Below are 60,422 nucleotides of genomic sequence, written 5' to 3'. Positions count from 1 at the left end.
AAGGTGATCATATGTCCCTGGAACCTTGCAACTGTCGTAAATATGAGTCAGTTGCCAAGAGTCTGAATTTTGATCCTTTGACAAGGTCATAATTGTGAAAAATGGCCAGGAGTCATTTTTTTCAGTACCGTTGCAACTTTGAAAGTCACTAAATGAACTGTTGTAAATCAAGGACTACCTGTAGCTTGATCTTTAAGCAGTCTTTAGTATTTACATATGGGAAGAGGGTGTATAAATTGACTAATATTTGTATTTAAATATCTTCCTTTAATTGTATTTATGATTATCTTTTGGAATATGGAGCCACATGACAGTGGTCTTAAAATAAACTAAAAGTTGCCAAAATTTACATAGTTGTTTTATTTTCAATCAGTGCTGTCAGGCATAAGGGTTGGGCCCTTAGAATATTTTGTTAAATCTTCTTCCTTCATCGCAAATTAAAATGGCATCACCTTAGCCATAAGTTTCCAGAATATCCTACTGTTTGAGAAATGAATGTAAGATGCATGTAACTGGAAATAGATCATATGTTTGAAGATTTTCTGTAAAACCTAGATGTTTTATAGAATGAATATTTTAGTTGGGGTTTTTTGATTAGTCTAAATGGCTGAGAATTGGTTGCATATATTTTCATCTCTTAAAAAAATACTTAGTGATATCCAGAACCTTCAGAAAATCTGTTTTAGCAAATGTTACGGAACTATCTGTTTTCCCCCCCCAAAATAAGGCCAGGTTTTATATCCATTGTTATTTATTTTCCAGTTAGGTCTTATTTTGGGGAAAATACAGTACTAAATTTGTCTGTTTGGCTGATAATCTTAACAGAGGGCTTATTTTGGGGGTAGGTCTTATATTACAAGCATCCTGAAAAATCACACTAGGACTTATTTTCCAGTTGGGTCCAATTTTGGAGGAAACTGAACGCTTGCTTAATGAAAGTGTTATACATTGAAGACTTTGATCTTTGTTTTCAACTTATTTCATTTTCTTGAAGTAATATTGACTTTCGCAAGAAAAACTAGAGGAAAATCAGTTTAACAATTTAAGAAAGCATTCTTAAAGTTGTTTAAGTGAAATCAATGAAAGTTGGATGGAATTCAGAAAGTGCGGAAACATTTTTAGAAGCGTTTTGTAAATTATTTCATCTACACTGCCCTCTGGTTCAAGGTGGATCTGTGTTGTTGAAAAATTGCAGCTAGCAACTTTCTGCCAGAAAGTGAGATGTGAAATTAAAGTATGTTAAGAATTTAAGCAGTGCCCACCAGTTTGAAGCTCTGGTGAAATCTTATCTACCAGTCTGTTCTCAGTGATTAACTAACTGCACAACAAGGAAGCCCACCTGTATCTTCATGGTCTTCAGAGCCAGTCTAATCTAATCGTCCTTGATCTCCATGATTTCCATGAATTGGTCCAATTTTTATAAAAAGAAAACGAAGTCAGCCAGGCTGATATCCAGCCCATTTCATCAATGAGATTCGACAAGAAACTACAGTGTTTGAACATAAGTTATTAAACTAGCCCTTCTAATTTTGCAAAATTAAGAAGTGTTATTGCCAACTAATCCATCAGAATTAAAAGATCCAGAGCTAAAATTCCTGAGCTGTATGAAAACATTACATGCTGTATTATTGTTACAGAGATGTCTGGAATCTACAAGAGAGACCAACTCTACATTACATTGTTATGCTCTTCTAGATGTTTCTTATGCCTATTGCTTAAGACAGTCAAGCAATTACTCTGTTAGGCACAATACAATAATTAATCTATGATCTGTATAGTTTACCTTCCACATCTCAGAGATTCCAAATTCTGAACTAATTAATAAAATGTTGAATAAATGCTGTTTCACTTGGGTGGATGTCAGGTAGTGTACCATAAACCATAAGCTTACGATAATTTCACTCCCTAAATTCAACTACAGGAGTCAGAGAATTATTGGCAATAACCCATTATATTTCAGTAGGCAAGGATGCCTTAGAATACTAAGCCAAGATGCTGCTAAATATTTCAATTTCTTCCTCTTCTGTTCAGCAATGTTCAGTTCTTGGGAATCTGCCTAAACAAGTCCTGCAGTTTTCTTGGCAAAGTTTTTTCAGAAATGGTTGCCATTGCTTCCTTCCAAGGGCTGAGAGAAGCTGACTGGCCCAAGGGTTACCCAGCTGGTTTTGTGCTTAAGAGATCTCATGGTCTCCCTGTTTCTAGCCCAATGCCTCAAGCATTTCACTAAACCATATTTCAAAAACATGAATTATTTTCTTTCCAATCTGGATTCTATACAACTTTAAAAAATCATAGCATGCTTTGCCCAAAGCAGGCAAGAGACGGGGAGTAATATTTGTTTTTTTCAGACTTTTATAGTGGACGTTTATTCTGCCTGCATGTTGAGTGTAATTACCTCCTAGCACAACTAGCTAATACACCGGTCTATCATCTCCACCTTCTGACTTCAGCTCTACATAGAAGACTGAAACATTTGAATTTCTATTTTCCAAATTCTATCTCTGTAACTTTTTTTCCTGATGAAGGCTATAGAGAATTCATTACCTTCCTATTGTAAGAATTGTAAGGATTATTTGTGCGTAGGTGTAATTATGGATGTAAAACTGCAATGAGAATGATCTCTTGGTTGTTGATAAACTAGAAATGTATACCTTTAAACACCGAACAAATGCAAAAAGAAAAATAAGTATTGTTTATGTGATATAGAGGTTTCCTATGTGTTGGTTAAATTAAAAACAAAATAAGATGTATTATTGTACTTAAGAGATGTGCAAAATATGCAAATTAACTGCATTTTAAATTCTTAGCTGTCTCAGTGTTTCTCATCCAGTGTTTCCAATAGCTAGCAATACAAAAATCAAATATAAAAATAGTTACGAAACCTTGCTGCATAGGTTAGTCCAGGGGTCAGCAACCTGCAGCTTTGGAGCCGCATGTGGCTTTTTCATCCCTCTGATGCAGCTCCCTGTCGCCAGTCAGCACACAATTTTGAGAGTAGCTTCCGGTTTGGGGGGGGGGGGAAGCAGGACATGTCAGGAGGAGACTCTATGGCAAGGGGTGGGTTTTCCGTTCAGCTCCACAATTGATAAGGGCTTTTGGTTAGGACGGGTAGAGAAAAAAGACACCACGCCAAGAGGAGACTCTATGATGGGGAAATGGGACTTCTGTTGGCTCCAGAATTGAACGTGGGCTTCCAGTTAGGACTTTTGTGGCTCTTTATAGTGTTTAAGGTTGCCGATCCCTGGATTAGTTTATCAATGAAAGAAAAAAAGATAGTAACTGATTCTTACATCCATTTCTACTGACCTGGTTAGAGACCATTATAACACTCTTGGCACACGAAAGCCTAGTAAGCAACAGCACTGGAATTTGCTGCCTTGCCTTTCTCCCCCATCACCTTTCACCTATTCCTTAATCACTATAATGCTCCTGTAGACACCTTTGGATGTAAATGGTGCGTTTTGCACAACTTGCCATTTCTTTACTGCACCAGCCCCTTAAGTTGCACAACCATTGCTTCCTCTTCCACGCATGAGCACTAAGACCAAAAATGTCAGATGCAAACTATCCCATTCTATTTACAATTTTTAAACGTAAGCTTTGTGAAATGACTATCAATGTACTGTATATACTCGAGTATAAGCCTAGTTTTTCAGCCCACTTTTTGGGCTGAAAAAAGCCGCCTCGGCTTATACTCGAGTCAGTGAAAAATTTGCCCGAAATGGAGGAGAAAAAGGGGCGGGGCCATGCCGCTGGGTGACACTCGTGAATGGCCCAGTGCCCCTGTGAGTTTCCCCTCCCTCTGTGTCAGTTTGCCGCGCAGCGCGCACCGCACCATCCCCCCTCCTCACGTTCTAATGTAATGCAGGGCTGTCTTACGATTCCCCTTCCTCCCCCTCCTGCCGCTCTGCAACGATGTCCCACCTCCTCCTTGTTATGGCAAGCAGCCACATAGCGATGTCCCACCTCCTCTGGTACAGTGATCCAATGATAGGAATCACTGTGCCGTGTGTCATAGGAGGCGGGACATCGCTCCCGCGGCTGCACGGGACATCATCATCACAGCGGGACATCAGCATCATGAGGTGAGTGAAGTATTTCATTGAATACACCGCTAGTTTACTGTTTTTCTTTGAAATAAATATTCAAAAACATTATTGGTATCTATTTTTATTTTTGAAATTTACCGGTAGCTGCTGCATTTCCCACCCTAGGCTTATACTCGAGTCAATAACTTTTCCAGTTTTTTGTGGTAAAATTAGGTGCCTCGGCTTATATTCGGGTCGGCCTATACTCGAGTATATACGGTATGCTTAGTCATTATAGAATATCATCTAACAACCCTCCCTCCACTTTACCTTCCTGGGTCCATCTGTCATTTTACCATATAAAATGACTAGTTTTTGTCATTACAACTTGCGTATTTTATGGTGTTCTTTATTCAACAGCAAACAGGAACTGCCAGGTTTCAAAGCAAGGCGGCAGCAGTTAAACTCCATTGCTACTGTCAATGTATGCCTCCATCTAGCTTAGCTAAATTACTTTTTCCAAATCCTTTTAAAAGCAACATCTTCTTAAATATATCCAGTCAAAGGGAGCCCGCCGGATCTGGCCCCATCTGTTCTGCTGGAAGACCTTTTCCAATACTGAAACAGAAACTGTCTTTTTATCGTTTAGTTTCATGTCCTACATTTTGGAATGAGAGCAAATAGATTACAAGGGGTTTTTTCCCCTGCATATCAATGCATAAAGTTCAGTGGTAATATCGTATCCGTTTATCAAGACTAATAGAACAAGTTTATAACATCCGCCTTTGGAGGACTCACCACTGTCAAACCATTCACTAAGGCTGCATTACTATTACTATTAATTTTCTCATCCTTCCTATCACCCATCTTCTCCCACTTATGACTGCAGGACTGTAACTTTGTTGCTTGTATCCTTACAATTTATATTGATATTGTTTCCTGAGGTTCTACCACAAAACCGCGGACGACAAAATCGCGGTAGACGAAAGCGCGTATGTGACGTCATCACAGCGCGACGGAAAAGATCGAAAAATGTAAAAATAAAGCGAAAACCTTACCCTAACCCCCCCAAACCTAACCCTAAACCTAACCCTTAACGTAACGAAAAACATAACGCTAACCCTTAACCTAACGCTAAACATAACGCTAACGCTCTAACGCTCTAACCCTAACCCTTAACCTAACCCTAACCCTTAACCTAACCCTTACCTTTATGTGAATCGGCTTGCTGTAATTTAATTTTTATTTTAATTTTTGGATCTTTTTCGTCGCGTTGTGATGACGTCACATACGCGATTTCGTCGACCGCGGTTTTGTGGAACGCGGTTTTGACGGGTCACGGTTTCCTGATTGCTCACGTGTACCCTATGACTATCATTAAGTGTTGTACCTTATGATTTTTGACAAATGTATCTTGTCTTTTTATGTACACCGAGAGCACATGCACCAAAGATAAATTCCTTGTGTGTCCAATCACACTTGGCCGATAAAGAATTCTATCTATTCTATCTATCTATTCAATTCGTTATTCTCATTGCTTTCTTGAATCCCTTCCAAATGATTATTTTTCCCACTCTGTTGATGTAGCCATAGAAAAGAATTATCATCTCTCACACCAGAATCAATTTTAACGGGACGTATAGATTATGCAACAATCCTAAAAGTATTGATGTGTGATATACACTCAAGAGGGTTTCTTGTACAGCTTTACAACAAATTCTATAGCAGACTGCTATAGAGAAAGGAGCAAATGCAACACAGCCAGTAAAACCATGGGAATCACACGGCTGGAGAGCAATTCCCTTGTGCTGATTTCGAAAAAGGGACAGGTGGTGCAGAAAGGATAGTTGGGGTGGGGGAGGGACTAGCAGATGGACTAGAACTTAAGATTCTGGGTTCGGATTTTGCAGTGGTTTTTTTTTTTTACCTTTCTGCCTCACAAGACACCATAAGTGGTCTGCAAAATGTGAATACAGTACATTTCTCCAGTTCTCACAGTAGTAGAAGCAGTATGTATTCATTTAAATGCGGGGAACTCCAGGACTGATTAAGAGACAGGACTTCTTGGGTGGATGAAAGTCATCAATGATTGCTGGGGCCAACAGTGGAAAAGGAACATCACTCATGAGCTTCCTGGAGCATCCGAATGGCCACTGCATGTCACAGGACCTTGTGAATAGAAAACCCCTCCATTCAAATTCAGCAAGACACTTTTTCTTCTTCTTTGGTAGGAACGTGGGGGCTCATGAGATTGGAACTCTCGGCTGACAATTGGCAGGCCGGAATTCGGGACCCGTTGCTGCTGCGGGACGAGGTGAGTTCCTATCACATACTCCTGCTCCTGCAGACCTAGCAGTTCAAAAGCAGATGACCGGTAGATTAATGGGTACCACTTTGGTGGGCAACTTCACAAAAGAGCCCCCAACTGGGTGTTGACCAGGCAATGGCAAATCCTTTCACCATGGAAGCACTTTGGTGCTTCCGGCATGGATGTATCAGTACTCTTCTTAGGTATTATGTGCATAAATACATTAGATTTTACAAATCAAATGAGAACTTAAAGATTAGTATCTGAATAAGCCATGCTAATACATCCAGGCTAACCAAATTAGCTAATAAGAAACCCAACCGATGGCCATTATTAAGCATTGTTGGAGAACAGTGCTAGTTACTGATTTCTTGCCCTACCTCAGTCACTGAAAGGAGGTTTGATACAGTTAAGAGTCCTATTTTTAACAGAAACTTTAAAAAACAAACCACAAAGATGAGGATGGGTAGTATAAATCAAACAATGTAAAAATGGTAAGAATCCAGCTCTGAAACAGATTGAGAAAGATTTTCAATGTCAAAAGGCAGTTGGACTTGAAAAGAAAAGGAAAATTGTAAATCTATATTCGTATTTGCTTTTTGGTGAGAGAAAAAGATAATAAAATATTGATTCACCTTAATTTCTATTGGCAAATGAAGACTAGTTAACAAAGATTGAACAAGTAAATACTCAACCTCCTTCACTCAAATCTTCTGAATGCTGTTGTGGTATTGAATATTAGTATTTTTCTTTGTTCCTTGTAAACCATTGTGTTTTGTTACCTTAAAACTCAATTTGCATTAAAAAAAAAGACTACCAGCATTAATGCAGTAGAATGAGGAACCTTGCAAATCTCTTTTCTTTTTTCAAACTGTCAGCTGTAACCACTGAGCTGCTGAACAGGTAAGCTATTTTTCAATTGAATTTTAAAACAGAAGCACAAGTAATTTGCCTCCTTAGCATGTAATCAAAATATATAAGAAATGTGTCAGCAATTTTCCTTTTTTCAGCAGTCTCAAATGAAGACATCCAGTAAAAACCATGAGCCTTGCAACTGTAGGCCATTAGTGCAACTCCAAGCTTTGAAAATCATCATCTGACCCCAGATCTTGATTATATTATTCCGAATCATACGGACGCTGAAGTCTATGCAGTGCCTTGTGACAGTGATGTTTACCAATGAACTCTATACATTCCAGGTATAACAGAAGGGACACAAAACAGGCAAGGCAGAACACTACCATTTTTATATTTTAGAAAATCCCAACCCTTGCAGCTAAGAAGACTGGACGCTATAGTTACAACACATCTAGAGCTGTAGAAGAATGGAAACACAATAGATAAATGGGGGTGGGGAGACACCACTATGGCTATTTTCAGCCATTTACTTACAGAAAACCCAGCATAAACTGGAACACAGCAAGGACGAAGACGCCTTGCTAACCAAACATACCCCAATAGGAAAGTAGCACATGATTTCTTTTCTTTTTTTTACCTATTTAAAACACAGGTAGCAGGGGGAACAAGGATGTGGGGAGTAACTGCTAAGTTCCTTGTACTACAAGGAAGGAATGAAGTAAAAAAACCCAAGCCTGCAGGCAGGTTTTTGTTTAGTGAGCCTCTTTCTTTCTTTCTTTCTGTGCTGCTGGTAACCGTGGTAAGTATAAAAACAAAGAAAAATAATCTATTTATTTTGTAGAACAAGTCAGTAGTCCGAGACATAGAAAAAAGTAAAAACCAGTCCTTAAAAAAATGGGTTTACTAAAACAATTGTTATTTGGGAATACTACCCCCCCACCCCACCCCTTCCTCAGCCACCTATCTTCCAGAAAACAGAGGGGCAGGGAAGTTAAAGTGGATTTGTGGCCAAGTGAAGGCCTTTAAATTCATCAACAACTAAAGGTGAGGAAGCAAACCGCATCTTATGGACAGCCTACTGGTACTGCAAAACTAACTTGATGATGCTGGGAATACTGTGACTTAAGATTTTCACAGAAGACATATCAGTGCAGAATCAAGAAAAAAGCTGGGCTGCTTGCAACCCGTTAGAAAAATCTCATGCACTCATGATATCCATGACCAGCTGCACTTGCTTTAAACAATTTAGTGACAGTGTGTTGGTAAAGCTTAAGACAAGAGAAAAAGAGCTACCAAAGCAGGAAGGAGTGCTTTGCCAAGGTAACATGCCTTAGCTCCAAATTCATTCATAAGTGAGCTTTCCCCAAGAAGGACTATGATCCAAATTTCTTTGGAGTAAATACGAAGCCAATGTTTTTGAGATCTACAGTTCTTCTGCTTCTAAGAGCAGAAGAGACAGGAGTTTTCTATCTTCTTGGTGTGTTTAAAGCAGGTTCCGTAACGTTGCCTCAATGACCTGAACAGGCTGAAGGAAAAACCATCTCCTCTCAACCAACATGCCGTTATGGGGCAGCTCAGAGGGCTCAAGATTCTCCAGAGTGCTCTCAATTTAAACTGTCGAGGCAATATATATATATATGTGTATATATATATATGCACATACATACACACATACATATATATCCATGGGCCTCACATCTGCTTAGTCTAAAGGCAGCAGCTACACTCAAGCCTTCCGTAGAAACAAGGGAGTAAAAATACTGACTGGGCCTTCGAACAAGATGATATCTGCATAGCTGGGCCAGTACCCCATTGCTTGTGACATCCGCTTCTTGTAATGGAAGCCAGCTGCGTATGGCCAGCTCCACTATAGGGCTGTATGTCTGCCGGAAGTGTGCGTTAGCTTCACACCTTCTTAATGTTCCATTTCTTTCAAGTCCCATCAAGACCAAGTAGCTGCTAACTTGTCTTCTTGAGGTCTTCCATGGGTAGCTTGTAGCTCAGCAGGAAGTGAGGTGGTGTTGGACTGCCTCTTCCTTGCTTCTGTTTCTTTGCACAGTTAATACAGATATAATCTTCGCTCTCTGCCATTTCTGGCGAGACACCAACACAAACTTGATGAAACCATTCATCACAGCCCCCATCGCACTGCACCCAGTCTACCTGTAAGACACAATACATGCGTGTTAGTTAAATTGCATGAGTTCATCATTTAGCCAAAACCTTGGTTAGAGGTTGAGTGGAGATTATCCAAGAATGAGAATATAACAAAAAGAACCAGTATTAGATCACTGTCTGTAGAGATTCTCAGTCATCCAGGTCTTGGTTGTCCCAAAGATGTTTTTTCAAGAGGCAACCAGACTTTCTTGGATTTTTTTTTAAGACGTTTCACTTCTTGAACGAGAAGCGAAACGTCTTCAAAGAAAAACAAGAAAGCCCCATCGCACCTTTGGGACAATATTAGATCATCTAAATATACTTCCTTTTCAAGGGTAAAGTATCATGTACTGTATTTTTTGTTTTCAGCATCAAAACTGTATTCCAAGTCACTCATATACAAGTAAGTTTTATAAAATATGAAGAATCCAAAGGAATACAAGATCCATACAAATATCAACTCTCTTACATTATAGTGTATATTACCTGTATCTTTAAAATACATTATGTGCAAAATATGTGATGCTTTTAACAAATAACATGAATGAAAACTGTACCATTCTCAGCAAGATCTGACAAGTCATGATAGCAATGCTAGAAATGGCTTGTAATATCCATTGAACAATGGGGGTAGCGGTATCTAGACAAACATATGTGTTGGACTTGGAAGCTGTACAAGATTAATAGTTGGATGGAAGATCAGGGTCAGAAGGTAGGATGATGACAGAGGGAACAGCTGGAAGAATGGAGTGACATTCTATAGTTATAGATATTTCAACATTTCCAGAGTCAACAGAAGTTGAGAGTGAGCCAAAGCTATTTTACTCAAACATGTTTTTTTCAAAATAATTACATTGTTCGTTTCCCATTTATCCTCATAACCTCAGAAAGAATCTAGGAGATAAAATGATCAGCTTTCTCTGTTCAAAGGGCAATCTGTATTTTAACAGTAAACTGCACAGAAATGTAACAATTGAGGGGGAAATCTAGAGTTCAGGAAAAATCTAGAGTTTGGAAACAGATCAAATGCTTTGAAGGCAGAAAGTTTGAGTTCAGTATCCAACAACTATAGGTCCTCTCTAGGAGTAGGAATACAGCTTAGCTGCTCTCAACCTGAGGAGACGATATTATGCTACCTAGGAAAAAGACATGAGTCATTGCAAAGCAATTTCATTTAATGTGGACATAACCATGAATCCCTATTATCGTGTACTCTTCAGATAAATTTAGCTTCATTGTTAACCCACAGTGGTTGTAGGCCTACTGTAAAATTCTCATCCATGCAGAAGAGTTTTTCCCCCCTTTTGCTGCTCTAATCTGTTTGTGCTTACAAGTCATCACTCAAAGGATGCTTGGTTTGTTTTTCTGTTTCAGTTTTTGTTTGTAAAAGCAGTGGATGATTAATGGCCACTATACATTGGCAGAACTGGGACAAAGAAGGAAATTCAAGTAGGTGGAAATGTTGAAATGATAGCAGTGAGGGCAATATTCCAACACTGACATCCAATCCCATTTTCTTTACTTCACCTTGTCTTTAAGTAGTTCACTTGTAGCAGCAGCTTTTTTTTTTTTAAGTTGCTATCCTGTATTCACATCCTGCCAATGCAGAGCATTCTGAGGGGCAGGAATTTAAATCTGTATTTCATTCTGGTTAACATTAGTAGCCTTGCTTACATTTTATGACTTGGTTAGAAAAGGCTTCAATTTTGGTTCAACTATCCAAACTGCAGTGAGAGAGAAAAGTGGCAGTTATTTTTACAACACTTCATTTCTACAGTAAATAATCTTATGCTAAATTCACCCACTGCTTAATGCCTGGCAATGGGTACCCCTGCCAAAAAAAATGGGTGGTTCCCAACATCTACATCCAGGCAAGACTTCCAGGGTAACCAACAACTTCTGGATCTCCATGATAATCCTAGGTCTGTCCCAATAACAAACTCCATTGATATGTTCATCCATGGAGTTCATCAAGACTGACTTGAAGGGGGAGAGGAGAAGAGAAGCTCTGAATATCATATTTTGCCCCAATTCGTTTTGAGCTGGAGAAGGATTCTGCATATTCGTTGCACAGCAAAGGTGACAAACAAATAAGTACTGGAGCGCATAACACCAGACATGTCACTGGAAGGCAAAATCACAATACTGTGTCCCACTTATTTTAGCCCTGTCATTCAGGGGAAAAGCAATTATGCTGGAAAAGTTAGCAGTAAAAGGAAAACGTGCCTCCAAAGAACATAGTGACTGAACACCATCAAAACTGACACCAGCCAGAGCAGGGTTGTCAAACTCCTAGCCCACGGGCTGCATGTGTCACGCACTAGCCACACCCAGTTTAGCGAAGGGGGGGAAAAGCCGCGATACATCACGTGATGCTCCCGTGATCTGAGTTTGACACCCCTGAGCCAGAGTATAAATGTAAAGGTTCCCCTCGCACATATGTGCTAGTTGTTCCCGACTCTAGGGGGCAGTGCTCATCTGCGTTTCAAAGCCGTAGAGCCGTTTCAATGCCGAAAGCACACGGAACGCTGTTACCTTCCCACCAAAGGTGATCCCTATTTTTCTACTTGCATTTTTACATGCTTTTGAACTGCTACGTTGTCAGAAGCTGGGACAAATAACGAGAGTTGACTCAGTTATGTGACACTAGGGATTCAAACTTCCGAACTGCTGACCTTTCTGATCAACAAGCTCAGCACCTTAGCCACTGAGCCACCGCATCCCTGTGCCAGAGCATAGAACAACTCAAAGAGGTAGTGCAAGATTGGAAGACACGGAGAGACCTGGCCGGTAGAACTTGGACGCGACTGAATGGATAGCATCATCATTTTGTCCAAATTTGAAATCAAGATAATCTATTACAAAGACATTTATTATGGGCAGATATTACGTTCTTGAAAAGAGAACCTTCTCTACATTTACTTAATTGGATTAATGAGCTGCTACAGATCTGTCATAAAACATTGTACATCTCTTGGAATATACTAACTTTTTTTTACTTGTCAATGGCCCGATTAGTGTGAAAAACAATAGGCTGCCTTCAGGCAGTTGCACCCAATTAACTTTTTAAATCTTAAACATTGGCATGCATTCTGATCTGTAAATACCACAGGAGGAAGAGTAAAGAGAGAAGTGTTTTCAAAACTAATTAATAGATACTACTAATTTTATTTGCATTTTTATCTGCTGCCACTGTTGTCTGAAAAAAATATAATCCAGTGAAATGGATTTTCAAGAAACACACCCTGGAAGCTATAGAATTAACTTTCTATTAACTTGTTTGTAACTAATATAACTAAGACCAAGACTGTGACTCTTTTGCTTGATGTTTTTGTACTGTCTGTATCTCTGTAAGTTTATTCTGCAGATTGGAACAATTAGCCAGGAAGTAAACAGGCAGGTAGTCCTCGACTTATAACCATTCATTTAGCAGCTGTTCTAAGTTGCAATGGCCCTTTTTGGTTTACGACCAGTTCTCACACTTATCACCGTTGTATCATCCAGAGGTCATGTGATCACCATTTGCAATCTTTCCAGCTGGCTTCTGACAAGCAGAGTCAATGGGGGGGGAAATCAAATTCACTTATGTAGGTATGATTCACTTAGCTGCAGGGACTTGCTTAACAACTATGGCAAAAGAGGTCATAAAATCAGGCAAAATTCCCTTAACCACCACCTTGCTTATAAATGGAAATTCTGGCCCCACCTGATATAATAAGTTGAGGATTAACTTCTCTTCTGGATCAGATCAAAGGCCAATGTAGCCTAGCATCCTGTTCCTACTTTGGCCCAGAAGATTGCAGATTTCAACTACAATGCGAATGTTTTCTTGCTCACTTTCCTTCTAATACTAGCGAAAACAGTCATCATAATTATTATCGATAGTCTTTTCCATTAATTTCTCTCTTGTCTTTTTCTGCACCTTTAAATGTTATCAAGATAGTAAGTTTTTAGCTCATTGGTAATATTGTACACCACCCAGAGTTGCTATGATGTTTTATAATCTTACAAATTTGATGGATGTGTGGATGTGTGTGCCTGCACATGTACACACAAGCTTTATAAGATAACTGCAGAGTTAGCATTCATAAAATTACTTTAGACATTTTGTTCATTATGACAGGTGAAAGCTCAAAGGCTTGTAAAATGAGGTCACTTGTGCCTTTCCATTAGATAATCTTTACAGGACAGATTGCACTCTCAATCCTAAAAGAAATTAGAGCGAAATATGTCACTAAATATCATTGAAATGCATACAAATTGGTCCTTGAGATTATGCATGTGCAGATGAGACAGCTGTGCTTTTTGTTCAATACATATGATGTAGAGTTATGTTTCAAGGCAAGGAATGAAGAAAATTCAACTGCAAGTCCAAGTATTGGCCAAGGTGGTCATGATTAACAGATCCTTTGATGACTACCAAGTCAGATAAAACAACGCCTTCAATAAAGAAGAGCAGACAACTTCTCCGGCTCATTTCAGCTTAAATTTGAAGCATTGCTTGTTGCAGCTATCAAGAGCTACTTTTTAACATCTTACTTCTCAAAGCACCTAGAACAGTGACAGCTAATCTTTTACTTTACTTTATTATCATTGTATGTATATTCACAGTAGACACAGACAATTTCCTGGAGTGAGTGTTGAAAGCATGCATGTGCGTGTGTGAATGCACAAACATGCACCTGAACTCCCAAGATGCAACCTGTGCATGCGCCCCATTTCCCATGCATGCGTGTGCACCACCTGCACATACCCCAGCACCCTGCACGTGCCCTGCCCCTTGCGCATGAGCGCCAGAGACCCAACAACCAGCTGGCCAGTGGGAGGCATGCACGCATGCACGCTAGAGCTGAACTAGGGTGACGGCTCTTGTGCCCACAGAGAGGGCACTGTGTGCCACCTGTGGCATGCGTGCCATAAGTTCACCATCACGGACTTAGAGCTTTTCCTTATTAAAAATTAGGGTATTAAATATCTTCATGATCTGGGTGAGAGCAACAGATTCAAACTCAGACTCAGCCCTGGCAAGACTGAATAGCTATGGGTACGTATCCCCTCCTGGATCCAATGATCCTTGATCATTGAGCCTTTAGCCCATTCAAAGCTGGCATGCAGTTTAGGGGTCTTCCTGGACCCCATTCCCTGCTTCATGCAGACCTATCTCGTGTAACAAGTACACTAGTTTCTGAATCAGAAGAGCCTTGGGACAGTTACTCATGCTCTGGTCACTTTGTGTGTGGATTACCATAACACGCTGTACATGAAGTCACCCTTGAAAACCACTTGGAAGCTACAGATACTCCAGAATATAGCCACCCAGGTGGTTCTGTATGCCTGTGTAACACATCTGCTTCCTGGTTACACTGGTTGTTAGGATATGCCAACTTTTTCTGCATAGCTAATCTTATCTGCATTTAGTGTTGTACACTGCCCAGAATCGTTTTGAATTGTATGTCATTACAAATTTAATACATTAAATTAAATTAAACCTTGAAGCTGGAGTACTAAGCAGTAAACTCCAATGACTGCTTTAAATTTATCATTCCAGGTCATCTCTTGAAATGAGTCATTCGGCATATATTATACTTCCTTGGGGCTACTATTAAAGGGAGGACAAATTAACCAATATGGTTTCTTAAGTATAATAATAATATAGTTAGGATACAAGTATACATAACTGTCTTGTGCCAGGAATGGTTTTCCTGTGATTTCTAAAAAATCTACCAATCTCTTGGCAGTTGACAACTTTGAATTGGACAAGCATTTAATAAAAAGGCATAAATTAGTAGTATATTTTAAATTAATTTCTACCACTATTTACAAAGTTTATACAAAATGAAATAACCAGTGCATTGTCTATATTAATCTATTCTGTATGCAATTAGTTCATACAACAAAATGATTTAATTTCTTCAGAAAGTGCTTCTTAGTTTTCTGCAGTTAAGCCCTGCAGCAAAGTTCTGTCTTTTGCAGCATATGGAAATTTTTGCAGCAGCTTCAGTCCTTATGCAGGATTTACATTTCCCACAAAGGAACATATACATATACATACACACACACACACACACACACACACACACACACACACACACACACACATATGTGCAATTGAAAACTAAGAAGCACTTGGTCATATTGGTTAATTTGTTAATATATATCCAAAATTGATTTGTGGGAAGTTCCCTAAACAAAATCACAAAACTCCTGAGAGTACTCCTCCAAGCAGACTGTTTCTGACTAGAATCCATAGTTGTCGCAAGCAGACCTGCAAAAATTCTCTAAAGGGGGAAAATAATGAAATTTACTATAATCAAATTCGATCACTTAAAAAAAAATGCAGGCTTATTATCAGAGAGAAGAATAGAATAGAATGTGGTTTCCTTCAACTGACTTAAAAGCTTTTGTGCAAGAATCTTTGGAAGATTACTGGATTATCTGAATGACTACCACTCCCTGACTATATTTCCCCATCCCTACTGGTGTGATAAAAAAGGCATGCTTTGGTTTCTGCTAGTAGGGATCTATGCTTAGCAGGTTCCAGGAGGCAAGCCTTCTCTGGCATGGCATCTACCATTTGTAACATCTCCACCCCCTGAAGTTAGGTTAGGTGTTCATGCAGTCCCTCAAGACCTGGCTTTGTAATTAGGCCTGGGTTCCAGGAGAACAGTAACATCTTAACAATGGTTCCATCGCTGCAGTTGATGTTTGTTCTCTCCTGGCAGTGTGGTTTTTGTTTTTTTAATAACAGCACTTAGCAATAGCACTTAAGACTTATATACCACTTCACAGTGTTTTTACAGCCCTCTCTAAATGGTTTACAGTGTCAGCCTATTGCCCCTAACAATTTGGGCCCTCATTTTTACCCACCTCGGAAGGATGGAAGGCTGAGTCCACCTTGAGCCTGGTGAGATTTGACCTGCCAAACTGCAAGCAGCTGGGAGTCAGCAGAAGTAGCCTGCAGTACTGCACTCTAACCACCGCACCACCATGGCTCATAATGACTGTTTTATATTTTTTTTTAATAATGTTTTTTTCTGTGTATTTATTATTTTAATTGTGTTGTATGCTGCCCAGAGGCATATTTTGTGAGACAGGGAGTCGTATAAATTTAATGGATAAATAAATCATAAAATCCCTTCTCAAAGAACAGACATGTTATTGGGTTTGTATTTTGACCTTTGAAATAACAACTTTCAAAGATACAGACAGCCCTGGAGTCTGAAGCAATGATCTTTGAAAACATCAATCAAGGTGACCCACCTTGTCCTTGCACGGCCTCTGACAGTTTTGTGCAGCACACACTGCATTTTCATCATCCGACTCTTCTGCTCCTGACCAGTCGTACTTGGAAGGGATGTCCAAAACCTTCTTCTCCCTCTTTTTTTCAGTGCAATCTTTCACCAACTCCACCTTCGTTGCCGCTACTTTCTCACGCTTCTTCTTTCGTTCTTCTTCTTTAGCCAGCTTTTTGGCCAGCTTGTTCAGCTCCTTTGTCTTGTCCATTGTTAGTTTTAGCTTCTTTTTCTTTGGTTTCTCCAACTTCTTCAGCTCTTTAGACTTCTGCTTCAGGTCGCCAAAGAACTGCTCTGCTTTCTCTAGTTTGCGCTTCCTTTTTCTCTCCGAGGCATCTCTTCCCCGGGTTTTTAATGGCTTCTCGTCCATGCTCTCATCCTTCAAGAAACAAAAGTTGTTGATAATTGCCAGATTATTCCCTTGCGCATCATAAAAGCAAAATGAAAAGAAGCTAGTTTCCATAAGCACACAGCACTTCCAGTGAGTGAATAAGCTCATTAACAGGAGAAAAGAGGCAAAGTAAATAATAATCACAATGTCAATTTAAAGTCTAAGGTGGCACGCTCTATTTTGGAACCAAATGAGTGTTAAACAAATTGTAAGATAACATACATATACCCCAAGCTAGTAATCTGCTTCCTTGAGGAGAGCCAATTAGAAGGATTGGAATGGAAAGCAAGTCATCATATGCAAAAAAAAAAGGGGGGGGGGGAGGATGGTGGTGGTGTTTCTAGACATATTTCTTCTTCCCCTCCCTCAAAAATGAATTATTTTCAGGAGGCTGAATCTGACAATTTCACTTTCAATATCTGGGAGACCATGAGTTCAAGTCCTACCCTAGGCATGAAAGCCAGCTGGGCAACCTTGGGCCAGTCACTTTCTCTCAGCTCAACCACCACACAGGGTTATTGTTGGAAGAAAAATAGGAGGAGGAAGTGTGCTGGATAGGTTGGCCGCCTTGAGTTATTTGTAAAAATAAGGACAGAATAAAAATGTACACCTTGCAATAACAGAGGTTTAGACTGAGGTTTCCCTCTGCTAATAGCAATCAACAAGCTTTTGGCTGCATTTGAATAGGAATGACCCAACATTCCTGGCACTTGAAATAGGGACAGGATATTTTTGGCATCGAATTATAAAATCCTTACCTCAAGATGATCCTGATATTTAAACATGAATATGTGGTACAATGTTCCACTGTATAGATTCAGTGAGAAATTTAAAAAAAGAAGTAAATAAGATGGAAGGGCAGATGCAATGAGCTGATAAGAGCTTAAAGGAAGACTTTGGTAAGAAGCAAATCCTGAAGAGTAAATTAGAAGGAGGCAATCCAAGAAAGATGAAATAGCAGCAGTGCTCTCTGCAATCAATACCATTTTGCCAAAATTAATTTTACACGTGACTTTGCTATTTTATGACAGAAAATTTTACCTCCATGATATGAAGAAATCTATCTTCAGAGGGTGGATGTGTGGCCTGCAAAATCCGCCAGATGTGCTGGGTTTCATCAAGAGATACTTCTAAGATATCTCCTATCATCATTAGATCTTCTAGCTGTGATTTGGCTCCAGAAGAGAGTTCAAGCACAGGAGGTTCTAAACTGCGAGGAACTAGAGGGCTTTTACGGGGTTGCTTTCTTGGGGTATTGGAACCTTTCAAAAAGAAGCACAAAGGGGGAAAAAACATGTTTAAGACTAAAGGGTAGAAAACAAACAAATAACATGAAATGTAAAAAGGACTACCCAGTTTCCTAGAAGTTGATGGCCTCTTTGTCATTAATTATAGACAGGCAAAATGATGGTTTAAGACTCTAGAGAAACTCGGAATCTGTAGTTGATTGATACAGGTGCCACTAAGCACTTATTTGGAGTACACAACCTAAGATCCCAGAGATATATACAATTTCTGAAACCTTCAAAAGTTGCAGTTAGTTAACAGTTGCAGAAACAGAACATGATTAAATACTAGTTCTGTTCACGTTTTGAAAATGATTTGAAAGAAGCTTGGGCAATCACCTGTCTATTATTCATTAATAGCTACATTATTTTTCAGATTTTTATGTGAGTTTTAAAAAAATACTACTGCTTTAAGAATCATTTTAACTCATTAAGATAGCTACATTTTTGCAGGTTTATGCAGAAGCCTGAGAAAATACACGACTGTAGTACTTAATAATAGTGTGTGTTGTGCTCATATGACCTCCAAAACATGCTACAAAGCGAATGTCTGGAGTATCATATCCTGTCTGCCTGTTGGTAAATGAAGTTAACCAAATCTAGTTTTCATCTTGGCATCGCCAATTTTTGGCCCCAAAATGCTTCATTTTTTAATTTAACTTATAAACTGTTTAGAGAATTTTTTATGAATTGAGGAGCTTATAAATTGCAGTAACAAATAAATGGCATGTAGATATAATTGGGGGGGGGGAGAGAGAATTACCTTGAGAACAGCTTTTTGAAGCTGATGAATATGCATGTTCAGCACAGAAAGAGGGAGCCGTCCACATATGTGTTACTACTTCTTCAGATTTGATTGGAATTTCTTCATCACAGAAGAGGTTAGGCTCCAGACTGCTAGAAGACTTTACACTGGCATTGTCCTAAAGAAAAAAAAATAGCAGAAATATGAGATTATGGAGCGGAATCTAAACATTTTAATACAACTCACCAGATTGGTTAACAGAATTACATTAAATTTCTTCCTTTGAGTTACTACAGCAATACATGGCCAAAGATAGTTATAGCAGAATAACAAAGAGGATAGCGCATTTTGCTTTTCTAAAAATGTAAAGTTTGCACTAACTTTTTAATCAAAATTTCCCAAGAGGCTCCTGATCATCTCATTGTAACAAACAACTTTACAGTATATGATTGCAAAGTTTGTTACTGGTGAAGTCCCACAGAAGGAATAAAACAAGTAACAATAATAGTGAGCTCAGAAATGTAATCGCAAGACTTACCTTTATATCATAGCCATATGCTTCCCTAATGTCTTCATCTGAATCCGTCTCCTCGTCATCATAATCAATAGTCTGTCGAGGAGATGAGGATACACTACTCGTAGCCCGATTAAACCCAGACTGCTGAAAACTAGTCAAATGACCCTATGTGAAGAAAGACACTTTCTGAGTTAAAAAAGCATCAGGTAAAACTTGTAGAGGGTAACAAAAGTTACTCAAATTGATTAACAGCTTTGTAAATCAGATTATAAGAAACTAATATTTGCTTTAAAATTATATTTCTAATAATAAGAGTTGAAATTTCATTTCCAAGGTGCTTCTTTTTTTTGAAGAAGTTTTTTTTAAATGAACACAAACAGAAACACAAAACCATCTTCCATTACAAATTGTAGAAAGTGTGACGGTTGGTTACAAAAACTTCTGTGTGTCCCTTCCACAGTCATCACCTATAATTCATATTGAATCACATATTTTTAAATCAAGTATGCAGTATTTATATACATTGCTTTCATCATACCTCAGCCTTCATTTGACTGTAATTGTTTTTACATCCTTTTATATGAAATATTCCAATTTAAAGCAGAACCACATAATGGTATTCCATTAACTCCTCCCAACATCCTACAATAAAATTGCATCTTTATAACGTGGTTCTAAATAAAAAATTGATTATGTTTAATTTCTAAACTTCCTCTCAGTCTCCATTTGCAATTTATATAGTATTTCCTCTTAACAAACCAATACATATATATGCATTATTATCATTATCAATCATTTATTTAACTATAATCATTGTCACTTCATTTTATACATAATACTCTAAATTTAACTAAATTTTACTTAATTTTTATTACCAGCTTTCATTACATCAACCTGTGTCTTTCCAGTAATAGTGCAGTCTTATGTCTTTTGCCATTTGTAGCATTAGCATTCTGATTAATTTCTTGGTAAGTCATATATAGACTTCTCTTCGCAAGTTATTTATCATTTCATTTCTTATGTAAACTCCAAACCTTCCATTTGCGTCTTCAATCAGCTTATCTTTAGTGCTTCTGATAAAGTTTCTCTCCTTACTTCCATCAATTTTTCTCTCTTTCCTTCTTCTGTACTTTGAAGTCTGGGATAGAGTTCCAATCCATCTATCTCCCCTTTCCATATTCCACTCTTTTCATTTCCAGCCAGGCTCAGTTTACTATCAATATTAACAGTTTTCTTGTTTCTTTGATTATTTTTCCCTTCAATTTTTAGAACTCTGTCCTCCACTTTTTCCATTTGATAAACATCCTCAATTTTTCCATCAAATTTTACTGTGCTGCATTCTATATTCTCCAATCTCTTCTCAATTTTTTCTGTTACTGCTAAGATCTTTTGAATTCCAAACATAATCATTTGCAATGTTAAGTTTTCTTTTTCTTGTTGCGCTATTTTCCAATTAGTAAACACTGCCACTATAATATTTGAAGCTTTTTGTTAGATTTGAAGCAAGTTCATTTATAATCTTTCAAAATCAAGGTCTCTCCTCTCTCCACTCCAGCTGTTGAAAGAGCTCCCGAAGAGCATCTGTATAAACAACCCGTGCTCTTCCCACTATCACTCATAGTAAACAAGCTGAGAGGCCTTGAAGTGCAAACAAATGATCAAAGGGAAGAAAAAAAAACAATATTTCCAGCCTCCAGTTTCCAAGTGGTAGTGTTACTTCCTTTCCTTCTATTGTTACAGTAAAAATAAAGGAAAAAATTCTTAATCCATTGGTATATAAAAAGAAATAAAAAGTAGAAGAAAAACTAATCCATTCAGTTTAAAAAATAGGAAATATTTGCAAAAGTTCCATCCATGAAAAAAGATTTAAAAAGACAAGGATAACACACTGTCCAACGTAGCTCAATTTCGCCGCTTATTTTCTTCTGTTTTCAAATTTAATTTACTTTGATTTTTTTGGGTAGTCTCTTGTCTAATAATAAAATTTCCTCACCAAACGGCACACTTTCTCTTTCCGTTTTCCTCCCATTCCAGAGCTGTCCCAACTTCAGCAGCTTCAGTGGCTGCGTTTCTATCCCCGGCAAGAAGAGGTCTCCTGGATCAATCAGGGACTTTGCGATGTCCCTGAGATCAGCAGGACGTACTCTTCCCTATCACCGTCTCTGCGGGACGGTTTAGGTCCAAAAGGACCGTCCAGCGACAAAAGTATCGACTGCGATCCTGGAGCTCCAATATCGCATGTTGTGTCGTCGCAACGCTAGTTCCTCCTTCTAAGCTTCTAAGGCATAATTATAAATACTCTCTCCTTTGTTCACAGATACTGAGAACACCATCATTGCTTCTTCACTTTTATAATCATTGTCTGTTGGTAATTGATAGTGCCTGAAAATATTAGAATTTTCTAGACACTGAAGGCATCAAACAAAAACATTTATTATCAGTAAGAATTATTAATAAACATTTTGGATTGATATATTTATTAGATACTAATAAATAACTTCAACCAGGAAAAACAATTAAACCCTTTTGAAAATGTCTTTTTACATAATTCTTGCTAGAAAACAAGCAGAAATCTCAAAATAACAGCTGCAATGTATAGCAAAGGAAGGCATACAGAAGAAATTGGCAATTTATGGCTACTCTACAATTGCTGGAACTGCATATTCTAACAGCTCTAGCCAAGGAAATAAATGGCAAAAAATGCTAGGAACTGCATTCAGTACCTGAAGGATCACAGATCACAGAAATGAATTCAGTATTAAGTGTAAAAAGATGCAAGTTCTAAAGAGAGATGAGTAGGAAAAAAATAACCAATAAGAAAACAATGTCACATAACTTCTTATTAGAAGTACAATTCCAGAGTGATAAAAATATATGGTACTAGCTGGATAACCGTGCTTTGCTATGAAACTGTTAAGGAGCCCCAGACCGCTCCTGAGTGAAAGAGTAGAATGCCTGCCAGTTTGAACTGGCATTTAACAGAATGTGAGGGAACTGGCAGTTGGAACAGAGTTCTTTTCAGGTGGAGGGGGGGAGCAGAATGTCTAAACTCCCAGCCCGCAGGCTGGATGAGTCACGTGCTAACCACACCCACACCCAGTTTAGCGAAGGGGTAGCATCAGAGCGTATTACTATAAGGCAGCTGGCAGTTATAAAATATACTGATGATTTTAAAAATCCTTTCTTAGCAAGCACCTAGAAGCCATGAGGAACATACGTGCCGAATTTCAGGTTTGTAGGCTTCACAGTTTTGGAGATTTTGTGATGAGTGAGTGGTATTTCGCTTTTATAGAGAGAGGGGATTCATATTTGAAAAGCTGTGTTGTTTGTAAGATTTTGGAATTTCCTGCATTGGAATATAACTATTTGTTCCTAGGTCTTTGTAAAATGTAAAGCCCCTGCTAATTAATGTGTGTTCAGTTATGTTCTAAAAAACAACAACTGTGTTTTGGTCATTTGGGCTGGTTTAAGAACACTATACAAAACATCAACTTTTAAGTTCCAGAAGGGGAGCATTCAGATCAAACTAGGTTACAACGCTCAAGCAATAAGGACATTCATTACCCACAGGAAGAGTGAGATGCACCCAAGAAATGAACTATAATACCTGTAAATCAGGATTGGCAGCTGCCTTCTGGAGCTCTGCGCTGATTATCTTCTCTGTTTTCTCACGTGCTGCCTGTTCTACCATACGCTGGCTCAATACAGAAAGTTTGGCCAATGCAGAAGATAGTTCATCAGTGGCCAGGGCTTGCCGTGCTCGGTCTTGCCAGCTCATAGCTCGCTCTGTCAGGCACTGCAATGCTTCCCCCTCTGGCAACCGTACCGGGAGTTTTTGCAAGGACACTAGTAGGGATAAAATAGTCTCAAGACGAGGCCTTCGAGATCGCATGCAAAGCGGGCACAAGAACTTGACTTCTTTGGCAGGCCAGCTGGAGCCCTTCTTTTGGGAGCTCGTTTTGGGAAGGGTCACACAAGTGCTATGAAACCAGTCTTTGCAGAGTTCACATTGTAGCATGAATCCACTGGCCGTCTTGCGGCAGATGCAGAACTTGATTTCTTCAATGCGATCCACCATCGTCATCTTGGCCAGGTTGGCCTCCCTGAGGGCGTGCATGGCTTCCACCTCTTTCTGCTCCCGGTCTTTGAAGACAGCCACCTTTTCAGAGGGGGGGGGGGAATAGAAGAGAACCACTCAATGAGTTTCATTGGCAAGAATCACATTCCTAGACTGGCCCAACATTTTTTTTTTAAATATACATGGTATAAATGAATGAAAGAATACTTGTTCCAAGCTGCAACTTAAAAAAAAAATCTAATATGGCAATGGCATTTAGACTTATATACCACTTCAGTGTGCTTTACAGCCATCTCTAAGCGGTTTACAAAATCAGCCTCTTGCCCCCAGCAATCTGGGTCCTCATTTTACCCACCTCGGAAGGATGGAAGGTTGAGTCAAACTTGAGCCTCATCAGGCTCAAGGTTGACTCATATACCCGGATTAAATTTAAAAAAATGACTTGTGAAAAATAATAGTATGTGGAATCTAAAATCATTAACATTTTCAATAGAATACAGGTATTCCTTGACTTACAACAGTGGATTTAGTGACCGTTTGAAATTATGACGGCACTGAAAAAAGTGACTTATGTCCATTTCTCACCCTCATTGTAGCATCCCCATGGTCACATGATTTACATTTGGATGCTTGGCAACCGATTCATATTTATGACGGTTGCAGTGACTTGGGGTCATGTGGTCACGTTTTGTGACCTTCTGACAGGCAAAGTCAATGAAAAAGCCAGATTCATTTAACAACCGTGGTCTACCAAGTTAACAAGTGCAGTGACTCACTTAACAAATGTGGCAAGAAAAGACGTAAAATTGAGCAAAACACTTAGCAACATAAATTTTGGGCTCAATTGTGGTCATAAATCGAGGGCATCTTTAATTACCACCTGAAACTTACTTATGAAAGCCTAATCTGCCTTCCATATGGAAAAGGTTCATAAACAGAATTCTGCTGCAGAAAAAAAATATTTTCCATCAACCTAACTTTATCCATCATGAGTCGAGAAACATAAGGGGGCTTTCAAAGATGGTTGCACAGTACTAGCAGTTTCATACCACTTGATGTGAATGACAACTTACAAGCTGATAACCACAGCCTGCCAATCTACCTGCCAGACAGGTACAGATCTAAAATCAATACCTTTGGGAGAAAAGGATGCTGCTTGTCGTTTTGACACACAGAGATAACCCAGTAATTCCCTCAGAGACAGACTGCTTGAATTCTTCTTTCCAAGCAAAAAAAAGTACACAGATGGCAGAACCAACGGAGAGGAGAAACTGGGGAAAAACGCGGGAGAAAATAATGAGGGTCTCTTTTGACTTCCCAGGAGCCTCAGAATTACTGGAATTTCCAGGAAATCCAAAAATAATTGGGAAAAAAAAGGAAATGATCTGGTTTGGGAAACTGCTAGATGGGTTGCATTAGGTTTAATCTTTGTATTATTATTCCATGGTAAAGTCCCCTGATTCTATTTTCCACATAAAGTAGGGAAAGATTTACTGGTGTAACTAGAATATTTCTATATAATCTGGTATTCTCCAATCGTTATCTCTGTTTTAAAGGGTTTTTTTCCCCAAATATTTTTTAGCATTTGTAGCAGACTGCTGCCATCTTGTGATATGCCTGGGACATATCTTTTCTATTTTAGTTTGGATTATCTCTTCTTTAACAGGAAAGCTTTGCATCTTAACATCTAAAGTTACCAAGATTTATAAGTTACAGAGCCAGGAACATCCATTATTATATATAATACCATATATGATATGATATGATATAAATATATAGAGAGAGATGACTATGAAGACCCAGAGGGCTTCTTAGAAAGAATGTTTGAGATAGCCACCATTTTTGCCTATGAGCTCGACCCTTTTATTACTTTATGTAATAAAAGGGTCGAGCTCATAGGCAAAAATGGTCATTCATAGGGCTATAAGAGCTGTTTTAGAATGCATAAGACGATGAATGATCCTCAAACCACGTGAGCCTGAAAAAAAAAGGATGTGAGTTTTTAAATTAATTTCTTTAAAAAATGAAGCTACATTAACGAATTGAAGCAACCACCCACATTTCTAGGCTCTTCGTAAATTCCAGAAGATTCTTCCAAACCATTTTCAAAATTTAACCCTAAATGTTAGATGTACCTTAAATAATCACCTGGCTAAGATATTCTGCAGCAACTATAACTGCTCACACAGTGCCAGATCCCAAAGCATTTTCATATGACACATTTGTTCACAGTGGTACTCCAGTAAGAACGTGTAATAATTCCAAATCCCAGACTTCAACTGACCATCAACCTTGTCTAGACTATAGATCAGTTAACACAATAATATGTAACTGCTCTCTGTGTCCGAACAGATTTAGGATTTCCTAAGACTTTCTTGGTATTGATTGAAAAAGATAGAGAGCTCAGTGTCATCAGTATGATCATCTCTCCAGTCAAGTTTTGCCTACTAATTAAATTATGGGGCTATAAATCTTAATGTCCCCATTTTAATCTCCTTTGCTGGGTTCTATAGATGGGCTTTGGTGAGTTGTCAGATATTTCACAATTGTGCTAGCTATAAATTTAAAGCTACAAAGAAAAATCAATTTGTAGTCAGTAGATTCTGTAATTATTCCAAAATGAATTCATGTTTGCTAAAGTGATCTGCACAACTGCAATGTTTATTCTGTGCTCAAGAGTAAAGATTTAGCAGGATGTTCAGCAAAGAATGACATTTTGAAAACCAAAGAAAGTATAAAATAGGTTTTAAGGTTCAAAAATATGGTCTATTATAATAGCAATAAGCTATACAGGTAGTCCTCCAGTTACGAATGTAATGGAGCCTGTCCATTCCATTCATACCTTGATGATTAATGGGAGTAAATCTCGTACCTTGAAAGAGATCACACCCTGCTTTCAGCCACGCATTTGCTAATTTAATGTGTGGGCGAGTGCGTGGTTTGTTTAAGTACACATGAGGTATCTCAGGGTGGGGAAGGCCCCAGGAGGGTCTGGTGATGAAAGAGGCCACCAAGGCCTCCCCAACCCACTAACATACCTTCCCTGCCGTGCTGGACTCACTTACTTTGCAAAGATCTCTCTCCTCTCTGCCGCAGTTTATTTCCCTATGAGTCGATGGAAGTTCCTGGGTACAAAAAGTATTTGCAGTGCCTGTCTCCTACTCCTCCCTTCCCCCCCCCCCCCGTTCAAATTCCTTTCCTCCACCACCGGGACACTTTTCACCCAGATGGAGACCTGACGGAGACTGGAAGCTTGTCTCCGTGCAAATGGGACCTTTCAAAACAGAGAAATTTGTCCTATTTTGAAATGTCCCATAGGCACCTATGCGGCTTCTGAAAATGGAGGGATTTGTCCCATTTTCAAAGGCCTCATAGGCACCTATGGGGAATTTCAAAACAGAGCAAATCCCTCTATTTTCAAAGGCCCCATTTGCACACAGATGAAGCTTCCAGTCTCCGTCAGGGTGAAAAGTGTCATGGTGGTGGCGGGAAGGAGCAAAAGACAGTCACCACAAACACTTTTCACACTCAGAATGAGAGTTTCTGGGGTCGGTGATCTCCCGAGAGTTCAGGCACCCAGTCTCTGCAAAAGAGGATGGGTTCCTGAACTCGCACAATATTACAGCACCCGGGAGCTTCCATCTCTCCTCACCCTCAAAAACAAAGAAAACACAGCAGAGATCTTGTAAGGTGAGTGAGTCCGGGATGGCAGGATAGGAGGGGGAAGCAGTTGTGGGGACTGAGGGCAGGGGGAATGTTGCAGACCTCTTCAGTCATTTGTAAGGGCGAACAACTGCCATGGTACTGCAACATTTGTAATTTTGGGACTTGCTTATAAACATGAGGAGGCGTCTATCTCATAACTTCAAACGGGCACTAAATGAATGCTTATAACTCAAGGATTACCTGTACTAGTCACATATAAATCAGTAACTAGAATGACGGCATGGATGCACAATTCCCAATGTTATCTCAAAGGATGAGATGTTATCTCTAATATCCAATTTAAAAGTCTAATACCACTGAATATTCAAAATATGAAAATGCTAATAACTAAATAAAATATAGGATGCTTACTTTTAATAATGGTTGCAAACCTAAGAGATGTGTTGTTAGTTGTCTCTAGGAGCTGACTACAACTTGATGACACATAAACAAAAATCAAACTTTAAAAGATTTGCATATGTAAAATGCAATTCTTAGAAGTTTTTTATCAATAAGAATTCAAAAAGTTATATTTGATAATTATAAAAAAATAAGACTAATATATCATAAGCACACATGGATCCATTTTTTTAAAAAAATAGAACTTATGAAAAGTATGAAAAGTAAGTCATAACCCTGAAAATTCTGTCATTGTGCCAATTGAATTATCAGCAATAGTTAACTCCAATCGAACTCTACTGAATACCTTTCAGTGGCTCCATCTCCCCAACAGAGTGAGAAAAACAACCACTCTGACATCTAATGGGGCTTATATTACAATACATGCATTATAATAGCTATTAGTTCATCTTGTAAAATCTGCATTCTCTGTATCTCCGAGTTGACAAAACTTTACTTCAGATTTCCCAAATAATGGACCAAATCTTTTGCTTCAGAAACTTCTACATAATAAATATAATTTATGTTAATTGTTTAAGTTCAGAGTTATTTTATCTTATCTGCATCAATTTGCTACAAACTAACAGTAAATATATAGAAGCATCTCTTCTGTCATTCCATAAATGAAGTAATTGCATCAATGCAATTCTGATTTAATGGATATTTGTATTTAATAGAAAACCTTTCCTCCAAGAGATCCATTAAATCAAGATTTAATGCCTGTTCTAAAAGTAACAGGCTTTTAGATTCATAGTAAAGTAAAAGATACCAGAGCTTCCTACTGGGGAAAAAGAATAACCAAAAGAATATGGGCTCTCACCACAGCTGCAGTGTCCCTGTATTCTTCTACTCCATCTTCTAATTCACTCAAGGATTCCATGTCAAGATCTTTTTCCTTCTCCTTTTCTATCAGCTCCTTTACTCTTTTTCGTCTGTTCTTACTGCTTCCATATACACCAATGTCAGTTCGAGGGCTAAGAACCTATAACAAAACAGACAAACAAAAGATCAGGCTAAGAACCTATAACAAAACAAACAAACAAAAGATCAGGCCTACAAGTGTTTTTACAAAACCTTAAAATTCCGTAGGGCAATTTTTGTTAGAACTCCGACATAGCCACAATTCAATCTGGGTTACACTAATTTTAGAAGGATTTTTACAGAGTGTTTATCAGATTAATTCAAACTGAGGCAGTTTTGGTTTCAGTCAAAACAATACGCCTTCCTAAAGGCAATCTGCTTACACAATAATGAAATTCTATGCAGGTAGTTCTCAACTTACAAACCTAATTGGGACCAGAACTTCCACTGCTAAGCAAGGAAATTGACTTATGCCTGATCTTTTTTCTGCAGCTCTTAAGTGAGTCACTGCAACTAAGCGAACCACGCGGTGTAAAGCAAATCCAGCTTCTCACTTTGCTTGTGGGAAGTTGGCTGGGAAGGCCACAAATGGTGATCACATGACCCTGCAATCATTGTAAATGCATGCCAGTTTGCCAATTGCCTGAATTTTGATCATGAAACTGTGGGGGATGCTGCAAACATTGTAAGCATAAGGATTGCTCATAAATCACTTTTTTCTCTGCTTTATGAACTTTGAATGGTTTTAATAAAAGAATGGTGGTAAGATGAGGACTACCTGTATCCCTATGCAAAACTGATCATCAGCAACAATTAAAGTATTATAACTTGCTTCTCTGGATCCCAGTACCTGTTTCCCCAACTAACCTGTAAAAGTGTGTAGCTTGAATTCTTCTTCAGAAAAGTTCGGCCTGTGCGTTCCCTCCATGCACGGGCTGCTGCTACCTGGGAGTCAACTTGGGGCAGGGCATCAAGACGGACAGGAATCAGGCGACCTTTTGCAGAAAGATTCTCAAGTTGCTCTAGATACGCATAATTACTTCCATTCTGTGTGGATAAAAAAAAAATCATCATTCTCATCTATGCTCTCTCCTAATAGATCAAAAGGAACTTATCACGACTTAAAACTTGATTTTAATCCCTGCATTATTTTAAACCACATGTTGTTCTTCAGTGTAGCTACTACCAGGATAGCCAATGATAAAACTGGTTAACTCAATAAAACATCCCAGTAAGCATGAATGCAAGAATAGAGCAAGATAATACAATTATTGCAGAATAAAACTTTCTATTTCAAGGAAGGGCATGGGAAATTAACAAGGAGTTTCATCCAAAATACATTTTTAAACGAGTAAATGCAGTTGTGTGTTATTAGGTAAGTCTCTTAGTTAGTAGATGGCTTTATTAAAAAAAATATTCAGATTCAGCAATTAACCACACCATGAGTACGTGTAATTAAAATTTAAGTTTAATTACAACCTGAGCCAGAATCCTCACTCTATGCGAAACAAGTAAATTTTGCATCAAGAAGCAAGAGAGTATCACAATGTTATTATTTGACTCTTTATAATGGAAGGCAGTATCTGAACACTTGCTGAACTGTTTGGAATTAAACATACTTGAATGGCCTCCACTTTGGCTGTCCAATCTCGAGCACGCTGCAAGGCTTCTCTCAATGCCAGAATATTGGGCAGGTAAGCTGGAATATTCTTTGCTTCATTCACAATACTTTCCAGGGCGGCAATACTTTGTCGAGGTCTAAGAGAGAAAAAAGCTATTACAATCTTATTTCCTGGTCCAAATAAAAAATAAAAACTCAGTTATAAAACAGGACTATACCTCAGCTACATCAGGAATAATGCTAATCTCATATATTATTTTATTTAATGGCTTCGTGGTATATAATTGAAAGGAATTAAGCTAAAGCTAAAAAAAAATCACAAATAATTCAACTGGGCTGAAGCACTCATTAGAAGATTCACTGGAGGTTTCAAAAGGTGCGGAAAGCCAAAATAAGAAGGTCAGATGTTTCTAATTTTAGGGGGGGGACTGGAATAGGAAAATGTCACAATTGATAGTATTTCCAAAGATGTAAGAGCTGGGCAAATTGACTCCAGATGGAAAAACTGCTCCTGCATATATCTAGATATCAAGTAATGCAGGGCTTTATAGATAATGATTACAATCTGGAATTAGTTTTGGGAGCCAGTCAGTGTCCAGAGTACCAATGTAATACAATCCAAACGCTGGTGACAAATGCTACTCCTATTAAAGAAGGCATAGCATTAGGAATTAGTTTCTTCTTATGAGTAGTCTAGAAGGGGAGCTCCACATACAGCACATTGCATTGATCCAGATAAGTGGTAAAGAAGGCATGACCTCTTAAGAAGTCGTCAATCTGAATTTATTTTACAGACATCTATGAGGCTGGCCCATTCTATCCTATTCTACCCTCAGAGGTACTCTGTCAAGGCTGAAAATAATTTGCTCAATAGGATCAATAAATTTAAGATAGATACAGACTCCTCATGCAAGAGCCAAGGTGGCACAGTGGTTAGAGCGTAGTAGTGCAGGATACTTCAGCTGACTGCTAACTGCAGTTCAGCAGTTCAAATCTCACCGGCTCAAGGTTGATTTAGCCTTCTATCCTTCCAAGGTGGGTAAAATGAGGACCCAGGGTATTGGGGGCAATATACTGACTCTGTAAACTGTTGAGAGAGGGCTGTAAAGGCACTATGAAGCGGTATATAATACGTCTAAGTGCTATTGGAACGAAAACATATGAACTGGATTTTAAAAGGCTTTCCTAACACCATATTCAGACAGACTTAGCAATGTAACCTTTTCAGAGATGCTGATTTCATTAATAAACAAAATGCCCATTAGATTCCCCTCCCTTTATGATTTCATCCAAAGAAAATTGTGTGCCATATTTTGGTAGAGGGCCTTTGAATTACCCTCAACTCTTGATGGACACCCCAAAAAAACAGTGAACAAAACACCCCTCACCTTGCTTGAAGGCAGACTTTGGCTTTTTCCTCCCACCTCTCTGAAACTGTAAGCACCTCCTGCAATTCAGCCATGGCTTTCTCCACTGCATGGTGTGGTGCTAGGCCCACCCCTGAGTCTATCAGTTTCTTCATCAAATCCAAAGTGACTCTCTGTGGGTCTGAAAGAGTCACCCGCACTTCATCCAGCCAACGTGCCTGTTGTAGCTCTTGCTTCAGACGAGGTAATTCTGGAAGTTCCACATAGAGCCCGGAGCCCATGTCTAGCAGCAGCTGCAGCTTGGATGAGTCTGGGACCTCATCCATCATGGCCTCTTGGGCACGCTCGTGAAACTCTTCAACATCATCCAGCAGGTTCTTTAAAAGGGTGTAGAACAAAGCGACCATTCAGCACAGTGATGGAAGTAGTCACAGACATTAAAGGAATACCTGAATGTTTAGCTAGGCTTGTTTGAGGCGGGCAAAAAAAAATAGTATTCTTAAAACAATTCTTGCAGCAAACAATGTCAAATCAACCATTCACAATAAGGGAAATTTACTTTTTTGAGGGTTTTGAAGGGACCTAGAAACAAAATATTCACTTGCTTCAAAGTAGCTCGATTCAAAGCAAGTCAAAATCTTAAAATGTTTTTCTGAAATTAAAACCAACATATTGTCAAGAGTTTCTAATGGACTAATTTATAAAATTTCATTTGAAGAAGCATTCCCATAGCAATTTTTAACTCTATCCAAATGCAGCCTTCTCCAGAAACTCACCTTTACTTGTCGTGCCTGAGTGATGACACACGGAAGACTGAACAACTGTTGAACAAAAGCCTTCAGTTCTTCTACAGTCAATTTAGTCCGTGTCCTCCCACTGTCTGAATTCAGTCTATTAGATAAAAGAAGAGAATAATTGCATTTACACTATTTCCTGTTACTAATTTTATATAGTGTTTTTTTTTACTTTAAGGTTTAAATAAGATTAATAAACTTTAAAAAATTACTAATTTCAGAAGTATCCATCAAAATTGATGCTGAAAAAACTAACAATTTTTCAGTAGAAAAAAGGAAGCATACTTATTCAAAGTTGACATTGGACTTAAAAGGCTAGAATGGCTTAGAGATAAGAGTAGTTAAAGAAACGTTCTTCCCATACAGAGGTAGTCCTTGGGTTATGACCATTTATTTATTAACTATTCAAAAGTTATAACAGCAATATATCTAGTGATGGAAATTCCATTCCAAATTGCCCTCATAAACTGAGGACTACTTGTATATTTGACTGGACATTTCTGTTATTATTAGAAGCTCTTTTCTGGAGAGACCATTCAGTGAAGTTGGACAAGTGCCATGAAAGAAAAGATTTCTTAATTGAAAAATCCTTATTGCAGAATTGTTCATCTCGGTGAATGCCTTTGTAGAATAGGCTGTATTATTCCTCTGTCACACAAATGTTTATAATTTAATACTTTAGTTTTGTTATTAATTCTCTATTACACTACAACGATAACACTAAATATGAGAAGAGATAAAAATGGCTAGAAAGATTAATCAGCTTAAGCTTAAATCAACACGTCTGCATATTGAAGGTATCAAGTCAAGGCATCATGTAGGAGAAGTTGCTTTTAAGTTCTTATGGTGAGGTTTCCCTAAATAATCTTGACAAGGGGCAGATTTAATAGTAGGAAAACCACCTACCCCTTAGTTCAGTGGTGGGTTCTGGATTCCATTCCAACCGGTACAGTTGGAACGACTCCGGAGTTACCCACATGCGCGCGTACGTTCTAGCGTCAAATGATGCTTCTGCAAGCCCCTGTAACGCTCCAGCTGCTCCGTGGAGCGTCGCGCCAGTACTGTATGCGCCATGCGCGTAAGCACCAAAAGCATAAAGCACAGGTAAGGAGTGCGGGCAGGCCCTCCAGAGCACCGTACCGGAACGGTACTCGGTGCTCTGGGCAGGATCCAGTACACCCGTACTGGGGCATACCGCATGCAACCCACCACTGCCTTAGTTGCATGTTAAAAATTGGCTAAAAATAATTAATACTGCAACTCCCAAGTACCAATACTGCAATAAATGTATTAATTATACATTTGCAAACATTTTAATAGGCACGCTTATTAAAACATTGCACTTCTCCAATTTGCTGACTTTACAATTTTTTTCAGAGCACAACTCAACTGTAAATAGCTTCTCCATTTTTTTTAACTTCTGGCAATATATCAGCCGATGTGTTCCACTTGAAAAGAGTCTATTTGGCAAAGTGTAATTTATTATTATCAAAGGGTCGTGAACACTTCACATGGCTGGTTTTAAAATTACATTCCTGCTCATACCTGTGCTTTTGTTTTTTGCTCAAAAGTAGCTGGGCTACTGAAGCACAAGTCTCTGCCTCCTTCACAGCATCCCTCAGCTTACGGAAGAGATCATTCTCTGGATATTTCCTGTCTTCAGCATCTTCTAACATTACTTTCAGCTCAATCACATCTGCAAAAAAAATGGCTGTTACGTCATTTGCTCTAATAAAGATTTTACAGAATGCACTAAAGACAAGTGCTATTTAAAAAAAAAAAACCATATTAATCTCTCTCAAAGAACCAAACATTAATATTTTGGGGGCCTATGTGTATCCTTCTTTACTGATTCTAGTGTACCAATTAGAGGTTTTCCCAATTAAGACTTTTTTGAGATTTTAATATCTTTGCTTAATGTAAGTTTGAACTATATTACACCATTGGACACCAGTTAGTCTAACATTCTTGAAATTCATGTATGATTATAGAAGATGAAGTTTTAGGTAAACTTTTTATTTCATCAATATTTAAGACTTAAAAGAATCGTATGCATGCTAAATTTATTTATTTAATTTATCATCTCTCCCTTCTTCCAAGGAGCTCAGGATGGCATGTATTAATGTAATTTTAATGTTAAATTTAGCTTTCTTAAACACTGTGTGTGTCTGTATAATAAAAATGCACACATACCATATATTGTACTTTTATTATATATCAAAGGTAAAGATTTCCCTGTATAATCATGTCTCACTCAAGGGAGGGGGTTTGCTCATCCCCATATCTTCGTTGAAGGAGCCACCATTGTCTGAAGACATATCCATGGCCGGGGTGACTATATGCCAAGGGGCACGGAATGCTGTTATTATATATTATTATCTATTAAATGAAAACCGTTATACAGGTAATCCTCAGTCAGTGAAGACTTATTCGGTACTTTTTAACGCAGAATTCGCCTAATGAGAGCAAGTTAAATTTCTACAACTGTTACTGTAAGTCACTGGGCTCACAGGATGTTCTGCTTTATAACTGCATCAACTTAAGTGTTGGAGTGCTGGCCCCACTTGCCACTGTTAAGCAAGGATTATCTGTATTTTATTATGCATGTTGTAATCTGTCTAGATTTCAGATGGATGAGGTGATTTCAAAGATTTATATTGTACATTTATATTGAACATGGGTTTTTTTCCATGCCTCTATATTTTATATCCTCATCTGCATGCTTCTTTATGGTTGGGTTAGAACAGGGGTGTCAAACTTAATTTCATTGAGGGCCACATCAGGGTTGTGTTTGACCTGGGTGGGTGTGGCCAGAGGGGCGTGGCCATCTCAATGTCACTCATGTGAGAGCCGAGGTGGCGCTGTGGTTAAATGCAGCACTGCAGGCTACTTCAGCTGACTGCAGTTCAGCTGTTCAAATCTCACCGGCTCAGGGTTGACTCAGCCTTCCATCCTTCCGAGGTGGGTAAAATGAGGACCCGGATTGTTGTTGGGGGCAATATGCTGACTCTGTAAACCACTTAGAGAGGGCTGAAAGCCCTATCAAGTGGTATATAAGTCTAACTGCTATTGCTATTGCTATGTTGGGGGCATCTGTGGTGCCCAAATGCTAAGGCAGGACTTTGCTCAGACCCTCCCTCCCTCTCCAAATGCAAAATGGGAAACATTTCTTCTTTTGTTTTGTTTTGTTTTGCTTTTAGTTTGTTTTGTTAGCCCTTGGCCAATGAAAATGGGGCCTGGGAGGGTTGCGTGCGGCCCTCCTAATATCCATTTCCACTTGCAGAGGCACAGATAGCCAATCCTTTGCTGTTTCCAGATCTGGCCCCCAGGCCAGATCTAAGCATCCCGTGGACCAGATCTGGCACACAGGCCTTTAGTTTGACACCCCTGGGTTAGAACAAACTGATTGAGCACTGAACAGCTATACAATACAGAATACAAGTGCTTCTGCTCCTTAAGTAACATTCTAGATATTATATCACATTGACACTGAGGAGATAATTTTCTGAAATAATTGGTTCAACTTTCATGCTTCACCTTCCCAATTTGGGGGTTGGCAACGTGATATCGTTAAGCTGGAACATTTTAATTTACTATCCAGGATTTCCCTGAACAAGTTTTTCCAGGTAACAAAACTGCGTCTCACCTTTTTTGTGATTGAGATTGGCAGAAAGTGCATCTGTCACCCTGCTGACCCAAGTGTCATAAGATTGTGCTCTGACTTTCACTCCGTATAGCAAAGAAGGGAAGTCTTCCAGTGGGTATCGATATCTAGAAGGAAACAAGAGCTTTCAAACAAGTTGCAATGCTCAGTCAGGAAGAAATGGGACAGATGTGTTACCCTTCTGAATTTGCTCACAATCGAACAAAACCTTGATTTTAATAGGAAAGTTTTAAAGATGGGGAATGTTTAAGAGCAACACAGGGAAATCATACCTTAGACACTTCTTCTGCATAGGGCATGAACACAGATCATTTGGATGATACAAGCAAACAAGTCGCTCGGGATTACAGGAACATGTAAGGGCAGACAAGAAACAGGTGGTCCTGCAGGCTGCACACTGCCGCTCATCATCTGGAACCAGCTCAAACACTTCCTCCTCTGACATCAGCACTCCCTGTAGTAACCACAGGCAAGATCTGATAAAGATCTTAAACCAAGAATTGTGAGTCTTCCCCAACATTTTTTTTTGCTCAGCCCCAACCCCTTCAGAATCCCCCTAAGCTCACCATCTGCATAACACACTCCCTTAAGCGTGCCTCCTCTTCTGTCATGAGAGTCATTTCCTTGCAGACCATGGCAGCCAGCCCAACATCCAAACACTCAGGATCTGCGGCCATCTTGAAGATTAGTTCCTCATGAGAGAACACACAATGACGTCTCAGGCGTCGATAATGGTTTACGCACTGCCGTCCAATTGGAAGCTAGAAATACAAGGAACACAAGAGCTTTTGATTTTGAACCATGTTCCAGTAGATTGTCGACCTATTTTTCCTCCTGGCCTGACAGACAGGAAATTAAAAAGACAAACAGAAAAACTGATAAAATGGTACTAACTAAAGGAGTGGGAAATTACATCAGGAGCCGTGCAGTGCAATATCAAAGGATAATGTTTCTAGAGGTCATGGTGACTAATTCTTAAATGAAATGAAAAATAATGACAAGGCAAATGGTTGAGTGATTGGGTGCAGGAAATGGATTTCAAAAGTAATTTCATCTTAACAAGCCTGAAATTGCCAATCTCCAATCAACCTTTCCTGACTGTAGCTATAGTCTTTCTTTATCAATTGACCAAAAAAAGCTACATTGCAGTAAGCAAGAATAAATGCAACAAGACCCCAGCTCTTTCTATTATTCTAAGGAACCTAATTCGAAATTAATGGATTATAGTAATTTCATAATTAAATACACAATTATTTAAATATTTTAAATATTAAAATAAATTAAATGATTGCATTGAAATAAAAAATAAAATATTTTAAAGTGGCTCCTACGTACATCTTGGCTCAGGAGACAAGACCACCACCCCACCATCCACTGTTCTGTTTTAGGCTTCTGGAAAAGACTTAAAACCTCCTCCTCCTTCTGCCATATCTGTTATCGGACTATGGCAATCATGTTGGCGATCCTATTTTTATCAACAGCCACACGAAAAAGTGCTGAGTTTTGTCCAAACCAATCCCTTAAGAGTTTGAAGCCACGATGTTCTTCCTCTGCCTGGACTTATAACCTGGCTATGCCAAATGGCATGGGGTCTTAAAGGACATTGTCAGGCCTGCAGTCTTCTTTTCTTGAACCATGTGATGGACTTGTGGGGGCAAGATCTTGAACTTTCAACTAGGTGGGGAAAACCGGGAAGCTTTCAGATTCAAGTTTTCCCAGATATGCCAACATAGTTTTCTTAATAAATTGGAACTTTGAGCAATACTTTGCCTTGGACTCTGATTTAATTTTGGATGCTATTTGGAACCCTGACAGACATACTGAAGATGGTTGGTGTATTAACAGAGAAGGTTTGCTATCTCTCCCCTCCAAGCCCTTGTTTTTAAGTTTATTTAATTTTTATAATTTAATCAATTTTATATTTATAATCCCTGAATATTTGTTTTATCTTGATGTAAAGCACTCAAAGTCATCTGAACAGTGAAATGGATGGCAAATAAATTTGATGCCTATAAAGGCCAATATCAGCTAAAGACTGGAATCTGTGATTTCACATTGTTGTATATATAATAATACCCTACACAAAAATCTAAAAGCCATTAAAGCAATATATTTCAGTTTTAAATCAGTGACACAGTAATACGGTATGGTTTTAATATAGATGCAAGGGAACAAGAAGTTTGTTCATTCAGTAAGATACCTACAGCCTGCCTATTATTTAATAGGCAGTCAATGTCACATTTTAAAAATGATTTCATAAAACGAGAATTTCATTCATAACTAGAAATAAACTCATTCTACAAGCTATTTAATATTTAATTTCTGCATGCTTGTCAAATGCAAGTATAGTTCATAAGATGCCTCTTTTATATATTATTTTGGCAAGTATAGTATATCTTTCTTACTTCAAGCAGCACGAAAGTAGAACTATTTGATAGAACTAGGCAGCCAATTATAATAATTTGAGATGATTTATGAAAAGTTTTTACATCTTTGTGTGTAATCATTCTGCTCCTTTGTACACCTGATACTTTTCATACTTCTGTCATAATATTCTCATAAATCCAGATAATGGAATGATCAAAAGCAGTTTTAAAGTAATATTCTCTTCAGTCCAAAACCTAGGAATTTGAAATCTTGTAACATTTCTAGCAGCTGTGAGATGTAATATTGGAGCTAGTATGTGAAGATTACACCATCCATTTGAAAGTTAAATCCTATGCACTTTGGATAGAGATATGTTCACTAATAATTTATTGGTTCTAAACTGAAGTCCGTGAATTATATTATAGAATATATGAATTAGTTATTCTACACTAGCATCAAGAAACTAAAGAAATGGAAACTAATTAACAAGTCAATTAACAAATTGTTAAAATACTATCCAATGCAATCTATTTACAAACTAGTTTGTTGTTTTAAGTTTGGCCAAAATATCTTTCAGATGAGCTGTGTTTAATTTTCCTTTACTAAAGTATCATCAATATAACATCAATTTTTATTGGCCAGGAAAATTCTTAGTAATAATCTAGCTTATGCTAGGCGCATACAAACCCAGTCAGCAGTGCAAAAGTTCACAGCTTCAGCAAAATTGTAGCCTTGATTAAATCCAGAATGATAGGCACGGGGAAAAGTCACAACAAATTCACCAGCACACTGATTGGTCCGGTACACCTAAATACAAGAAATAAAAAAAATTGAAGTGTGTGTGTGTGTGTGTGTGTGTGTGTGTGTGTGTATGTATGTGTGTGTATATATATATATATATATATATATATATATATATATATATATATATATATATATATATATATATATATATATAAACATTGCACATTGCACAATTAACAATCTTCCAAAGCAGAATGAAACAACCAGCCAAATTGTCCTTGGTTCTTAAAAAAAAGGAAGTCACTATTTATTTATAATTATACTCATTTAACCCAGAAAGAGGATAAAAATAAGCTGGGAATTGCATATCTTGGGTGGCAACAGGCAACCAGCAGCAAATCACCAGTTTGTCTGCTGATGAATCCTTGCTTTGAGAGTGGTACTAACTACTACAGCACTCATGCAGGCAAGATTTACCTTGTGACAGCCCTTTATTCTGAATGACTGTAAGATGTTTTCTAGATGTTAATTTCAGCATTTAACATGTCCTTGAACTTTTCCTATATCACATGCACATCATCTCTTCCTGTATTTTCACAAGGACTTCAGAGACTCTATTCAACAAGCAACTACTTCAACTGGCACAGAATATAAAAGAGATTCCATTTCATTTTTACATGTGCTTTGAATCCCATGCTACAGTTTTCTAAAAAAAAAAAATCCTCTACCTGGAAGTTAAATCCTACTTAAAGGTTAAAAGCTTTTGGAATGCAGCATATATTATTTTGTCTTAGAAAAAGAGTAGAGAAACTGTTGATAAAATGCAAAATAGATTTGAATACCATTTAGCAGTTGGCAACACTTTTTAATTCTAGAATATGCCCATTTTAAAATAAGATTGATGCTCATATATCTATGTTATCTTCCCATGTTTCTGAAATATTAAACACAGTTTTTTAAAATATTTCAATTATAGAAATTTATTGTACAATGCTGGATCCTGAGCCAATTTATAAATGAATCAGCATCATTTGTGTGAATTGTAGCTTCTACAAAACCTGAACTGCAACTTTTATGTAGAATACTGCACAATCACAACAGCCACACTTACATAATTGAAAACGAAAGGTAACACCTCAGCTACAAGCGTTTTTTTAAATATTTATATCCTATATTTCTGCTAAAAAGATTCACAGTAGCTACCATATTTTTGGAGTATAAGACGCACCAGAGTATAAGATGCACCAAGGTTTTGAAGAGGCATTTTTTTAAAAGTAGGTAGGTAGGTAGAGGGATAGAGAGAGAGGGAGGAAGAGAGAGAAATACAGTAGGTAGGTAGGGAGAGAGAGAGAATAGTTAGGTAGTTAGATACATAAAGAGGGGGAGAGAGAGAGAGAGAGGGAGAGAGAGAGAGAGAAATACAGTAGATAGGTAGGGAGAGAGAGAAATATATATATAGAGAGAAATACAGTAGGTAGGAAGAGAGAGAGAGTAGGAAGATAAGTACATAGGTAGAGAGGAGAGAGAGAAATACAGTAGGTAGTTAGGGAGGGAGGGAGAGAGAGAGAGAGAGAAATACAATAGGTAGGTAGGGAGAGAGAGAGAGTAGTAGGTAGGTAGATGTTTCCAGGTGTATTTATCCACATGCTGGAGAAGGACATTGCTGACAATCTGCAGCACCTAAGACTTTGTTTCTGCTGGCACAGCACTTGATCAATCTAATTCTCAACAATCACTCTAACTAAAGAGCTTTCCGAAAGAAAAACAAAAGTTTTTGCACTCTGCAAACCTCCCAAAAAACGGGCCATTTTTCGCCAAAACAGGCCCATTTTTTTAAAGGCATGAATAGCCTTTAGGGGGCTTGCAGAGTATTCCTGGGGGGGGGGGACAAAAATGAGCAAAAGACGGTCCCATTTTTTGTCAAGAAAATTGCATGCATAGCCTTATGGAGGCTTAAAAAGTGCTCCGGGGAGGGGGGGCAAATTGAGCAAAAAAACAGCCCATTTTTTGCTCATTTCTGCCCTCCCCAGCCCCCAGGAGCTCTCTGAAAGCCTCCTAAAAGCTATGCACGGCCATTTTGGTGAAGAGGCGAGGCTTCGGGAGGCAAACAAATGCTGTATTTGATGTATAAGACGCACCCAGATTTTCAGCCTCTTTTTTGAGGGAAAAAGGTGTGTCTTATACTCTAAAAATATGGTAACTAAGCTCTAACATGCATCCCCACAAAAAAATCTAGTCATGAGAGGTACAAAACCTAAGAATATTTTCTATCAACTAGGCAAACCTAAACTTATTTAAAAAATCTTAATGAGCAAGCAGTCTTATATGGAGGGAGATGATTCCTCAATTACAGTTGTAATTAAAACATTTGAACTCTTTTGAATGTTCGGTATTCTTGCATAAATATGACTTTAAATATCTCTTTCCAACACAGGTTAAAATTAGATAAGAGAAATCAATGAAACAAATGAATCACATACATGCTTGTTTATTTATTAATGGGATGGTCCAAAACTTTATCTAATTTTAGGAACCAAGTAAAATGTACCATGCCAATCCAATCTTTATATAAAGGAAGCATGTAAAATAAACCCTCAATATACTAATTGAGCAAATGGGTAACTGCCAAAGTAGAATCTAGAATACATTTTAGACTTAGGCAGAATGACAAATGCAATTTTAGCCACACATTGTATGAACCAATTTTGCCTGTTGCATGGAAAATCTTCTAAATTTAGAGTTTGCTTTAGTATTATGGCCAGGTCCATCCTCTCTAAAGACAAGTGCACTATTCTTTGAAACTGCTTTTTCAAATAGGAATGAACAAAGTGTATTTAGATTCTGACCATGAAGGGCACTACAGATAACAGCACTGAAAGGCAGAGTGGCTCAGAAAACCAACAATTTAGAATATCCATGGGTGGATCTACAAAGACGCTACCTGGTACACGGAATGTGAAAATGAACTGACATGTTTTAAGAAATTATCTTCTCACTTATTCTGTGGGGTGTACATTGTTAAACTTACAAAGAGGCAAAGAGTCTGCATTTACTTACAGGCACACCATGTTCCATGAGAATATTGGGGTTCATGATAGTGACTAACTGGTGCAAAAGATCAGGCTGTGTCTCAAACAGCTCCGGAGCCAGTTCTCGCATAACCTCCTCTAGTTGTTCTGCTGCATGGGAAGGCACTCCATACCAGGTCTTTGGTTCCCCCCTAGGATCCATTATCCGAAAGAAAACATATGGTATAAAATATATTCTATTGAAACTTCCAATTATAATCAACAAATGCAAGCAAATATATTGCAAAAGCAGTGCTGCAACCTGGCCAAAAACAATATATTTCAGGCCAAGAGTTGACAACTTGCTCGTCAGCTTCCAGCATGGACAATAGTTTTCCATAATTTAACTGCACACCAACCAAATTATATAAAATGATGAAATTATTCAGTTTACAGTATTTATTCTGCAATTCTGAAAAGTTGAAACGAAATGCTATCCTTCCCATGTATTTGAACTATTTTCCACCATATTTTATTATTTATTTTTACAGGCCATCAACAGCTTTAATATAAAGCATAAATAGATTGGACTAAATGCCAGCGATGAGCAAATTGTGGAGATCCTATAGGTTATAATTTAACTACAAATAGGTCAGAGGCCACCCTTTCTTGGCATATAGGAAGGTGTCGGACATAGGAATGTACATAGACCTATCTACTATTCCTAGGGACACAGAGGCTCAGTGGCTAAGATGCTGAGCTTGTCGATCAGAAAGGTCGGCAGTTCGGTGATTTGAATTCCTAGCGCTGCTCCCGTTACTTGTCCCAGATTCTGCCAACCTAGCAGTTTGAAAGCATATAAAAATGGCATTTAGTCATGCCGGCCACATGACCACAGAGACGTCTTTGGAGAGCGCTGGCTCTTTCACTTTGAAACTGAGATGAGCACCGCCCCCTAGAGTCAGGAATGACTAGCACTTATGTGTACGAGAGGAACCGTTACCTTACTATTCCTAGCCATTTTCACAAATCATACTTAAGAATATGAACATTTGCAAATCAGTTATAAGATGGGAGCCCCAAATGTGGATCTAATTTAATTTCTAATCTAATTTCCTTTCTTACTGATTTTTCCACAACATACATTTTCAAGTGCTAGCATATATGTTTTTTGAGAACACATGTCCACTCCCACACAATATTCACACACTTGAGGCAAATGCCTATTCTTCAATGCTATGCAAAGAACTGATTTACACTTTGCTGGGGGAAAAAAGAAACAATGCCAATCCATATCACTGTTATTATTAGAAGCATATCACACACTCCATACCAATGCAGGTAATTGATGGAATAGCTCCAGTGATCTTCAATGTGCCAACAGAAAGAAGAAAAGCACATTCCCACATAAAGCCAAGGCACTTTCATGCCAGAAATGTCAGCATTGATGTGTGCAAGGACAGACTGGTCCAGGACTGGCATGTTATTAAGATTCCAACCAGAAAGAGCATATTCCTGTCAACAAAACAAAGTCCATAAAAGAAGTAACCAGAAAAAAAATCAGTATGCTGCTCAAAATCACAAATATTTTTAGCATGTATACTTCCTGGCTATGGCACAATGTACTGCCTCACTCTAAATCACGGGTGTCAAACTCGCCACGTCACGTTGCTGTATCATGATTGCTTTTTCCCTTCGTGGACCTTGGGTGGGCGTGTCCTGCATGTAACGCATCCTGTTGGTGGGCCACCAGTTTGACATCCCTATTCTAAATTCTCTCTTATGGATTTAGTGTCCAGCTCCAGACCAGTTGCATTCAATAAGCCATGTAAGTACACTATATCCTGTTTTTGTCTCTGAACTTTCTATTCTCCACCACGTACAGTGGCACTTTCGATCTAACACTACTTAGTTGGCCAAAGTATGGAATCCAAAGCAAAATTACCACTTCCAACATCTTTGCATGTTAATTACATTGAATTTATCTCTAATAGGTGAATACCCTATAAGCCCACATCTATGATCTGAAAATTCTGTTCAGCACTCAGCACTATGCAATATAGGACAGGAACATCATTCAATTCTCATCGGATCCCAGCATGCTAATGCCAGATGCAATTACAGCCAACAGAATAATAGAAAAAACATTAAACGTCTTATCTCTTCTCAATATTGAAAAATAAATAAATGCATTAAGCCTAAATCCAGTTTAAATATTGCCTTCTAGCATTCAAACTACATCAAAGTTAGATATCCTGGCCATACCTCCTCTTCTGGCATTATCTTGTGCCTCCCATCCTTTACAGGAAAGCCACTTCCAAAATCTTTGGATGAGATATCAGCTCCATATTCCACAATTACATCCTCTTCAATACTGCTCACAAGTCGCCAAAATTCCTTCTCCACCAATTCTGTAGGAACCATCTGAAAAGCCCAAGAGAAAACCATCAAGAGGAGCTCAGGTTTCGAAGTCTGCAAGACATAGCAAGTCTGCAAGTACTTATAACTTAACTGGTGTTAGTTTTCTTAGCACACATTTAAATTGTTTGCATTTTAATGCCGGGACAGTATTCATAATTGATATAAAGATGTAAAGAAAGCATCAGTATATTTTATTTGAGCTTTAGGCAATTTTAATGTAATTTGTCCTATTGTAATTTGGGCTATTTTTCACACAGTGAAGCTGAAAATGCAAGTTGAATTCTGTGCTGTTATTTTAACTTTAATGAAGCGATCCATATTGGAGCAACAGTTTGATACAATGTTTAAGTTGCTGGGCTACAAATTAGCAGTCCATGAGTTCTCTCTTAGGCAAAAAAGTTGGCTGGTTAACTTTGGGCCACTTGCTCTCTTTCAGGTTAACCCACCTCAAAAAGTTGTGGTTGCTATGGCAAAAAGAAGGGAAAAGGAGTTTTACATATGTTGTTTTAACTTGAACAAAATAAAGGTGGGATATGAATCTCGTGATAACACCAACAAGAAGTTTATAAAATAGATTAAGTAGGACTTAGGAAGAACTCTGCTGGGGCAAGTTTTATTAAGGTGGTCACATTCAAAATTTGATGAAGCTATGGTAATGTTGATTGGAATTTAAAGAAAAAGGTTTTCTACATAGTGTATAAAAATCTGCCAATTTGGAGAGACCTCAAATATTATTTTACATGACGATACCAATGAGCTCTGATACTCCTGGCCATTAACAATATATAATCCATGCTGTCCTGAAAAACTCAATTTCCCATTTCTAATTGCTATAAAAATAATATAACTCTAAAAGATAAACTAAAAGCATTTTAAGTTCTAAAAATATATTCAATTGTCAAATAAACTATTCATAAAACTTTTTACAATCTGCAGAATTTGAAGGAGTCACCTACAAGAAAGTTGGATCCCATCATGCCAAATTTTACCATACTCCTCAGTACAAAAAAGACACACAGACAATATAATCTGCTGTCATGAAGATATTAACAATGACCCACTTACATGGACTGGCATATTGAAATAATCTGACTTGAAGTTGTCTGCCATCTCACCAAAGCTTTGGAGGCTGTATTCTCGAACAGCTTGTTCAAATCCAAAGGCTTCCCGTGGTTTGCTACACTCCTAGGAGAAGAAAAAAGCAGCATTTATTATGGAAAACAATCAATTATGGCAGACAATCAATCTTTTCCTCACCAAGTTTTGAGAAAAAGAAAGTTGTCAATTACTTTCTAGAGACGAAAAAACTCTAGACTGAGATTTAAGGAAGAGGGGCCAACTAGAATATCTAAGAGAGAGGCATGTTTTTCAAAATCTGAAGCTTGTATTTACTGCAATGCATTATAGAAAGAATAACTAAGTTAAGAAACAAACTTAGTTCGATTATGAGTTTTGAAGAGACAAAAATATCTGCCAGTTATTCAGCTGCATGTGTTGCAGTTTTCCTTAGTATAATCTAAAACTAAACTAAGCTCAAAAGTTTTTTTTTCCAGCCATAAGGTCTCTAAGTCTTATTACTTACTATTTTGCATTCTGCAAATTATTTTGCAGAAGCCTCTTCTAGCAGAAATATTTTAAAAAATCCACCAAATTACTACATTTGCTATATATGCCTAGATAACCATAATTAACAGAAATGTCCTTGTGTACATGTGCGTACATGCATTGTGCTGGTCTGTATATGTTAGAAAAATTGTACCTCAGCAACACATTTGGGACATCTCCAGTCACCTTTTGGAACATCAGGCAAAGGAGGTATTAAGCAAAAAGTGTGGTAGCTGTCATCACACCCATCACACAGCAACAATTTATCCTCATTGTTTCCCCGACCACAAAACAAGCAGACGTATAAGTCAACCTGGAGAAAAGTAAATTTCTTGTAATCCGATGACATTTATATATAATCCGACAGTTGTTACATAAACGTATTTCTATCCTTCATGCCACAGGACAGTTTCCAAAACTTAAATGGGAAACATCTAGTTCTCTACAGTGGAAATAATAAGGGATGGAGTTGTACATCTGTATCAACTCCCATACCAATTCTAAAGAAATCATAAATCTACTTCCTAGGCAAACAAGTGCAGAAAATAGAGAGGTGCTATTGAGATCAGAAACAGAAAGATACATACAAACTAGAGTTTTAGTATGAGTCAAAATTGGACGTCAAAAATTATAGGCTGAACTACAAATTTTAATAATGGACTACTATTCATAAACACAGCAATAGATATTACCTCTCTAATTTTCAAACTACTTTAATAAAACGTAGGCATTTTATTTTCTTATTCCTTTACCTACATCTTTCCAGCCTAGACAAGCAACAAGATATCAATGACTGACATGTTGTAAAGCAAACTTACAAAGTTGACAGATAATGCCCCTTTCCGCTGCCTCATCTGCATACCAAAAGCCTCAGATCTGGTACCTTTGCGTCTCCGAGGAATATCATCTGAAAAAGAAAATGCATAAATCATAAACCACAAAAAGAAACCATAAATCTACAATACAGCAGCCAACAGAAGCAAATATTAAATGAATTGTTTGACTAGATAAAGCAATAGACACAAGACTCATTAGTCACATGACTGCAACAAAGGGCTACAACATAGCAGTTCACAAAACATTTTGCCAAGGGAATCTAAAAGAATTTCTCAAAGATTCGTGTCTTTCATTTTACAAGATTCATATATTTTTTAAAAATGTCAGAAGAATATGGGTAGGATAGATCTCTGGCTTTTTTCCATTGTATTATTTAATGTGGGGGTAACTGCACAAACCAGAACTATTTTCTATTGCAAAGCTGGAAATTAGGCCAAAGCATACAAATCTATTCCCAGAAATGTATTTCAAAAATGGATTGAGAAAAGCCAATCCATATACACAATTGCAGAGGTTCTTTTTGGTCAGCAGTTGCTAGATTCACAAGTAGAATATCCTAAGCATCCACAACTCTACACCAAGAGAACAATTTTTACCTAATCCTTCCCAACTAAATTTAATTTAAATGTTCAGTAATGTATCTTTTCCAACAATAAAACCTTAATTTACTAGTTCATTTACAATTTTATGCCTATAGAGTGGTGTGGTGGCCTAGAGGTGGAGCTCTCGCCTTACAATCAGGAGGCTGTGGGTTCAATCCTAGGTAGAGGTCGATATTTCTCTCTCTGCACACAATGAGAATATATCTGCTGAATATAACTCCGCATTGGCGACAGGAAGGGCATCCGGCCAGTAATCTCCATTCAATTCCCCAGATTCCTCCCCTCAAGGGATTATGGGGTCATTAAAAGGAGAAAACTTCACAATTTTATACCTATGTAATGCCATTCTATGCATATGTAAATGCTCATTTTAACAGATATCCCATTATTTTGTTAAATCAAAAATACGGAATTTATCCGAGGCCACGACACTGTTTGGGTATGTTAAAAGCCTCACAATAATTCACTTTGCATTTGCTCCAAGAAATGACAACTAATTACACACCCACAACTGTGCAATATCCAGTATTTACAATACTAAATGAACCTAAGCACCCAAATATTTTATCAGTATCAAGACTGAAAATATCTTAATCATTTTAGTTACTTATTTCTTTATAAAATTTATTGGCTGCCCATATTACCAGAGAGGCAGCTTATGTAATTAAAGCATGTATATACATATACATTAAAAGATAAATAAATAAAAAGCAAACATTAAAATTTAAGGATATGTAGGGAGGGAGGGGAGGAGATGGGGGAGAAGGTGGGATCTGTTGTTACTCGATCAGCTACCTCCACTCTGCTGTTCTCCCATTTGGGGCCCTAGGTCAATTGCCAGAGCCACATCTTGAGCCCTTATGAAAGGATAGAAGGGTTGGGGCCAACCTTATATTGGGGAGCAAGATCCTCCAGAGGGCAAGAGCAGAGGAAGCCCTCCTTCTGGATGCTGCCAGCCGGAATGATTGGATTGATGAGACCCGCAGCTTGCCTCCTTTGCCAGCACAAGTGGGACGAGCCACTTATAACATTACACTGTCAACTCATAAAGCTCGATTCGAGGTGGCACAGGAGACAACTCCAATACTTAGTCAAGTGGAAGGGCTACCCCATATCAGAGGCATCTTGGATAAAGAGTACTATGTTTCCCCCAAAATAAGACAGGGTCTTTTGACGCCTGAAATAAGCGCTTGGCCTTATTTTTGGAGCGGTCTTACTTTTTTTGAGGTGTAGGAGGCCCGTTTACCTCAGCCTACCGCCCGTGGATCAGCTGATCCAGAGAGAGCTGGAAGTTTTGTCTGTTTCTGGCACACTCTTGTCAGCCCTAGCATCAGTGGACCTGCTGCTCTTTTTGCAGCCTCCATTAAGAGGCACAGTAGCTAGGGTTTGCAGGAAAGGCCTCTGCTAGGCCATTCCGCATGGATGGCAGGTGCATGTGGTCTGTGTGGGGCATGTCCTCCCCTTTCCCCATCCCAGGAAATGGCAGGGACCAGCTGCCCATGCAGTTAAATATTTTAGGGGAGGGCTTATTTTAGTGCATGCGCTCAAAAGCCTGATTGGGTTTATATCCAGAAGGTCTTATTTTTGGGGAAGCAAGGTAGGAAAATCCTGCATTACCAATAATAAAAAGTCAACAGTTAAATTTGAATTGCAATCTTACCTTCCTTTTCCTTTGTCCCCAACGTCAATCCCATCATCTTTGGTCCTGCTCCAAATATCTGAAGCTTCTTCAATTCAGTATTTCTACTCACCTCTCCTCCCTCTGCCTAAAGACAAGATTACATAAATTCACCATTACTATTTAGGCTGAAAGTAATTACTTTCTATGCTGGATGACTAAAAGTTACGAGCTGGATCAAATTCAACTTTCACAGCTATCTTTTTCAATAACAATGCTACTAAGGCACTTCAAAGGATAAACATTATTTTAATTTCTACCATCATCTTCAACATGTTTCAGACTAATGATACAAATTACCCTTCTTGGAAGGAAATCCAAACTACTAATAGAAGATAATTAAATTACATACTTCTATATATAGAGACCATCTACTATGCACTTTCCCAAACCAGTTAGGAAAAAAGTTATTATTTATTAAAGGAAAATGTTGAAACAAATAAGAATACAATTTTTTGATATTGCATTTACTGTCATTTATATCCTAACTTGCTTTAGACCCAAAAGCATGTATATTCTATTACATACCTCATCAGCAAAAATACCATTACCTGTAGCCCATAAGCATCAACTGTTCTATTTCTTCTAGTTGATAAGATATTCTAACCTACATTGCCTTATACTTCCATTAACTGCTTTCTTTTGCACAAGTTAAATATTTTAAACAGATTTCCTAAATAAATGTTTAATATATCATATTCTTTTTTTAAAAATGCTAAAAATCCTGCTGGTGAAAATATCATGTAACATGTGGAGTACTGGAAGACAATAGAAAGTGAGACTCAGAAAAACCAGATTAAAATGATTTCATTTCACCTTGTCTGATTTTTTTTTAATTAGTAACTATTTAAAAGAAAAAGATTCAAAACCTGTTTTGATTCAAACCATAGAAAGAATTCTATTAGGAACTACAAATTTCACATCCAGATATTACACAGAGAAATTCTGAAACATAAGACAGAATTGTTTGCCTGGTTCTTAGCATTTGAAATGATGTTATAATTCTATCCATTCCACAAGCCAAGTATTTCTGAAAACATTTAATTGTTTAACTTTGTTCTGAATATTCAAATCACATGAAATATAACAAAAGAGCTTGTAACTAGATCATTTTTGCGGGGGCAAGGACGGCCTCTTCAAGTTTTCTATCTACACAATTCCATTTTAACTGATGATAGCAAGGTCACAACCTGACTACCTCTGTTCTACAATAATCCCAATTAAAGCTAATTAGTGACAGCAACTGTGTTTTAAGGAGGAGATGAAAAAAATGGAACAAAGATTACTGGGGAAGTATCCTGATATTTTAATTATAATCTTCACAGTAGGTGGGGTTACTGATGCTTATTTTGGCTGCTTGTTTGAATGGTCTGTAAAAGGTACAAGGGCCAATGTCCCTTAAAACTATCAACATTTTACTATTAAAGCTACATAAATACAACTGAAATTATTGTGGATATTTCATACACTTTTCCAATTTGGGAAAAATGGCCATTCAAATGCTAGAATGAAAATGATCTCTTTCAGCCTTAAACCAACACATTTAAAGGGCACAAAGTTTCAAAGGACATTTCTCAAAACAAACGCATTCTAAAATCCAGATTTAAAGAATTGAAAAGATTTTTTAATGTGTATTTTTAACTCTACCCTCGAAGGAAAACTTCAGCAGAATCTGGGGAAAACCACTCTAATCTACAAAAGTATGCCAATGGGAATTGTCTACCTAATTCAAATATCCAATTCCAAAAACAGCTGCAAAACAAGATGAACCTTGAGAATTGGATAGGATAATGAAAGAGTTTTGCCCTTCCCAAGGAAATAAACAAGGGAAAAATACAAAACATCAAAATCAGTTTTTCTTAGAAATTTGAATGAAATATTGCCAATAAAGGTAGAATTCTTAAAGCATAAAGTTCATAGTTTGTGGCTTGCTTTATTGCCTTCTTGTCTGATCCTTCTATTGTTCCTACACATATAAATTGTTGTGTTTGAGTAACTCAGCTGCACATCAGTTTTTAGTTTTAAGAATTGTAGGGAAGGGACCTTGTGGCCAAAGCTATACACAACTTTTCTCTTGGGCTTCTTTGAGTCAAACAGGAAGAGAATGGAATTTAAATAATTATTGGTAGCACATAATTCTGATGAAAAGTCTCCTAACTCACATGGGAGAAAATAGTTATTTTACTAAAGACTGGGGAAATTATATAGAAGAGCCAGACACTGTCTAGAAAATACTCCTTGCTGCAAGCATTTTCCAAATTTAATTGGCAACCACATATTCGTAAAATGTTTTATTACTCCTCACACTAAAATTTTGAATAGTCTGAATAGTCTGAGTAGAAGCCAAAACTCCTTATCTTTTATTTATTGCTAAAGCATACATACACACACACACACACACACACAGAGTTTGTGTATACACAGATTAACATATATAGCAAACTTAGAAATAATAGTTGTGTATGTTGTACTAAATGTTTTGATGACATTCAATAAACACATTAATTGTTATAAGGTAGACCACTTCATAGTTTATATCAAAGCACAGCATGTTTAGGCGAAGTTTGAGATGTTAGCTTGCCTAAGCCCTCTAAGCCCTTAAAGGAGAAAATCAAACTTCCTAGCTTGTAGTTTGAACCACATGCTATACCAGATGATGCTCATGCAAAGCTCAACAGCTATCACAAATAAAATCTGTTGTTTTTTTTTAATAGGTTTATCAACCGAAGAACTATTATTAGATTATACTGCATTTTTATCCAACACTTTGAAGTCTCACTGTGGTCTCCTTGCACAAATCTTACAACCAGATAAAAGCCACTGCATTTTAATGCTTCTGCACTGCACTGAATTTAAAGGCAGTCTATGTAGGGTGGCCAATAGCCTGAGTACCTGGGACTTCACACGTCTGGTTCTTTTCAGCACAACATTCATTCTTGCACCCTGTTTTGGAGGAGACTGAGCATCAACAGCAACTTCCTCAACTTCCACTTTTTCTTTAAGATCCAAGTCTGGCTTTTGGATGCCCTACAGAACCACAACACAAAAGGACAATAGATTGATTGGATCTGGGATGTCAGTCTGGTTTCAAACTGTACATAGCTACTGGGAGAAAAAGGCCTCCCAATAGTGACACATTATATATGTCATTTGGACAGATTCACCCAAATAAAATTAGCAATTTTCCAAATGCTTTTATTTAGCCCAAAACAAAAAAACAAAAAAACCCTTTGAGTTTGACTTTCAAACTTTCAGTGTTCTCATCTTATCTAGCTAAAGAGATACAAAGAGACCAAACTCCCCAAATAATATGGCTCTCATTAAGAAGACATTTTAAGTAAGGTAAATGCACATTAGACATGTCAACCTAGTACAGGTAGTCCTTGACTTATGACTGCAATTGAGCCTAGCATTTCTGTTGCTAATGTGTCATTTGTTAAGCGAGTTTTGCCTCATTTTACAACCTTTCTTGCCACATTTGAGTGAATTGCTGCAATTGTTAAGTTAGTAATACAGTTGTTAAGTGAATCTGGCTCCCCCGTTGATGTTGCTTGTTGGAGAATTATGAAAGGTGATCATATGACTCAGTTGCCAAGTATCTGGGATTTGGATCACATTAACATGGGGATGCTACAATGGCTGTGTGAAAAACAGTCATGTCACTTTTCAATGCCACTGTAACTTTGAACGGTCACTAAATGAACTATTGTAAGAGAAGGACCCTAAAAAAGTGTGTAATTTGATTTCTTGCCAATAAAATGCTCTCACCATAAGGCTAACACCAGACTGGAAAAGTTCATAAGGATATAAGATCCGTTCGTAGTGTGACTTCAACAGTGAACCTGTTGCTTTTCCTGGTAAATAACCCAACCGGCTTGCCACTTTAGACCATTTCTTCTCTTTAGTGACCATTTCAAATCCTCCTTTGCTGGCAACAATCTAAAACAAAAGTTAAAAACAATGTGGCTGCAGATTTCTACAGATTGAGATTGGATACAAAGCAAATATCTGCAAAATAAAACTACAAACATTATTTAAGCAACCTAGACATTTTCTTCCTCCAAACTTTTTCTTATCTACATATGTAAATAACTAGCTAAGCAGTTTGCACATCTGCCATTTAACCATACAATAGTCTGAAACATTCAGTTTGATTAGTCATGTTCTGAAACACATTAATTTAACTTGCAATTATCTAATTCAGAAAAGCTGAAATTCTTATAGAAGTTTATATCAAGAGCCCTAAAGCAGCAAAATAGAGCATGTATATAGATCTTTCAAGATTATGTTTATCATCATTATTAGGTAAAAATAATTTAGGGGGGGGGGGTGTTGTTCTCTTCCACTCACTCTTTCTGGTTTAAACAACCAAAAGTTTGTGAAGGACAGACCTTGAAAAGAGTGAAAACATAGCTGATTACAAAGAAACTAATTTTAAAATAGAGGACTTATTTTTCATTTTGCTAAAGCTGTTTTAAACAAGTAGAAGGTGCAACAGTAACAATAAAGTAACAATGTATCATGTACCAGGAAGAGAATAGACCTTTATAGGAGCAGGAAGGTGAAATGTTGCTTTAGGAGAATCTTGGACAAAGATTTGATCAAGAATAGACTGTACTAATTAACTTAGGCTGACTATTGCACTATAATGAAAATTTAACACTTTTAAAAAGAATCCTAAAGAAGTTAATTATTTTGGGAAGTTTTCGATTATATTGATTTTATAGTAAACTAACAAAAATGACTTCTCAAAAATCTGAACGTATCTCTTACTCTTCCCATCCAGTCATTCCTTAATTTCTCAAATGAATTACACCGGTGTATCATTTATTTGAAGACTTCTTGAAATATATTATGTAATGATTTAAAGATTAAAACAATGTTTTATAGCTTGCTGATACAGAATATTACATGCACAAAAATTTCTTGCTGCCTTAAGATACAAAATAATGCACTGGTATGTGTTATAGACTATCTTGGCCATAATATGGATACTTCCTTTACAAAAGAATTGTGCATCCTTTACAGTGGAAAAGCTAGTTCAGCTATCTATCACTTGCCTACCAAACCTCTACAGATTCCCCACTTACCTTGCTCAGTGAATAAAGATCTAATATTTTTCTTTCTACTACTGGAATTTTCAGTGTAGATCCTTGAAGTTCCCAGAATTTTGCTAGGTGATCTAAGAAATCCAACTTCACTCTAGTCATTGCCTAATAATCAAACAAACAAAAGGTATCATACAAATTTGATGTATAAAGTTCTCTGTCTACAAAAGCAAATGGAAATAACAGAAGAGGCCATTTCAGCTGTTTCAGAGAAACTGTCAAATATCATACTTGTGGAGTTGCTATGAATTCTGTGAGGGTGTGTGTGTGTCTTAAAATGATAAATGATTACATTCCACACTAGTGAAGGCTGAAAAAACCAGGGGCAATCATTAAAGAATTATGGAAACAGACAGGTGTATCCAGGTATACCAACAATTGTATAACATTCTCCATATTTCAAATTCCTCGTAAATACATTGTAGGAGACTTTTGGCAAAAGATGTTGCTTCCTCTTGCCTGGGCGAGGGGGGAGATTAAGGACAATTATTCAAATGGTCTGAAATAAAAGATGTGATTAATCCTAATAATGATTAGCTGGAACTCTACTTTAAAGATCACTTGTTTAAAACAAGTCGTAGTTGTAATAAATCCCTGTTTATTGAGCTCAAATAAAACAAGATAAAGATAAAAGCAAATACTGGCAAGATTGGAAGAAGAGCAAAATAGTACACTATAACCTCTCAATCTTAAACTATATTTTAATATCAAGTCTGAACCAGCTTTATCTTCCATAGATACTCATTACTATGGAATTAGTCATTATCAATATTAAGTTCTACCAAAATCCATGAAACATGAGTGCTGATCAGCTCTTCCCTCTTTCGCTCTCTACTGCATAATGCAGAAGAGATAAGATACACTAATTAGCTACACTACCTCAACTACCTTAGGTTAATATATTCCTGTAGATTCCCCCTGTAGTATAAAAGATCATAACCAAGCCCTTGTGTTAGTTTTTAACCCATGAAGGGCTGCAAAGTAGAACTGCCAAGTATGCAATAATGGTTAAATAATGAATACTTTTATGCTTTCCTCCTGCCATAATGAGTGTCCAAGAGAGCCACTGGCACTGACAAAAGAACCCAGATAGAAATTAGTTCTAGTCAACTATCATTTTTACTGGAGCATCAGAAAGTTACTTAATATGTGTACTTATAAAACAAAATTTACTCATAAATATTGGGAGAGTTATTTTATAGAATTATATCAATATAACATAAGAAACTGTGTGGACTTTTCAGGTCATTCATCCAACCATCTCACCAAAAAATTCTAAGTAGTCCAATACTGATGACTAGAAACTTACCTCCAGTTCATTCAAGCGCTGCACCCGTGGAGTAAAACGAAAGTTTTGCACATCACATGCAAAAGGAGGCTGCCAATCCTAAATGGGTAAACAAGGAAAGCCACATTTTAAAAAAAACAAGCCTTCAATAAAACAACAAACACGACTTATATATTCTTTTTTGTTTAACTTTTGAATGATTTACAAGCATTCCATGAAAAGCTGAAAATATTTCAGGTAGAAAGAGTATTATAAAATGAGTAAATTTTCATACAATCTATTATATTTGCCCTAATCCTAGCAACTCCAGAATTCATATACAGCAGATTAATACTATACAGAAAAAAATACAAAATTATTAGAACAAAGCTAGGATTCACTATGTTGCAATTTAGAATCTGACTTTCTTGAACTTTAACTTGATTGTTTTGAGCATGATGCAGTTTGGCCAAAAATAAAGTATCTGTATTGTTCTGTATTTTGATGGAGAGAAATTTCAGAGGAATTTCCCATGATAAGTAGAACAAGGGTAGTGTTTTTTAGCCTCTCCAACTCCTCTTCCACATGACCAGTGTACCAATACACCACACTTCAAGCATGGCACACTCCACTGGCTAATCTACCCGTTCCCCATTTCCCCAGTGCCTTCCTTTGCTACTGCCTTATTCAATCAAAAATGTTTGACTTCCTGTTTTCCATCCTGGAACACCTGTCCCCCAGAAAATGTTTTTCAGGTCCATGTCTAGATAGAACACGTATCTCTCTCCATACCTGAACTTTGCAAATTTGCCCATTCCATTCCATACACAGAACAATCAGTGCATTGAATTGTTTGCATGTCCCTAATCAAAAAAGTGTTACAAATGTTGACCCAAATTACAAATCTATAAATACTCTAAAAATGGCACATCACTCAGCAGCTGCTCTTGTCTTTGTAACCCTCCCCTTCTTCTCATACAACTAAAGAAGTGATTGCTACTTTTCATGATTTTTTTTAAAGCATAGTATTTCTCTCCAACTAAATGTATTTGTACTTATGCAATGAGTTAGAATGCAGCCGGCTATACTGGAATATAGAATGACAGTTTATTTTAAATGTTTAACAATATGAATCAGAACATCTGTTATTCATCACTAGTTATTAATTTTAAGCTGTATATTTTTGACAATGTAACCTATTCATTATGCAGGTGTTAAATAAGTTAAAATGAGACATTTAAACTGAATAAGACTGGGAATTATTATGTTTCATTCCAACAGATATTTTAATCTGATGTTACTTGACATGATACAAATATAAGCATTCTTTCAGTGTAATATGTCACAAGGCCAAATACATGACTTCCATAGCTTTGAACACAAAGCTAAGGGGGAAAAAAACCACCAGAGATACAGATGTAATGGCTGTTTTTTTCCTGCACTTACAGAACTTACATGGCTTAGACCTCATTCCAAAGAATTTTTTTACTTATTGTAGCTGATCTATATTAAATATCTTTTTATACTTGAAAAGCAATCTGATTTGCAAATTGAAGCCTAAAACTCCTCCATCAGCATCAATTCAATTCCTGGTTATGACAACTCTTAATAATTAAGTGACAAAGAAAAAAGCTGAGAAGTGATATGACTTATAATTGTTTTTCCCCATTACCCTTTGGAGTAGAAGGCAGAAAAGAGGGGGAAAGGAGCTGAATCTCAGGCTGATTACATCGCTTTGGAGTTAAAAAGAGCCAGGTGAATAAAACTGCTACTGCACAGAAAAGGGAGCAAAGATGGAAGCCTTGATCTAGACTGACCTTGGGTGATGAAGGGGAGTGTCTATCGGGAACTAGAAAAGAGTTATTCAGGACTATGCATTCTAATCTCTTTTAAGGAGATTTTCTTCAAATTAACACCATGGTTTAACCTACAAGAGCTCTTGAAACAGAGAGCAGAAAAAGAATCGGGAGTGTTTTTAAAATATTTACAAGGGAGAAAACCAGTAGAGAGACAGAGGCAGCAGGCTACTGGGGCTGTACACCACACAGTACAATAGGGACTATGTACTTCTAGACAAAGAGATGCAAAGCAAAATTATTTTCATGGAGAACCCAGACCGATACAAGAGACAAATGCGGTTTTTTTCATGGAGGCCAGGATAGTGTTTAAAAGCCAGAGCTTTCTACCCTGTATTGACAGAATTTAGCTCACCCAACCCCACTTCAAGAGAGCGACACCGACTGCAACTCAAAATCCCTCCCCCCTTCCTCCCGATAAATTTAAGCCATCTGGCCAGACTCGATCACAAGAGACGGTATTTTAAACACACACACACACACCATTAGGAGCTCTCTCTCTTTCTCCTTCCCCGGGAGCCAGAATTTACCCTTCTTCGCCTGCCTAGTTGAATCTATACGGTTCCCACTTCGTTCTCGCTTTCCCCAAACAACGTTTCAAAGGAGGCTTTATTATATAGCGGGGCTGTTAAGCAAAGTTTATTTATGAATGAACAGAGGGGTTGTTGTTGTTGTTTTTCCCTCCCCTAATTCGGCGTCGGCCCATCGTGACAGAGACGCCATTGCTGCAAAAAAGATCAAAGACCTTTCGGAAAAAGTCCGAAAACCAAAGGGCTCCCTTCGCCACCTTTCCCTCAACCCCATCCGAATCAAAGGGGGGAGCCGGCGGGCGGCCTTTGAGGAGGGGGAAGAAAAGAGAAGCAACTTCTTCAAAAGAGCGAAGACGACGAACACCCCGAGACCTCTCCATCCCTTCCCCGGCGGCCCGGCGGGTACCTTAGGCGGCCTGATCTTGCAGATGCCCGTTTTCTCCGCCAAGGGTCGGATGCGGCAGATGAAGCCGAGGGGGTTGCTGAACTCCTCCCAGCTGGGCTCGAAGACGGGGCACTCGGGCGGAGGCACGAATTCCGCCACGTAGTGCGGCCCATCCAGGCCGTCGTCGTCCCCCGACATGGCGGCGGCGCCGTCGTCCCTGCCGCCGCCGCCTCAGGACCCCGGGCGAGAAGCTCAGCTGGCGGGGAGCGGAGGAGAGGAAAAGAAAAGGCGAAACCGCTCAAAGATGGACCGGAGGGCGGAGGGACATCCCGGTACCCAGCGAGGAGCAAAGGCGATCCCGGCCGACGAGCAGCGGAGTCCTTCCGAGGCGAGGCCGCGGCTCCCTCAAGGCCGGTCCAGGCCTCTCCTCCCCTCACGTTTGTTTTTGTTCGCCCCCCCGCAAGGATTGGTGCTGCTTTGCGTGTATGTTTTTTTTTCCTCCTTTTCCTTTTCCTCCCCTTGAGAGGCTCAGCGGAAGTGACGCGCCTCAGTTAAATCCCCTTTCTCGCGGAAGCGACTAAATCATATCCTTCCGCCGATCTTGTTTTAAAATATAAGACATATACATATATATGTAGTCCCGGCTCTGTTGTTGTTGTTTTTTTAACCGCTCTCTGGGTCTCAAGCGCTTCTCTCGCTCGGCGTTGTCCGCTTTAGCGCCTCATCCGACGAAGCTCGAGGGCGCTGAGCGAGCGAGGATGGGTGTGGGAGTAGGAGTGGGGGAAAGAGTATGTATGCATGCGCGCGCAAGTCTTTCTTTCGGCGGAGTCGTTCTACCACAAGAACTTCCGGTGCCGAAAGCTCGTTTCTCTCCCCCCCACCTCCACTTTTCGGGTTCTGTGTGAAGAGATTGTGCCCCGCCCCTTTCCGTGCAATCTTTGCCAGGGCGCGAGCGCTCTTCTTTCTCTCTCTCTCTCACACAAGACTATCTCGTCAGTTAAGCATCGCATTCCTCTCGCGTCCGGCCGACAAAGAGAAACCCGGACTCCGCCCACTTAACGAGTCCCACGAGCCAAGAAAAGTACCGAACTCCCCATAGGCCCCGCCCTCCGTGTCTCCACAGTAACCGTCCGCCCCTTCTCCCCCCCCCACTCCCCACCCCCCCATAAAAAACACGGTCACCTCAGCGCCCCCCCCCCCCGCAGTCCCTCAACGAACTTCCTCGGGAGATCGTCTGTGAGAAGAGGGTGGTGTTTTCTTCTTCCTTTTTTTTTTTTGCAAAACTAATTAGCATTCCCTCAACACCTTGGAACTTTCATGCCATAAAACAACTTCGCGGCTGAAGAGAATATTCGTGCAAAATAATTGGTTAATTGTCTCTTGGAATGGTTACTTTATTTACCAACAAGTATCAGGATAGGCATGGACACATGAACAAATGGCACAACTAAATGGATATGTAGATATAAATAAGCTAAACTCTTTTAAGGACCGTGTAAAAGGAAAACCTTTGTTTTCCTCTTTTCCTGAAAAAAATCAGGTTTCTGTGGCTCACCTGTTTTCTTTTGGCTCAAAAAAGCTAAGTAGGGCCAGACCTGGGCCTTCTATCTGCCTTTCAGTTGTAGTTACAAGAGTCATATTATAAACGATGTTATATATCAACGATGCTACGAACCTGCCTTCCATTGAGGACCTGTATACTGCACGAGTCAAAGAGGCCTGTGAAAATAACTATAGAGCCCTCACCCTGGACATAAATTGTTTCAACTTTTACCCTCAAAACGATGCTATAGAGCTTCAAGCACATCAAGACAACTACACACAAGAACAGTTTTTTCCCCAAATGCCATCACTCTGCTAAACAACTAATTCCCACAACACTGTCAAATTATCTACTAAGACTGAATTACTATTATTCTTCTCTTCCCTCCTAGTACCTATCT

General features: G+C 38.3%; 1 protein-coding gene across 2 annotated transcripts; it reads right to left on the bottom strand.

The window, feature by feature from the left end:
• Positions 1-7,565: 7,565 nt before the first annotated feature.
• Positions 7,566-59,457, bottom strand: KDM5A (lysine demethylase 5A). 2 transcript variants are annotated; one of them, XM_032220964.1, is made up of 28 exons: positions 58,501-59,457; positions 55,751-55,828; positions 54,424-54,546; positions 53,102-53,272; positions 52,226-52,360; positions 49,316-49,421; positions 47,035-47,123; positions 46,371-46,529; positions 45,677-45,796; positions 44,456-44,614; positions 43,524-43,705; positions 42,240-42,402; positions 39,126-39,245; positions 36,638-36,832; positions 36,344-36,525; positions 36,054-36,178; positions 33,953-34,103; positions 32,390-32,504; positions 31,635-31,990; positions 30,245-30,383; positions 29,493-29,672; positions 28,585-28,746; positions 23,190-23,741; positions 19,604-19,747; positions 19,084-19,243; positions 18,076-18,296; positions 16,612-17,022; positions 7,566-9,357 (listed from the first exon to the last, which is right to left on the bottom strand). In XM_032220964.1, exons 1-28 carry the CDS (start codon positions 58,675-58,677, stop codon positions 9,154-9,156), a joined length of 5,079 nt encoding a protein of 1,692 aa, XP_032076855.1. In that variant the 5' UTR covers positions 58,678-59,457; the 3' UTR covers positions 7,566-9,153. The 2 variants fall into 2 exon arrangements, with proteins under 2 accessions (XP_032076855.1, XP_032076856.1); XM_032220965.1 differs by lacking the exon at positions 52,226-52,360.
• Positions 59,458-60,422: the final 965 nt, after the last annotated feature.

The sequence above is a fragment of the Thamnophis elegans genome, chromosome 7 (genome assembly GCF_009769535.1).
Source record: "Thamnophis elegans isolate rThaEle1 chromosome 7, rThaEle1.pri, whole genome shotgun sequence".
NCBI lineage: Eukaryota > Metazoa > Chordata > Lepidosauria > Squamata > Colubridae > Thamnophis > Thamnophis elegans.
Note: the sequence above shows the minus strand (reverse complement) of the source record. Positions and strands in the feature narration are given on the sequence as shown.

Bases quoted from the DNA above. Each gene is read 5' to 3' on its own strand.
- KDM5A (XM_032220964.1), bottom strand. From the start codon at position 58,677: ATGTCGGGGGACGACGACGGCCTGGATGGGCCGCACTACGTGGCGGAA. The intron at 45,797-46,370 runs GTACAATTTTTC...TTCTTCTCCTAG, and splicing joins GTCCCAAATGTGTTGCTGAG to GAGTGTAGCAAACCACGGGA. The intron at 36,179-36,343 runs GTATGATTTCCC...GTTTCCTTCTAG, and splicing joins ATGCAGAAGAAGTGTCTAAG to ATATCGATACCCACTGGAAG.